At 37.0% G+C, this 72,089-nt stretch overlaps 1 protein-coding gene across 1 annotated transcript; it reads right to left on the minus strand.

Moving 5' to 3' along the window:
• Nucleotides 1-40,354: 40,354 nt before the first annotated feature.
• Nucleotides 40,355-41,054, minus strand: LOC112638162 (proline-rich extensin-like protein EPR1). Its single transcript, XM_025409298.1, has 2 exons — nucleotides 40,992-41,054; nucleotides 40,355-40,923 (listed from the first exon to the last, which is right to left on the minus strand). The coding sequence occupies exon 2, from the start codon at nucleotides 40,921-40,923 to the stop codon at nucleotides 40,360-40,362; it is 564 nt and encodes a 187-aa protein (XP_025265083.1). The 5' UTR covers nucleotides 40,992-41,054; the 3' UTR covers nucleotides 40,355-40,359.
• Between the last annotated feature and the right edge of the window lie 31,035 nt (nucleotides 41,055-72,089).

Genomic DNA, 72,089 nt, shown 5'->3' on the forward strand with positions numbered 1-72,089 from the left:
ATAATAAATTTCTATTAATTTTACAATAATTTTATTTCACAGACTCCATCAAAATGGTTATAAATGCAATGCTCTTTTCAAGAAATTGCTAATAAGAATACTTTGACATTAAATAATAAATCCACGTAAATAATGATTAAAAATTATTAAAAAGATGGAAATTTATTCATATTGATTGTGTTCAAATTATACATTTATATTGTATTGGTAGTGTGAGAGAAAGTATCAATAAATACTATAATTTTAACAAATATAAACTAAATAAAAATAATCTATATATTTCGTTTTCTTAATTTTATTTTTTTATAAATTGTACTTTAAATAGATATTTTCTTTTAATTATATTATACAATGTAAAATTACATATATAAATGGGGCATTCTTTCTCAACTTTACACCCATGCTGCCCATTTTCTATTTGATCTAAAAATTTTTGAAAAAATCTTAAAATTTACAGAAAAATGTAAGCTTTCCAATGGTGCGTGGCAAAATTATCAAATTCAATTGGATCATACTTAAAATTTCAGAAAACCGAAAAAAAATAATAAAAACGGTAATTATTCAAGTGTAGCCATTATTCATTCGACGTTTTTCTCTTCCAATTAACACTTTAGAGTACTCTGTTTATCTGTGCACTGTCACATGAGTCTAAACTAAAATGGCGGATCCAATATGACCGCCAAAAATTTAAAATTTTAAGAAATTAACGGATTTTTATAAAACTTAATACAAAGAGTTTTTCTGTATGCTGAATACAAATCTCAAATCGGATTTTGAAAATTCAAAATGGCGGATCTAATACAACCACCAAAAATATTGAAAAATTTAAGAAGTTAACGGATTTTTATAAAACTTGGTATCAGGAGTATATTTGGGACGCAGATTTTAAAATTTCATCATTAAATTCGTATTTATCGATTGGTCAAAAGATTATCGAAAAACTATTAAAATTTATAACAAAATTCAAGTTCTCCATGGGCGCGTGGCAAAATTATTAAATTCAATTGGATCATTATTTTTTTTCTGAGCCTAGTCAAAAAAGTTTCATAAAATAAGATCGTGAAATCCATTTTGTACACATTCGAGAGAGTTTCTCTACCGCGATATTATCGCCATTCATTACAACATTTTAACGTTAAAAAACGTTTCATTGTGATTCCGTAAATTTCTAAACGCTTTAATATTTGGATTTGTATATCCGACTCCCATGGTTCTGGGCTTTTTTGTGCTTTGAGCGTTTCTCTGAGGTTTTCTTCGAACAGTTCTTTTCAGAGCTACTTTTAACCATTCTTTTAGGACTGCTCTCAGAACAATACTACAGAAAATTCTATTATCTGTACTATTTTTGATCATGAATCTTAGAATTTGATTTTGAATATGTCCAGTATACACGTTGATAGATGTTGCAATCCCTACAATGTGGAAGGTCACAGAGGGAAAGATCTTCGACGCATTTCGAGTGTTATCAAACGATTATTCCTAAAGTTTCCAGATAATGCTAAAATTTGTGCAGCATGTAGGAAAATGAAATATCCTCGCATGAATGAAGATACGCACGTTTCATCGAGTCTTGATAAAACGTTTGATAATTGTACTCATGATACTGAACAGAATATTTCTGTATCTTCCGGTGCATCTTCATTATCTTTCAGTGGAATTGAATGCAACATAAAATCACAAAGAGAGATTGAGTTGGAAGATATGTTGAGTGGATTGAAAGAAAAATTTTCCACTCTTGAAATTAATGATCCTTTGAGATTGACGATTTTGACTGTAGTACCAGATGCATGGAGTCTAAGTCAAATTTCTCGGGAATTCAACTGTTCTAGGTATTTTGCAAAAAAAGCTAGAGAAATTGGAAGCCTCTAAGGGCGTTTTAGCAGAAACAACTGCTAAGAATGGTAAACCATTGCCGGAAAGTACTGTTACACGAATTAAAGATTTTTACAATAGTGACGAAAATAGCAGAATCATGCCAGGTATGAAAGATATGGTTCAGTAAAAAATGATGAGGGCAGAGATTTGATTCAGAAACGTCTTCTCCTTTCAGACTTAAGAGGTCTTTATGATATTTATAGTAAATGCCATCCTGACTGTCCAGTTAGTTTTAGTAAATTTGTCCAACTCTGACCAAAACATTGTATACTTGCTGGTGCGAATGGTACGCATTCGGTCTGTGTCTGTACGATACATCAAAATTGCAAATTGATGATTGACTCTGTCGATTTAAATAATCTTACTAAAGATTCCAATGTGATTTTACATGATTATAAAGATTGCTTACGCCAAATCGTGTGCAAAAATCCTGATGAAAATTGTTATATTGGTGAATGCAGTAAATGTCCTGGTATTATTGAACTAAAAAAACATTTGAAAGAACTCTTAGATGAGAAAGGTATTCACCACATACAGTTCAGTGTCTGGACAACAACTGACAGATCAATTCTTCAGACGCAAATTCTTCCGTCGTCGGAATTTGTTGATGAATTTTGTGACAAATTGATCATTCTAAAACCTCATTTTTTCATTGCAAAAGAACAATCTCGATTCTATCAGGAAAGAAAAGAGAATTTAAAAAGAGGTGAAGTTCTTGCAGTATTAGATTTTCTGAGAATTACAAGTATGTTATGCAAGATGCATCGCAGGCGTTCCATTTTAATAATTCACAATGTACTGTCTTTCCTGTCGTGTGTTACTATAAAAAAGAGTTAGAACACAAAAGTTTTATTTTTTTGTCGGATAGTACACTTCATGACACAGCTGCTGTATATACTGTACAAAAGATGCTGATTCCTGAATTGAAAATAATCATTCCTGAGCTAAGAAGAGTAATCTACTTTAGCGATGGGGCAAAACAGCATTTTAAAAATAAATATCAGATGATGAATCTAATGCATCACGAAGAGGATTTTGGTGTTGCAGCGGAATGGAACTATCATGCCACTGCACATGGTAAAGGTGCTTCAGACGGTGTAGGTGCTGTGTTCAAAAGGGAAGCTATGCGAGCTAGCCTCCTTAGTAAACCGAGCGATGCCATTCTTTCATTCGAGAAACTTGTTGACTGGGCTCAAAAAAATTCTAAAAGTATTAGTATACTGTCAAAGTACTGTCATATAATGACAAAGAGCACCAAAAGACAAAAAGATTTTTGAAAAAACGATTTGATGTAGCTCCACCAGTTCCAGAGATTCTGAGAAATCACTGTTTCGTCCCAATCAACAAAGAAATGGTGATTAAGAGATATTCCAATGCTGGTAATAGTTCGACTTTTTCATATCAAGATTTCAAAAAGTAGGGGGTAAGAGCTCAGGCGACATCAGAATCAGAGGTATTTCTAGTATCAAGTTTTATAAAAATCTGTCAATTTCCTAAATTTTCAATATTTTTGGTGTTTATATTAGATCTGACATTATCAGTTTTCGAAATCCGACTTAAGATTTGTATTTAGCTGGCCGTAAAACTCTCTGTTCAAATTTTATAAAACTCCCTTACTTTTTAAAATTTTTCAAATTCTTAGTTGCCATATTAGATCCGCCATTTTGAATTTTCGAAATGCGACTTCAGATTCATTATTTGCAACCCGAAAAAGTCCCTGATACCAAGTATTATAAAAATTCGTTAATTGCTAAAAATTTTCAAAATGTTTTGGTGGCCATATTGGATCCGCCATTTTGTATTTTCGAAAGATAACTTTAGACTCGTATACAGTAACCCGAAAAACCTCTTGATACCAAGTTTTATAAAAATCCGTTAATTTCTTAAACTTTTTAAATTTTTGGTGGCCATATTGGATCCGCCATTTTAGTTTAGACTTATGTGACAGTGCACAGATAAACAGAGTACTCTAAAGTGTTAATTGGAAGAGAAAAACGTCGAATGAATAATGGCTACACTTGAATAATTACCGTTTTTATTTTTTTTTTTCGGATTTCTGAAATTTTAAGTATGATCCAATTGAATTTGATAATTTTGCCACGCGCCATTGGAAAGCTTACATTTTTCTGTAAATTTTAAGATTTTTTCAAAAATTTTTAGATCAAATAGAAAATGGGCAGCATGGATGTAAAGTTGAGAAAGAATGCCCCAAATACATATATAATTATATAAAAATATATATATAATAACATAATATTATTGGCAGTATTATATATATAATACATATGGCAGTATAGTATATTATTGGCATGTATATATATATGTATATATATATATATATATACATATATATGTATATATATATATATATATATATATATATACATGTATATATATATGTATATATATATATATATATATATATATATATATATATACATATATATATATATATATACATATATATATTCATCATGGCAAATTGTATATTTATTTATCTGCATATTCACCTCTTCGAACATAATCATTCTGCCATTCCACTTCTCCTACTACAAAATAATCGCTTAAGATACTTCTTTGTGTTTCTGCATATTTTACGTTATTGTCTTCTGCAAGAGTATTTAGTACACTGATCCAAGGTGAATCCTAAGATATTGAAAATAACAATTATAAAAAATTACATTATTTGTACTCTTATTTTTAAATTATTTTTATATTTACCTGGTTAGCATTCGAAATTGGTTCTTGACTGTACATTTTATATCCACTACGTTGCTCTTCTTTTAATATGTAATTATGCAGACATACTGAAGCTTTTACAATTAAATCAGCGGTTTCTGGTAATATACTAATAGCTGTTTGGAATATTCTCCATTTATTTGAAAAAATTCCAAAAGCACTTTCACAACTGTTCTGCGTGCTCTAGAAAGTCGATAATTGAAAATCTTCTGTTTATATGTCAAATTTTTACTAGAATAAGGCTTCATTATTCTTTTTGATAGTTTAAAAGCATCATCAGCCACAAAATACGTATTTGTTTTTAAATTGCTATTAGGAAGATTTATTTGCTCTTCTGGTAAATTTAATTGATTATTATTTAAATTTATGCCTATATCACATTCATTGAAGATGCCTCCGTCACTGTTTCCTGTAAATAAATAAATATTGTATATTGTATTATATACTATATATACAAGATTTAATTTTTTATTTGTTCTTGCTTACCTCCATATGCTCCAATGTCAACCAATGTAAATCTATATAAATGATCAGCTACTGCCAATAATACTATACTGTAGAATTTTTTATAGTTAAAATATAAGTTTCCAGAATTTGGAGGACAGCGTAATCTGATATGTTTGCCATCAACAGAACCTACACAATTTGGGATGTTCCATCTTCTCCAATAACCATGTGCATATTTTCTCCAATCTTCTTCTGTAGGTGAAGAAAGATACAGTGGTTCTAAAACTTTAATTAGGACAAAACAAACTTCTTTTACCACTTCTCTTACAGTAGATTCCCCAATTCGAAATGCCAAAGCTATGCTACATGGTAGGTCACCTGTCGCAAATATCTAAAAAAATATAATATATATAATTATAATACATTTATATTAACTATCTAGACATTTAGGCATAAAATATGTAATTAAATAAATACCTTAAAGTTATTAAAAGTCGTAACTCTGGAATTAAAGCACGAGAACTCTTTTTTATCAAGTATGGATTTATCATATCTAATAATTGCTGAAAATGTACCAACGTCATTCTGGTATAGCGATAAAATAATTCAGAATCATTTTTTATTTCTTGAAATAAATTGTTATAATCTCCATATTGAAGTCTCTTTTCATTAATCGGACTCACAAGCCATCGCCTATTTAACCATCTGATTTGCCTTTTTTTACGTATCAATAGAAAACACAAGTTTATCCAATACATCACCAAAATAAAAAATTCATCCTTTTTCATTTTCATTAAAAAGTGATGTTATATATAAATGTATACTGAAAAAAATAATATATAAAATTTGTTAATAATTTACTTATTTTATTGATAGTAAATAAATCATAATTAATTCATAATATGATGTACATCATATTTTTAAAGATATTATTATTTTTTAAAATATTTTTCTTAATGTGAAATATACTTTGAAAAAATAAAGGAAAATACTGGTTAACCTAAAAATAGTTACTATTTTGACTATTTAGTAAAATAAAATGAAGACAATAAATCATTATCTTTGTTTTTATAGTGTCTGTATTATTTTTAATTTATTTTAGCATATTTACTTATATATTAAATATTCAGTAATATGTATTCCAGTGTATTTATATATCAATATTACTTACCTCGTTCACGATACACTTTCCGCATTCACAATGATCTTTACGACATACGGTTTTTCTCTGTCTTACTTTACGTCCACGACTACGACAGACGTAAACGCTCACGTCTAGTTCTCTGCCATCAGCCTTATGCTACGGTCATTGTAGACGACTCTTGAAACGTCGTCTACATTGAGATTTTAAGGATACTTAAGGCGTAAGACTTAAGAAGTTGACCAATCACAGTATAATTAAGAGAATATTCGATTGTGTTTGGTGAATTTCTTAAGACAAACGCCTTAATATCTCATTGTAGATGGCGCTAAAAACAATTCTACAGTAGCATAAGGCCGTAGCATAAGGTTGTAAGACGAAAAACTCAAGAAATTGACCAATCACAGTCAAAATATTAAGAGAATACTCGACTGTGATTGGTAAATTTCTTGAGTTTTATGACTTACAGCCTTATTCTACGGCTACTGTAGACGACCCTTTAATCCCGATCTACAATAGATAATTTAAGCTCTAAGCCTTAAGAAATTGTCCAATCACAGCAGAGCATTCTCTTCATAAGTCGTATTCCGAAATTACTATCAGTACAGCAAATTCTATAGTGCACTTTACGTATATTATATATTTTCAGTGTTGGCAGTAAACTGGCAGCAATTTCGGAACACAGCCATACTTGACTGTGATTGGTCAATTTCCTGAAGTTTACGCCTTACAACCTTATGCGACGGCCGTTGTAGACGACTCTTGAAGTGTCGTCTACACTGAGATTTTAAGGAGACTTAAGAAGTAAGACTTAAGAAATTGACCAAATCACAATCGAATATTCTCTAAATACTTGACTGTAATTGGTCAATTTCTTAAATCTTATGCCTTAAGTCTCCTTAAAATTTCATTGCAGACGATGCTTAATGTAGCGTTCATAATAAGATTTTAAGGCGTAACTCTTAAGAAGTTGACCAACCACAGTCTAGTATTAAGAGAATATTCGAATATTGTGATTGGTCCATTTCTTAAGTTTTACTCCTTAAAATCTCATTGTAGAAGACGCTTAAAGTACATTCTACAGTGGCATAAGGTAGCCGTAGTATAAGGTTGTAAGGCGAAAGACTCAAGAAATTTACCAATCACAGTGAAATATTAAGAGTATACTTGACTGTGATTGGTCAATTTCCTGAAGTTTACGCCTTACAACCTTATGCGATGGCCGTTGTAGACGACTCTTGAAGTGTCGTTTACACTGAGATTTTAAGGAGACTTAAGAAGTAAGACTTAAGAAATTGACCAAATCACAATCGAATATTCTCTAAATACTTGACTGTAATTCGTCAATTTCTTAAATCTTACGCCTTAAGTCTCCTTAAAATTTCATTGTAGACGATGCTTAATGTAGCGTTCATAATAAGATTTTAAGGAGTAACTCTTAAGAAGTTGACCAACCACAGTCTAGTATTAAGAGAATATTTGAATATTGTGATTGGTCAATTTCTTAAGTTTTACTCCTTAAAATCTTATTGTAGAAGACGCTTAAAGTACATTCTACAGTGGCATAAGGTAGCCGTAGTATAAGGTTGTAAGGCGAAAGACTCAAGAAATTTACCAATCACAGTGAAATATTAAGAGTATACTCGACTGTGATTGGTCAATTTCTTGAGTTTTACGCCTTATAACCTTATGCAACGGCCATTGCAGACGAATCATTAATCCCGATCTACAACTGATAATTTAATCACTAAGCGTTAAGAAATTGCCCAATCACAGCCGAGCTTTTCTTCATAAGCCGTGTTTTGAAATTATTACCAGTACTGCAAATTCAATACTGCACGTTACGTATATTATATATTTTCAGTGTCGACAATAAACTGGCAGCAATTCCGGAACCCGGTCATACTTGAATGTGATTGGTCAATTTCTTGAATCTTGCGCCTTACAACCTTATACTACGGCTATTGTAGACGACTCTTGAAGCGTCGTTTACAGTGAGATTTTAAAGAGACTTATGGCGTAAGACTTAAGAAATTGACCAATCACAATCGAATATTTTCTTAATACTTAACTGTAATTTGTCAATTTCTTAAATCTTACAACATAAGTCTCCTTAAAATTTCATTGTAGACGCTTATTTATAATAAGATTTTAAGGCGTAAGTCTTAAGAAATTGACCAATCACGGTGTATCATTAAAAGAATATTCGATTGTGATTGGTCAATTTCTTAAGTCTTACGCTTTAAACCTCATTGTAGAAGACGCTTAACACGTCGTCTACAATGGCAGTAGGATTAACGGATTAAAACAGTAACTTAAGGAATTGACCAATCTCATTCAAGCATTAAAAGAATACTCGATTGTGATTGGTCAATTTATTGAGTTACAACATTAATTCATTAATTCTACTGCTATTGTAGACGATGCTTTAGGGTCGTCCACAGTGGCCGTAGATTAAGGTTGTAAGGCATAAGATTCAAGAAATTGAGCAATCACAGTCAATTATTAAGAGAATATTTGACTGTGATTGGTCAATTTCTTGAGTTTTACGCCATACAACCTCATGCTACGGCCATTGTGGACGACCTTTTAATACCGATCTACAACAGATAATTTAAGCCCTAAGCCTTAAGAAATTGACCAATCACAGCCGAGCATTCTCTTCATTAGCCGTTTTTCCGAAATTGTTACCAGTACTGCAAATTCTATAATGCACGTTACGTATATTATATATTTTCAGTGTTGGCAATAAACTGGCAGCAATTCCGGAACACGGCCATACTTGATTGTGATTTGTCAATTTCTTGAGTCTTACGCCTTTCAACCTTATGCTACGGCCATTGTAGACGACTCTTGAAGCGTCATCTACACTGAGATTTTAAGGAGATTTAAGGCGTAAGACTTAAGAAGTTTACCAATCACAATAGAATATTCTCTTAATACTTGACAGTAATTGGTCAATTTCTTAAATTTTACGCCTTACGCCTCCTTCAAATTTCATTGTAGACGACGCTTAATGTAGCTTATACAATTAGTTTTCAAGGCGTAAGTCTTAAGAAATTGACCAATCACGGTCTAGTATTAAGAGAATATTCGATTGTGATTGGACAATTTATTAAGTCTTACGCCTTCAATCTCATTGTAGAAGACGCTTAACACGTCGTCTACAATGGCAGTAGAATTAATGGATTAAAGCAGTAACATAAGGAATTGACCAATCATATTCAAGCATTAAAAGAATACTCGAATGTGATTGTTCAATTTATTGAGTTAAAGCTATCATTCATTAATTCTACTGCCATTGTAGACGATGCTTTAGGGTCGTTCACAGTGGCTGTAGCATAAGGTTGTAAGGCGTAAGATTCAAGAAATTGACCAATCACAGTCAAATATTAAGAGAATATTTGACTGTGATTGGTCAATTTCTTGAGTTTTACGCCATACAACCTCATGCTACGGCCATTGTGGACGACCCTTTAATACCGATCTACAACAGATAATTTAAGCCCTAAGCCTTAAGAAATTGACCAATCACAGCCGAGCATTCTCTTTATTAGCCGTTTTTCCGAAATTGTTACCAGTACTGCAAATTATGATCGACAACGATTATAGCGAAGAAGACCTCATGCAAGAATCTGATGCTGTGGATGAATACAGAACGAAATATCAGCGAGCGAAAATTGCAATAAGTAATGCGACTAATCCGATTCAAGCAATGTTTTTTTCACAGGACGCGGGACAAGTAGCACATGTTCCTAGTGACAATGCGCGTACGTTCAAACTGCCAAAAATACAATTGCCAAAATTTAGTGGAGTGGTTGCAAAGAGTGGTTGCAATTTAGGAACTTGTTCAAACACATTCATGAGAATCCGGATATAACCAAAGAAGATAAATTTTAGTACCTGATACAAGCAATGGTGAAAGATTCCAGCGAGCATATTAGTCAACAGTTTTCCGCCGAAACGGCGAATTACAATAAGGCTATTACCAGACTATTACCTTGAAATCACGTTTTTATAAAGAGGATCTACTTGTCGAGGTATACGTCCGAGAGATGCTCAAGTTAGTATTAACTCAGTCAATAAAAATAAGTGGTCATGTTCTCTTATCGAGCATTTATGATAAACTCGAGACACAATTACGAGCTTTAGAGTCGCTAGGAGTCACAACAGATATGTGTGCTGCGATCCTTTGGTTGAATTGTCGTTACCAGAAAATCTCTTACATGTATGGCAGAGAAATACGAAAGCGATTAATTCTTCTATATCGAAGCAATGCCTAGATGAACTAATGTCATTTTTGCAGACGTTAGTAATGAGCGAAGAAAGAATCGCTATGGCAATAAGTGGTTTTGGATTAAACATTGAGTCTACAACTAATCAGGATAAATTCAAGAAGAAAGTGAAGAATGAACAGAAAGATATTGCTACTGCTGCGAGTCTTCTCGCAATCAAACAAGACAAGGCACTCTTGTATATTTTGTGACCTAGATCATGAAAGTGCATCGTTCGAAAAGGCTAAAAAGACGTCCTATGAAGATAGATGCAAAATCGTTAAAATTAAAAATGCTTGTTTTTATTGTGCAAAGACGGGACACAGTCATAAATATTGCAGATATAAAGGCAAATGCGCATGGTGCGGTAAGAGGCATGTTTTGCTTTTGTATCGAAATACAACATCAAATGCTTCTGTAAAAGCTAATCAAGAAGAAGAACTTTCCAAGATAAAAGAACAATCTACGCTTGCTAATTTTTCACTTACCAGTGAAGTATTTTTACAAACGCTTTGTGTGAAATTGTTTAATCAAGGTAAGGAACAAATAGTCAGAGCTATTTTTGATAACGGTTCACATAGATCATATATTCTTGACTATTATGCTGAGAAAATGGGATTTGAGGTCATTGGCGAATAGCATATGGTACATATGTTATTTGGAGATTCTTAAAGTCCATTACTAGAGAATACCGAGTTAGCATAACAACATCGATGGATCTTATTCTTATATCCTTGTAGCATTAAGTCAGAGAAAAATATGCGAGAAAATTCCTTCTATAAGCCGAGGCTACAGGAAGTGCAACTAGAAGAAATACAACTCACCGATGTCGACACAAAAGAACCTATCGTTGTGTTAACTGATGCGGATATAGCAGAAAAGTTATTAACAGGCAAACGAAAAGAGCTTAAATGTGGAGTCGTAGCACTAGAAACGTTACTCGGATGGACTTTAATTGGAAATGTGGACAACTCACCGCAGCAAAAGGAAGACGCAACACTCATGGTCGTATCTATGTTTACATGTCAGAAAAACATTGTCGACTTGTGGAAGCTGGGTATTATGAATCCTAGCTTGAAAAAGACAGATGATGCACACCAAGCAAAAGTTAAAGAGAATTTTCAGCATACCATTAAGATGAATGAAGTAGGTCGATATGAAATATTTCTTCCTTGGAAGGAAGATTACTTACCACTGGAGAAAATAAAGGATCGGCTATAAAACGACTTGAGTCTACTACTAAAAGACTTAAGGCTTAAAATCTTTATGATACGTATCAACAAATTTTTGAAGAATAGTTGTCCAAAGGCATTATTGAAAAGGTTACGGAGGATGAAGTAAACTACAATGCCTACTATCTATCTCATAGAAGTGTGATCAAAGAAAATAGTACTACGAAAATAAGGCCTGTATTTGACACATCCACTTCTTGGAAAACTCCATCGTCACTGAATCATTATCTCGAAACAGGTCCTAATTTGATTGAACAAATTCCGAGAATTCTACTACGTTTTAGACGACGAAAGATAGGAATAACTGCAGACATTTGGAGTGCTTTTTGCAAATAAGTGTTTCACCTGACGATAAAGACGTATTGCGGTTTCTTTAGTGGAAGAAGACTCGTCCAGAAGAAATGGAAGTATACAGACATCGGCGAGTAATTTTTGGAGTCTCCAGCAGCCCTTTCTTCTTAGGGGCAATGATCGAATATCATTTAGACAGAGCACTACAACAAGGACAAACGGAAGCAGGAATAGAAGTCATTTAACAATTAAAGAAGTCTTTCTACGTAGATAATTGCGTAATCAGTGTTAATACGCACAGCGAGGCCGTAGCATTTGAAGTTACTGCAAGACAAATCATGGCAGAAGGCAAATTTGATTTGCGAGGCTGGGAATACACGGCTCAAGAAGAAACATATAAATTGACTTTCGTACTCGGATTGCTTTGAGATAAAGAACATGATACTTTAAGGTTGACACCTACATAGTGGGAATTTTACACTACGTCACATATTACAAAGAGAAATACTATCTGCTGCTCAAAGTGTATTTGATCCCACTAGTTTGTCTCCTCCGATATCCTTAAAATCTAAGCTGTTGTTACAGAAGCTTTGATCTTGCAAAATCAGTTAGGAGGAAGAAGTACCTGAAAATATTAGAGCTGATTTCGATAATTGATTGCAGCAGCTTCACTAGTTAAAGGAACTACATATTCCGTGACACGCTTTTCGTCAATGTAAACTGTCTTTTCATGTGTTCGTAGATGCTAGTCAAGATGCATACGCAGTTGCCGTTTTTGCGAGGACAGAAACTCGAGAGAACATATATATTATGACGTTGCCATCTTGTCGAGCGTCCATCCGCCCCGGCAACTTTGACGGGGCGCGGGCCGAGCTGCCGCGCCAGAAGCCCGATTGCGAGAACAATATTGAACTCCCCGGAGAGACGAGCGGTTTTATTGTATTTTGCGCCTTTATTAACTTTTTGTATTTTTTTGTTTTAATGAAATGTCGGGCAACCCGCCGGAGAACATCCGGAAGGCGAAGGTAACGTCGAGGGATTTCATGAAACGGCCTGCGACACGGCGCTCCCCGCCGGCGAGCGGAGGAGGAAATAGCGCCCGAATAATCGAGCCCCGGGACGCCACGGGTAAACATCGCCCCTCGTCGTATAAAGGAGGACGAAGGCTCAATCGGCATTACCTTCCAAGGGTGGAGGACGTTAGATGGGCCTCCACCGGATCATGAAAACCGGGGCCCACGACAGCAGAATTTGAATATTCGAGACCGTTTCGCGCAGGGCGCAAGAATACCTCGCGTATCGCGAGGCGCAAGGATATCGCGCGTGTCGCGGCGCGATTTACCGCGGAACTGCGCACTTCTGCACGCGGTCATTGACGCAGCTATCGATCCTGGATCATCCGATCCAGGGACTCACTCTGGTGCGGGCGCACGACGCAATCAGTTGAAAAGTCGTAATAGTTGTCGCATTGTGCTGGTCATTGTCGTTGGCGGAATCAAGGAAAGAACGGCCTCCCTGCTCGAGGACACATATCGATGAGGTTGCCTATCTCACGTACGCGATTCGGTCCGCCGACCGGCCGTTCTGTCGCCGTCGCCATTTTCGTGTTTTGCTGCCGCTCGGGCCTTGTGCCGAGCTGTCGATTTTTCGTGGATTTCTGGCGACCGGAGACAAGCGATCGAGGTATCGCGGGCAATCGTAACGTAGGTATTAATTGATAGGATATCGTTCGTCTTCCTCCGGGTTTCGGGATGTTAAACACGCGTAGCTATCGACCACCGAACATCAACCGTGTGCGCTAAAAATCGCGAAAAGCGTGTATGCCGCCCGTGTTGTCGTGTCGCTGTCGTTACCGCGTGATACATCCTCGCAGACGATCCACGGGCGATTTTCGTGTCTAATTGCGTTTGTATAATCGATTATTAAGTGTGCGTGTGAGCGTCTAGTATTATAAGTGTGAGAGTATTATAAGTATTTGCGTCTTTGTCGCGCTCATTATGTCAATGAGTAGCGCGTATTTTGTAATGATTATCGTTTGTCGAATGTTTTGCGGTGCGAGATAATCGCCGAAAAATTCAACTGTTATCGAAATTTGAGCTGGTTGCGCTGAGAAAAGAGATGAAACGCAGGGAGAGAAAAATCTCCGGCCCCCGTCAGCTATCGAATATCGACCGTATCGCTCGCCGGTCGCAGACGACACCCTTATGCACATCAGACCAGAGTGCCCGGAGGGATCGCAATCTTCCTTCCCGTTTCCCGCCGGCCAGCGCCAACGAGAGACGAGGGAGTGCAATGGTGTACTCTTAGACCCTTCCTCCAACGAGAAGGGGAGCTCTCCCACCACGACAAGGTGGCGCACCGTCGAGAGAGATGCACGGACATACATACGAATACATACATTCTCTCTCTCTTTCTTCTCTCTCTCTCTCTCTCTCTCTCTCTCTCTCTCTCTCTCTCTTATTCGCTCACTTACCCGATTTTTTTTTTACGAGAGGGGAAAATGCATTTTATGCATACTCACCGCTCGGTCAGGTGAATTATGTGGGACTCGAGTACCAAGTCTAATTATCAACTCCGTACTTCCTACCCACTAAAAACCCCTCTCGTTTTATGAATTTCCTCTGGGACACTATCTGACTTCCCAATATCTGTTTTGACACAACGCCAAAGAATAATTATTGTTACCTTGTTCGATGACTTCTGCTAATTATTGCTGTAGTTTCTTGAGAAATAAATATTCCGATAGATTGCACTTTCACTCAAATTTAACGTAGATATCACACGTTACAAAAGAGACATCCACACTAAATAATTAATCGAAAGTTTTTCTTTTTATAAACTGTACTCTTTTGTAAACTTCAACGTAACCACATTTATTCACTCACTCGAGAAAACAAGAATTTACTAAACTATCACTATCTCTGTCACTATCAATTACTGCCAAATAATCACCGTTAGCAATTAAAAATCCCTCGATGAAAGAAATACACGCGGACACACACGCGACGATGCAACAACGTGATAACGTGACGATATTTATTTGGCGGTAGCAAACAGCTGTAGTTATGTTAGAATACAGTAGGTTAAGGTACTACTACTGGCTAAGGTACTACTAACAGCGCTGCCGAACGTAATCATGCGTTTGACTGAAGAACGCGACCAACATATAATATTAAACATTTAACGCGCGTATAATAATACTATTATCACACGATATACATATATCATATGATATTTAAAATTAATTAAAATAAATAAATGTTTTTAAAATATTGAATATTTTATTATTAATATTAAATATTAATGTTAAATAGTTTACTATTATTATTATATTAAATAAATAAATATTTAATATTAATAATAATAGTAAAATATTTAATATTAATAGTAAAATATAATAGTAAATAGTAAAATATTCAATTTATATATACACACAAATATGTTAAAATTATTTTGTGCACTATAATAAAACTGTAATAATCAAAAATTTTAAAAATAAAATATTTTATGCGGAAAACTATCTTGTTTGTGGCGAACGTGTACGTTGTATGCTGCGCAGTACACTCTGCAGAGCATATTACGCAGCACACGTGTGCGTTCGCATTTGTGTGCATATGCTGCCGAGTTCCATTTCTGGCATTATTGCGTAGTACATGTTGCGACGTGTAACGTGCAACGTGAGACGCAAGTCGGACTGGAGCAGTAAGCAAACATATAAATATATATTCCTTATTAATTATGTTGTATTTATTTGTAAATTATTATAGGATAGAGGATTGCACCATAATGGGCCCGACGGCTACGACGGCGACGACGGCCGCGACGGCGGTAACAGCCGCGACCACTGAACTATAGTTATACTGGAATGAGCGCACCCATTGTTAACACTGGTTTGGGAGAGAACCGAGAGAGGATACTAAACCTATTGCTCTTTCTTTCTAATGTACTTTCTGCGCATGCTCAGTTCCACTTGATTCCCCTTGATACAATCTAGTTAAGAAATTAATACATCAGTTGGCTTTCTGATTATTTTTCTATTTTAGATTTATACATATAGTTGATTTAAAAAAATTATAACTCTGTGTGTGTGTGTATATAAATACATGTATAAAAATTTGTAACAAAAAACTTAGAAATTTGCTAAGGAGCATCAGAGTTAAATTATTAATCAATTTTTTGATGAGACTGTACAGCAGTTATCTCTCTCGACGACGCGACAGTGTTGCTTGCGCTCATTCCAGTATAACTGTAGTTCAGTGGCCGCGACGGTCGCGACGACGACGATGGCCGTGACGGCCGCGACGGAGACGATTTTGGCGGCCTTGACGACCCCGATGATCACGACAGCTGTAGCGGGCCCGACGGCGACCGAGCCGATTGTATTAATAGTAAGTATAAAAATGAATAAATTTTACGTTTGTTTAATTATATTAAATTAAATTTTATGTTTATTTTACTCATTAATTCGACGGCCGCTTTACGCATGCGATAGCGGTCGATATTTATATTTATCGGTTGGTATTTATATTTATAAATTATAATATTTGAAGAATGTTTTACTTTTACGTAATGCATGTTTTGCGAAAGTATGTTATTTTTATGTATATTTATTTTCTGTTACAGACGGAGTCTTTAAATCAAATAATTCAAGCGGCAATTAACGCTGGGGTATAGCGAGGGAGTGGTCGTCGGGGCAGAGGTCGAGGAAGGGTACGAGAAAGAGACAGAGGCAGAGGCGGAGGTCGGGGAAGAGGAGGAGAAAGAGATGCAGGAAGAGGTGGAAGAGGCGGGATACAAATATATTACAATTTATAATATTATAAAATGTATTAATATATATCCCACAATAAATATAATATACATAATATAGAGTTTATATTTATTAATTATTTATTAATTATTAATTATTATTATAAATTAATAATTCTATTAATTACGCGAAGCGCAACGCGTTAAAAGCACGATAGATGATAGGCGATAATTGTAAATTTTGTGATAAAATCGCTCATGTCTACCGTACGTAAGTATTTATCATTAGTGAGAAAAAATTAAGACGATCGATTGTTGATTCTTGTCTGACTTATTTCACTTGAATCTCATTTTTGGTTCGGATAGTAGTACAGCTGACTAGTTTGGATATGAACCATATCATAGATATGAACCATGTGCTACGTCTGTTACCGAGCGTATCGATGTAGTTTATGTCCACTTTCTCAGGGTATCAGAACATGCCTCCGTTGAAGCGGGATATCCGCTCTCAGGTTTCCCTCTGGTAGGGAATATCGAGTTGGTAATTCGACTTGGTACTCGATTCCCACATAACTCACCGGATTGCCCAGTGAGTATGCATAAAATACATTTTCCTGTCTCGTAAAAAAAAAACAATATAAAGAAGAATAATAATAATTAAAGTAAAAATATATAATAATAAAATGTAAATAATAATTTAAGTAAGAATAATTATAACTTCAAGTGTGTAAGCAAATAAGAGTGAGAGTGAGGGGGAGGGAGAGAGAGAAAAAGATAGTGAGGGGGAGAGAGAAAGAGATAGAAAGAATGAGAATTATGTGTTCGCATGTGTGTGTATGTAGCGACCAGTTGATTGCAGCGAGGGTGAATCGCATCTGACGGTGAATCGCGCCACCCTTGCCTGCCTCTTGTATCCGATCCGTCATAAGTTAATTACTACCTTTAATAATTCAAAAACCAAGCGTCGGACGAAATTTTGCCAAAGGAAAAATCGTTTTAAAATTGACTCAAGAATATATCATTTCACGAACAATCTCGTTATTTTAAATCACCCTGTATATATATGTGTATATATATATATATATATATATATATATATATACCTATATGTTTTTGGTTAAGACATCGGTGTTATAAGGATTTTTGATTATATAAGTATTTTTAATAGTACTGTTATAAGACGTACCTATTAATATTATGTTATTATATTTTTAACACGTTTAAAATATTTAATTATTATATTTTTAATTATTTAAAGGCGATTGTGTTGCTTTTGTGATTATATAATATGCTTTGCCTGTCATGTCCTATGCATATTAATTGTTTGATCAATTCTGTCGAGTAATTTATCAAATTTGTCGCTAAAATTTTAATTATTAAATTTTATTGTTAATATTTTGATTTTTCCAATTATATTTTATTATTGATGTTTCGTTAAAATTTTGAGGTTCGTTAACTAATTAATTTTTCTCTTTCAGGTGCAGGACTACCGCGGCTTTACTTTTGAACGATATTTGGATTTGTCGATGTCGAGGTGGATGATCATTAAAAATCGCTCACATCGCGGGATTTTATATAGATCTTGATTGTTAGTATTAATTTCCTTTTAGAGGTAATTAAGGAATACAAAGTTTAAAATTATATTATTAACTAACAAGAATGTGTATACGTATATGTATCAAAATTTTAATATTGGTTTGTATGTCTTAAGATATTAATTTTATAAACGGCATACAATAAGATTTTATAAATGTCGATACTTTTGCTTTATATAAATGAAATATTGAATTATCATTAATCATATAATAATTTTAAATTTTGATTAATGCATTAAGATTTCGATTGTTCATATATCAAAACGATTTTATCTAATTTATTACAATTTGTTTAGGAATACTGTTGCTAAAAATATCTTTTATTAAATTCTCATTGGTCAAAGCATTGATTTCTCAAAGGAGTATTATTTTGTCTTAGTTTATTCGCGATATCCGTGTAGGACAAAAATCGTCGTGTTTAATATATGTACATGTATGTGTATTAATTATATTTTTATTATATTTTTTCTACACGTTGTTAGAGAATATATATATATATACTCATTGGGAAAAGGGAAGCTTATAAATCATTTCATATTTATGGTTTGATAATCATAAAGAAATTACATAAGTAAGCGTAAATATTTCCCTTTGTTTTATTATTTTATATATTTATAATGTTAACTTATTATTTCTTTTGTTAATTCTTATGCGTTAATTTTCATTGATATTATAAGGGATCTTTTATATATATTAATTATACGAATTTAATTCTCTATAACATGGCGATTGATTATTATTGTTAGTAATTTGCTTTACGCGTATTTATTTATAATTGGGTTATGTAATATATGCATGTGTCCGATTTACATATTATTAAAATTTATATCCTTGGTTATTGGTTGGACATTTGTCATGAAATAATTTAATATTAATGTGCAGCGTTAAATTGAGAATTTTTATATTTTGATTATATTATCTTGAAGGGTCATTATTTTCTTCAATTATTATATAGGAAATTGTATATAGACCTTTTATTAATTACGATTGTTCTTTTTCAGGTTTCTAGTGGTGAGAATCTACATTTAAGAGAGAGTTTACGTGGAAGAAAGAGAGATGTTCAAGCCTATAATTTGTGCTACAAGATTCCAACGATATATATATAAGCATAGACGTTCTTATTATTATATTTTTATTTATTCCTTTGATTCAACAAAATGTTTTATAAATTAATTTTATTTCATTGAAAAAATTCTTGTTAATTTCTGGTTAGCACATACTATATTTATTTAATAAATTCTGTATGTCATAAAGAATAATTAGGGGACTTTTATTTATTCGACAGATCAAATAGAAACAGATACAGATTTTAATTTTATTTAATTTATTCTCTTGAATTGTAAGTCATTATATTCATAAATTTTGTTGATGATCATCAGGTACATTTTGTTGTTCCATTTTGTGTATCTATGTGTATGTCTTGTTTAATAATTAGGTTAGTAGGATCAATATAGCGATTTTATTTCAATATATGTATATATATGTTAATAGAATTAATCATGATCAGATATGTATATGTATAGCATATGTATATTTTGAGTAAGGTATAATTTGAGTAATATTTGAGTCTTATAGTTCTCCTAAATAGTAATGGAGATGTTAGACACAAAGTTTCAGATATATATGTATATGTAAGGGGCGGTATTTATGCTTGTTTAAAAATGTAATCTTATTTCAACAAATCTGTTGGTCATGGTATTAGAGTTTATTATTAAAAGTGTCATGTATAAGAGTTATAATTTTTCTTTTGAACGTATTGTACGTTTATTCTCGGTTATTTGTTCGTAATGTAATGAGTACGTATTTTTACTGAGTGGCTTTATATAAATGTATATATATGTCACTATTGTAAAGACGATTTTATTTAGTTTTTGCGCAAAGTTTATTTTATTAATTATTTGTATTAAGCATTTTTGCTTGTAAATCAAGTCTTTGCGTCTCCTTTTATATGGTTAGGTCCTTAAGGTTATATTGTTAATAATTATTTAAAAGGGCCTTGTGGAGCAATTCCATTAATGCTAATCGTTGAGGGTTTTGATTCTTACTTATAAGAGTGTTTCTTGTCTCTACTGAAAATATGGGATTACTAGATTTGGCTTATATCGATTAGTTTTCCTTTACAGATTCCTGAAATTGGGGATCTATGTACGAGTGTACACGTATGAGGCGGAAAATATTCTAACTATTTGAAGAGTGTGAATTATATATACTTATCGGAAGAATAATTGATCTCACACTTTACGATACTTTAACTAGAACTTAAATCTATTCTACGTAAGTATATATATTTTCCTTTTCTTTCTTTTTTTATATTGTTTTTTTTTTATTATTTCATCTATTGTGTTTTTTTGTTAACAAAATGAATCGTTATCGAATCTGTTTCATTACGATTGATTATTCGAATAATGAGAGATATTTGTAAATATATATACATTTTAGATTTGAAATTCTTTACATTATTATGGCTTTATGATTTTCAATATAGTTAATTAAAGTTTATTCAATAAGTTTCCAATGATAACGGTTAGGTTCATTTTGTTAGATTTTGTCTATATATATATATATATAAATATATTTGCTATTCCTGGTTTTACGGTTAGTTCCACTAGTATAACGAAATTTTATAGAGAGTAATAACGATATGATAATATTATAACATTTTATTGATATTTCTTTATAATTTTCAGGTATTCTGTAGCGACTTTCAATGAGTGTACTACACATATGCAATCAGCGAGGGACAGATATATATATATAGACGTTATTATATAACAATAGTAGGTAAAGATTATGATATAGATATAGTTTTGGAATTTTAATATGCGATATAGTATAATATAAAGATTTTGAAAAAATTTTATTGCGGGACGTAACACCTCCCCCCTTAAAGAATCAAAATCCGATAGTTTTCGGAGGATTTTGATTTAGGGAGATTGAGTGGAGTTATCTAAAGTATTTATATGCTCTCTCAAGTGAGAGTAGGTTATAGGCATATTTACTTGGTTGGCGTTTCCCTCATGTTGTGACTTCTTTCTTGGAGGCTTAACGGGAATTGGTTCCTGGGTGATTACGTCTGGTGGTGCTGTGGCTTCCATATTTATAATCTGGTTGGCCGGTCTCTCAGGGGATGATGTTCCTCCAGAGTTGTTATTTCGTTGTTTTTCAGAGTCCCGAGCCAGATGAAGTAACAAATTTGCGAGTGAACTCCATAATGCTCCGAACAGGTGAATACTACATCCATAGACAGTATGTAGGGCGTATCCGTGGATGATAGTGTCGATTGCAAGTTTCACTAGTCGGATGATCATGAATATGCCGACTATTCCGGCTGTTGCTGAGCCGAAATTTATAAATCCTTTCCATATTCTTGAGGCGGTACTTTCCACTATTTTATTCAAGGAATTTTCGTCTAACAAGTTGTAGACTGATATTCCTTCAGTATTCATAGAGTGTCCAGTCAATCCTCTGGCTATAGCATTAAGCAGCGCTGGTTTCTCTGCAGGAAACATAATATGACTCCGTAATTTTTCAAGATCTTCATCTGAGTATATTCCGCTCACCGCAAGGGGTCCTGGAGTTAGATATCTCCACGTCAGAGCGGCCATAGGTTTCAATTGATCTGGGGGTAATTGCCTAATTTGAATTTCAGGTGTGATTTGGATCCAGGTATCTTCGATGCGGTACAAGGTGGGTAATTCGATACTACATTCGCGTTCATTACCGATTTTAGTAACAATCCTTGATTTCGGTGTGATAAATAAGGATTCATTACGTACAGTCACGGGTAATTCTATATAACATTTTCCCGTCTTTCTCACCTTTACCTCAACAGGTATGCATTTAATTATCTGTACGGCTTCTCCAGTGGTCACAGCCATGTATCCTGGTCCTTTCATAAGCCGGTAGGCGAATTCGTCAGGTTGAAGTGTAGCGAACGACAACGCGTTCATTATTACTTGCCTTTCCAATTCGCATTTTTGCAAAATGACATTATTATACAGGGATGTCATTTGTTGTCTAACATGTTTCTCGATATACACGAATTTAGAATTCATGTAGGTAAATATATCGAGATTGTTCACAGGTATTGTTCCTCGAGTGGCAAATGTATTTCCTGGTTTAGCTTCCAGGATAAATAATTTTGGATGTTCGGTTCGTAAAAGAGTATAACCACACAGGGGCATCTCCACCATCGTGGTTGTCATGAGAGCGAAGGTGATTTCCTGGGTGATCAGACTATAGATAACAGGGGCTTCAGAAGTTTCCTCTGTGATTTTATTGGCGGGTCCTTCATACAGGACGTCGTATTGATGAAAATTGCAGGTGGTAGTTGGTATGGATTTCCAGAAGGTGTATCCGTCATCTGCATCTAGGCAAAAGCCATCGATGAGATCACAAGTTGTACCGGATTTTAATTTAATTTTTCCGGTATTTAATTGGATAGGAACATAGGAAGATTTCAGGGAAATTTTCACGGCTGCTTGGACGACGACGTCGTCCCATCTTCCGTATGGATCATTATATTGAGCTCCTTTACAGTATCTGTCAACTTGCACACGACCAGCTATGGTGAGGCTTCGGTATGTCGTGTGGTTAGCTTTTATACCGGTAACAAGGTTGCCGTTGCCGAAAGAAAATGTTCCATCTTGGAGCATTCTCAGGCATTGAGAGTATCCAGTTTCATGCACATAGTCGGCTCTCCCATTATGAACTGCAGAAATATGCGAATGCATGCCGCAATGATAGATATTTCTGGATATTTCGACTTTACACTGTATGACTTCGGTGTAACTATAATCGGATAATTGGAGTAGTTGGATATGGACATCAGTGGTATTAGGTTTTCGTATGTTTAAGTCACATTCGCCAACATCAAGTAAGGAGACTGCCGTTATATTGAGGTGTTATCCACCGCAATCAAATCCAATTAATGCGACGGTTTCGCCTAAGAGGATTAGTAGGATTAGAGGCTTCATGGTGGCCTGAAATTATTACAGTTCCAATTTGATGAGTATATAAGTAGATATATTAACTTCTGCGTACATAAATGTCGGGTACAATTATAGATGAGCGCATGTGGTTAACAGATTTGGTAGCTTACAACTAAATGAGTACATATTCATAATAATAAGATATAGTTTGTAATTAGATATATACAGGGTCTACCAAAAGTGTGGAAACCCCTAAATATCTCGGAAAATATACGTTTTACAGAAAAGTGTTTCCAACAAAAGTTGTAGGGTTTAAGAAGATCTATATACTGATTCTATCAGTTTGACCTTGGATGGCGTCGTCAAGGTCAGGTCAAGGTCACATTGACTTTTTTAAATGACACCCCCTACATTTGATTGCATATTCTTATAGCTTAATTCAAGAGCTTTCCAAAACACTATAATAATGTTCATTTTTATTAAGTACTTTGCGAGTTATGAGGGTTGAATGATAGAGTAGCGCCGGTATTAACATTATCCAAGGTGTACTACATGGAGGTTACTCGCTCGGATTTGCATCTGTTGTGTGTGTGATCCAGCTAACTAAGGCAAGATCGGTCGTGGATCCAGTCAGCAAAAGCAAAGACCCAACCAAATTACAATCGAGCATTTAAAGACCTGGAAAGCAATCGACATAGTAAACAGTAAATAAATTTGTGGATGCTCATTTATCATAATAATTGTTCGAAATGTGTGCGTGTGCGTGCGTGCGGTGCGTGTATACAGAGATCAGGTTAGGTTGCACCAAACGATTGCAAATGTGTTTCAATGTGTTAAAGTAAATGCTGAAAGTGGCTGCCATTTACTTCCTGACAATATGCTAATCTTTGGTAGAATGTAGAAATGACTTTACGATTCGTTTCAAAAGGTATCAAAGCCATTTCATCCCTTATTCGCTGTATCAATTCGTGAATGGTTTTAGGTTTTGTTCTGTAAACCTTACTCTTCAGATATCCCCATAGATAATAATCAAGAGGAGTTAGATCTGGTGACCGAGGTGGCCAATCCTCTCCTCCCTCATTTCCGTTCCTTCTTCCTATCCACCGTAGCGGACGGTTCGGATACGTGTCATTAAATAATCGAACGACATCAGAGAACGATCTTTCGTTATCACCCCATCCACGCATCATGAGGATAGTGATTCTTTCACGTTCCGACAAGTCGCCAGCCATTTTTAAAACGTTTAATTTTAATTAATCGTACGTTGTATTTGGACGATAACAATTAATTTCTGCTTGCTCAAAGCTGAAGTTAGAAGGTGCTCGTTCTTTGATAGCTTTATACATTCTTAGTTGAATTTTAAATGCGAGTTAGACTGCATGTAGTGCGTCACATAGCGGTAAATGAAGGAACTAACGAGACGTTTCATACACGTTTTATGGAGCAATTTTTTGGCAATTTGACTTCAGCGAAATATGAGGATATGTTGAGGAATCGATCTTGCCTTAGTTAGCTGGATCACACACACAACAGATGCAAATCCGAGCGAGTAACCTCCATGTAGTACACCTTGGATAATGTTAATACCGGCACTACTCTATCATTCAACCCTCATAACTCGCAAAGTACTTAATAAAAATGAACATTATTATAGTGTTTTGGAAAGCTCTTGAATTAAGCTATAAGAATATGCAATCAAATGTAGGGGGTGTCATTTAAAAAAGTCAATGTGACCTTGACCTGACCTTGACGACGCCATCCAAGGTCAAACTGATAGAATCAGTATATAGATCTTCTTAAACCCTACAACTTTTGTTGGAAACACTTTTCTGTAAAACGTATATTTTCCGAGATATTTAGGGGTTTCCACACTTTTGGTAGACCCTGTATATATGTATGGGTATATAAAGATTTTTGACTCTAACAATAAAATCATATAGATATATGTATATGGATTTTTTCTCCTTTTTTTTTTATTATATGTATATTTTTTGTATATATTTTCCCCTTTTCTTTCTGAATATATTTATGCGTATATAATATGTGTATTTTTATGATTTTTAAATCATACATGTATATATATATTTATGTTTTCTTAACATAGTATATAAGTGTGGATTATTGTGTTACGATATTGGCTTATATAACTTATAATAGTAGAGTATAGATTTTATGTCGGTAGGACAGTGAAATGAGGAGTGCGTTTTAAAATTTTTCAAATTGACAAAGATTCTGCCAAGGTCTCTAAGTCATTAGGGTCACTCCTCCTTTCTACTATTCCGTATTCTAAATCTAAAGTACCAGAATTGACGGACAGTCCCACTAATCGTTTATAAGTGTCCTTCTGATTTGCTCTAATTACTTTTTCTACGAATACGTGGTAGGCTCGGAGGCACTTTGCGCATTCTTGGAGGGGGCGACTTTCGCGACATAATTTTCGACAGAGTTTACATTCCTCAGGCGGTACTGTTCCGTACTGGAACGTGTGCGAATATCGAGTTAAGACTCTATTGTAGACCTCGGGTTTATAACAATCGGTACATATAATATACGTGTTATTTGAATTTAACACATCGTGTGTCATAATAGAGACGCATTTTACATATAGGCTGTTAAAGAATGAATCGTCCAGTAGAGGATGTGTAGGTGTTTTTATTTTAAATAGTGGGCACATTTTGCACCTTGTCCTTTTTTAAGCCCGTAAGCCCTGCCTGTGTGTTCTGCAAAAAGCGAAAGCTTCCAATGAGTTTATATTTCCTCCATGGTCTCTTTCATATAAAGCTCGTTCGAGATAGGAGAAAATACACTCGGTGCAGTGCAGGATGGGACGGACAGTTTCCAAGGTGGATTTACAGTATTCGCAGGTAGGAAAGTTTAAGTTACCGTAAGTTACCCAGTGGCAGATTACTAAATCGGGTTTAATTCTAAGCTGTCTAAGTCTATAGCAAGGACAACACATGCGGGTAGGGGTGCGGGTTTTACTGATATATCTTCTATAGAATATGATCTTTCGACAATGCGCCTTATGAAAGTTTGGAAAGTGTGAGGAAAATTGGTGAATGGGGTGGTTACAAGAAGGATCGCCGGCATTACTCATTATGAACCGATCTGTCAATAGTTTCGGCTCGTTATAAATTCTTGCATATGTTCTCCTTGTGAGTAATGCAGGGTGCACCTTCTGCAGTCCCACAATGATGTGCACAAGGCTACAGGTTGAGCACATACGTAACATCTAAAGAGGGAGTAATACGCTGGGGAGAAAACGGATACATAATGGTAGCTAAGATATAAAAATTCTCCGTTTTCGAAAGGGACGCACGAGTAGCAATAAAGTTGGTCGGTGGAAAGGCTTTTATAAGCATCTAGTTCCTCGTGTACTAACCGGGATAGGATACTATAATCTTCGTCAGAAATCAACTCTAACAGTATATCCATTTAATTAGTTCCACCAGAGTGTTTCCCGTGTGCTAATTCTCTTTGTCTTTCTCCTTGTAAATAGCGCAAGAAACACCTCCGGCAATTGGTTATTGGTGTAATAGTTGATACATTATCATTGCACCGACTACATTTAGTCGTCTCTACATGGGGGAAGTTTTCGGTTAGGCTATGGTAGTTGATGCGATGTAGTGGAAAGTCAATATACTGTTGACATCTGTTACAGTAATGGTTTCCCGTTTCGCTACAGTAACCGTCAAATTCTTCGTGTATTACTAGATAAGGGGTGTCTGAAGATGAGTGGGACAACATATTTATGAGGTGGACGAGGAAGGTCCTTGCTCAATGGGTGGAAGGTTATTAGGGGCGGTGTCCCGAAGGATATGTACAAGGTTCCTGATACAGATGAGACAGGTAGAGAGGGGTCTTGCTATGGAGATTGGGCGTTGGCAATATATACACAAGGTTCGGTAGGGATGAGGGGCGAAGGAAATGATGTGCGAATCGATAGGAAGAAAGAATCGTTGGTTAGAAGGAGTATGCACAGCAGTAATGATGTAAATTATTTAGATTTAGATAACCGTGTAATTTAATGCATACGACATTAGAAAGTGGTTGAGTCATTATAAAGAATCAATTGCGTACGGTGCGGACAGCGTAAGGATATTGTAGATACAATAGAGACATTGATTTAATGCTCTCAGGGTGATGAGTGAATGGAGACAAAGACTACAATAAAGATTAAGGTGGAGTGGTCCCAGAGAGATCAGATGGATAAGTACTAAAGGAAATTGTGTCGTAGGATGAGGGATTTGGGAGTAACAAGATTCACATATAAGGATATTTAGAGCGGGGGCGCGGTATCCTTTTACTTTTAGGCAACACGCAGTGCCGGTGAGGGGCATACTCTAAGGCATGGGGGTTCGATTATGGGTATCTAGAACGAGAGGGTAATCGTAGTCGTCAAGCGAAAGTGTTTCGGCGTGAAGCGCGTCGAGAAACTCACGGCCGACCGTTACGCAGGACACGCACTCGTTGATTGGGCTGATTTTCGTTACGACAGCACCGCACGAAGAGCAGTATTCATTTGCGGCTGTATGACCATTGACGAAGAAATGTTTCTGCATGTATCGGTACGTCTGTATGATTATGGTCGGGCGAAGTCTAGAGTAGCACTTTGTGCATAAATTGGTCTCGTCGTCTAGGTTGAGTGCCCCTACCACATGTATGCAATGGGCATACAGGAAGGCCTGTTGCACACGCCTCAAGGAAGCGGCGTCCGGCCTCGGCTGAATAGGCCGTCTATGCCAAAGCATCTGTAAGAATGAGAAGGTTAAATTATTATTTCATCCAGGTTGAATATTTGACAATTTTATTTTGTTTACGTGGACTAGTCGGACTTGTCTCCCGACTTTGAGTTTGACGTTAGGGGGTAAAATTTCAAGCACTTCATGAGGGCCCGTGTATTGGTCTGAGAATTTCCCTTTCTGTGGTTCTTTTAATAGGAATACATACATTCCTCTTTCTAATTGCTGTGGATTTTGATTACGATCGTAATACCTTTTACTTCTTTCCTTAGCTTGTATGAGGTTCAATCTGGCTTGTCTTTGTAAATCGTTGATTTTATTAAAGAGGTTAGTTATACCGGGTGTTTCAGACCACCCGTACACCCCATTTTAAAGCAAAGGAAGTGGTTATTTTGAAAAATGTTTCAGACAAAAGTTGTTGAAGATGAAGTAATGCATTACATGGGTAAATTTGATTGACCTTGGGTGGCGTCGTGAAGGTCATGTCAAGGTCGACTTGAATTTTTTAAATGGGAACCCATATTTTTCATTGCATATTCTTGTAACTGACATCAAGACGTTTTCAAAACACTGGTTACAAAGTCTTTTTAGTTGAAATCTTCCTGAATTATAAGACTTCAAAATTTCAATACCGCCGGCGTCAGCATTACCTACGATGTACCGCGTGGAGGTCGCACGGATATCGAATTTACATCTCTTCGGGGTGCTTGATTAAACTGAGTCCCCTTGCCTCTCACGTGTGTATGTACTATGTGCAGCGCGCAGTCAAAGAGAAGGACCCCGGGGTTCGTCAGTCCCCCAATATCTTACAACTCTAAACCCTCTCTGCTGTGTATTTTCAAGTGAGATAGTGTTCAAACTGAGCACCGTTATTTGCGATGCAAGCATCTACTCTGGTTTGGAAGGAATTGGTTGCTCGAAGAATTTCATCAGCATTTAAGAATTGAATTGCTTCTCTTATCCTACGAATCATGTCGTCCCTTGTAGTTGGGCGTTCACGATACACCAAGTCTTTTACCCTTCCCCACAAATAATAATCCAGGATAGTGAGGTCTGGCGAGCGAGGTGGATAATTGATCGGACCATATTTGCCTATCCACCTATTGGGAAACATAGTATTTAGTACTGCACGGGCAATTCTTGATGTATGTGACGGGCATCCATCTTGTTGGAACCACATATCCAGGCGCAATCGCAGAGGTAGATTTTCTAATAAGACAGGAAGTCTTCTGTCTCTATCAAGGCTGAATATCTAACAGCGTTTAAATTTTCTTCAAAGAAAATAGGACCTATGATCTGGCTTCCAATAATGCCGCACCAAACATTCACCTTCCAAATATGCTGATGATCTATTTCTCTCAACCAGTGAGGATTAACTTGCGACCAATAACGACAGTTCCACGTATTGACACTTCCATCACATTTGAATGTAGATTCATCAGAAAATAAAATTTTGTGATGAAAATTAGGTGGTTGTTGTCTTATCCAGTTGCAAAATGCAAGTCTATTTTGACAATCATCATAATTTACAGCTTGGTGAAGAGACATTCGATAAGAGTGAAACTTGTTTTGACTCAAAATGCGCCAGATACTGGTAAGACTAACTCCAGAATCTATTTCTCGGCGTCTCAAGGAATCATGAGGATTCAATTCTGTTGATGCAAGAATTTCCGCTGCTCTTTCATTCCTAATTGGACGGCGGATCTGTCGATTTTTGTTATGTTGAGGCTGAACGACACCTTCGGTCCTGACTCGGTTAGCTAAACGTGAAAAAACGTTACGCGAGTGAGGAGTCCGATCAGGAAATCGCTCTTGCCACAATCTTTCTGCTGCAGCGAATGTACCTCGACACTCACCCAAAATTAGCAACATATCATATGCTTCTTCATTCGAATAGGACATGGCTATGACGATATGAATTAACCCGAATTAAATTATTCCGAGAGCAGGAATAGCGCGAGATTCGACCCTGGGTCGGGAAGACGACGACGTGTTTGCGGGACGAAGGATCGGCAGAACTAACAAAACCTAAGTACTTATAAAACAAAAGAAGGATCGGTAAACTTCGAAGTAGCAATTACGTCGTAGCAGATGCCCCAGGTTTGTGAAAGAAAAGTTTTACGATTCGGAATTATCATCATTTGTTTTATAGCTTTTGTTAGTCGCTTTCGCTCTGACGATTCCGTCGTCGTCTTCCCGACCCAGGGTCGAATCTCGCGCTATTCCTGCTCTCGGAATAATTTAATTCGGGTTAATTCATATCGTCATAGCCATGTCCTATTCGAATGAAGAAGCATATGATATGTTGCTAATTTTGGGTGAGTGTCGAGGTACATTCGCTGCAGCAGAAAGATTGTGGCAAGAGCGATTTCCTGATCGGACTCCTCACTCGCGTAACGTTTTTTCACGTTTAGCTAACCGAGTCAGGACCGAAGGTGTCGTTCAGCCTCAACATAACAAAAATCGACAGATCCGCCGTCCAATTAGGAATGAAAGAGCAGCGGAAATTCTTGCATCAACAGAATTGAATCCTCATGATTCCTTGAGACGCCGAGAAATAGATTCTGGAGTTAGTCTTACCAGTATCTGGCGCATTTTGAGTCAAAACAAGTTTCACCCTTATCGAATGTCTCTTCACCAAGCTGTAAATTATGATGATTGTCAAAATAGACTTGCATTTTTCAACTGGATAAGACAACAACCACCTAATTTTCATCACAAAATTTTATTTTCTGATGAATCTACATTCAAATGTGATGGAAGTGTCAATACGTGGAACTGTCGTTATTGGTCGCAAGTTAATCCTCACTGGTTGAGAGAAATAGATCATCAGCATATTTGGAAGGTGAATGTTTGGTGCGGCATTATTGGAAGCCAGATCATAGGTCCTATTTTCTTTGAAGAAAATTTAAACGCTGTTAGATATTCAGCCTTGATAGAGACAGAAGACTTCCTGTCTTATTAGAAAATCTACCTCTGCGATTGCGCCTGGATATGTGGTTCCAACAAGATGGATGCCCGTCACATACATCAAGAATTGCCCGTGCAGTACTAAATACTATGTTTCCCAATAGGTGGATAGGCAAATATGGTCCGATCAATTATCCACCCCGCTCGCCAGACCTCACTATCCTGGATTATTATTTGTGGGGAAGGGTAAAAGACTTGGTGTATCGTGAACGCCCAACTACAAGGGACGACATGATTCGTAGGATAAGAGAAGCAATTCAATTCTTAAATGCTGATGAAATTCTTCGAGCAACCAATTCCTTCTAAACCAGAGTAGATGCTTGCATCGCAAATAACGGTGCTCAGTTTGAACATTATCTCACTTGAAAATACACAGCAGAGAGGGTTTAGAGTTGTAAGATATTGGGGGACTGACGAACCCCGGGGTCCTTCTCTTTGACTGCGCGCTGCACATAGTACATACACACGTGAGAGGCAAGGGGACTCAGTTTAAGGGGGGATCCTGCTTTAGGAGGCTCAAAAAATCGATTTTTTTTTTATTGTTTAAATCTATTCCTAATGTATCTAAGAATATGTATCCAAAGTTAGAGAGGCGAATTTACAATATTTTTACAGATACAGCACTAAACGCAGTGGGGTGTCGAGCAGGTATACGAACGCTCGGGCAGTTGGAGCGCGCGCTCCTTCCCTCGGTCGAATAACTCCGAACTATATACCTGAAAAGGTTCAAAACCGGTCGTTGGAAACAATATTTTTATTCGTAGAAGTGCTGTGTACATGAGCTATAAGCTATAGTACGGATTATAACTATATTATTCCTCTCTCTGTGTACGTGCTTCTACGGAGTTGCTTCTAGCGTCAACGGTTAGTTTTGCTCTGTGTCTTGTCGAGTGCACATCGCTAATCACGCAATATCATGTCAAGTTATCCCAAAGGTGAAAAATCAAGCAGTGATCGTTCTGCGAAGCCACGAAAACGCAGATTCCACGGGAATCGATTCACAAGTGAACCAGACAATGCAGAGTGCAACACAAGCAGTAGTGCGAAGAAATTAGCCACCGCAAGCACCGAAAATATAATTGTACATCCAGGTCATTGTTACCGAATAATTGAATTTTTGACAGTGTTTCTCGCAATTTCTGACATAGTAATATGCAGATCTTGTAAACAAAACATAACCTTTGCAGAGAGCGGGCATCGAGGCTTGGGTTTCAAAATTGTATTGTCATGTATGTGCGGTCGACGAGAAATCAATTCAGGACCGTTAATAAACACCGGTTACGAAATAAATAGACGAATTGTGTTTGTGATGAGGCTTCTTGGTGTTGGACGAGAAGGCATCAATGTGTTTTGTGGACTTATGGATATATGTCAAGGTTTGGCGAAATCAACATATGACAAAATAGTGCAGCATTTATACTCAGCATCGAAATTAATGTTTGAAAGTGTCTGTAAAAAAGCTGTCAAAGAAGAGCAAGAAAAAAATGTAGAAAATGAGCAAACTGCAAATTGTTTCAAAGTTTCCGGCGATGGATCGTGGAAAAAACGTGGCTTCACTTCATTGTTCGGTGTAACAACTCTGATTGCATATTACTCTGGCAAAGTAGTCGACCTTATCGTTAAAAGTGCGTATTGTTATACATGTGTCCTAAATAAAAACACATTAGATAATGACCAATTTGAGGAATGGTATGAAGATCATAAAGAATCATGCTCCTCAAATCACGACGGTTCAGCAGGGAAGATGGAGGTGGATTCAATCGTGGAAATGTTTTTAAGATCTGTTGAAAAATTCGGAGTAAAGTATACGAATTATATCGGTGACGGCGATTCGAAAACTTTTGCTGGTATTCTTAAAATGAATCCATACGGTAACGATTGCCCTGTTATTAAAAATGAGTGCGTGGGGCATGTGCAAAAGCGTATGGGTACTCGACTCCGAAATAAAAGGAAGGAACAGAAACTCGGAGGTAAAAAGCGGTTGACGGAGAGCATCATTAAAAAGTTAACAATCTATTATGGTTTGGCAATCAGAAGAAATATTAATTCTGTCGAAGATTTGAAAAAAGCTGTAATTGCAACGCTGGATCATTATTGTTCGAGTGATGAATCTCCTCGCCACGAGAATTGTCCGGCAGGCGCAGAAAGCTGGTGTGAATGGCGCAAAGCTGAAGCCACGAATTCTCTTGCGTCTTTCAAGCATCCTGCTCGATTGATTGACGAAAATGTGGAGAAACATATTCGTCCAATCTACGAAGAGCTCTCAAACGACGAACTTTTGACGCGATGCTTAGGCGGGCACACGCAAAATTCAAACGAATCATTCAACTCCACTGTCTGGCGCATGAGCCCAAAACATCTAAATTCTGGCCGAAAAATCGTTGAAATTGCTGCGTACATGGCTGCAGGAATGTTCAACGAAGGATATTCTGCAGTTTTAAGTACCATGCAACTGCTCGATTTAAAAATCGGCCAGCTATGTAAGATGTTTGCGGATAACGTCGACACACAACGGATCGAGAGGGAAAACCGGCGTACGTCTTTTTCTAGCAAGGAAGCTCGCACGGCCCGTAGACTCGAGCAACTGCATCAAAATGAGTTTTTTGAGGAAGTTGAAGGTTTACTTTATGGCGCAGGAATAGCTGATTAGCGCATTATTACTGTAAGTAATCGGAAATTAACATTTTTTCTGATCGTAAACTTTAAAGCGCGTTTTCTCGAGTTTTTGTTTTTACGACTTTTCTAAATTGGCGGGCGAGATTGCAAGAAAACTAGACGTTCAATCAAAACAAACCAAGGCTTGTTAGCTTCAGTTTTACATTCTCTTCTATTTGAACTAAAAAGATTTTACGAAAAAAATTTCTAAACAACTTTTTAAGCAAGTTGAAATAATTTTTTTTTTTAAAAAAGCACATTTTTTTTCAAACCTGAGAAAAATTTTAAATTTCACAATTTTTTGGGTTTTTCTTAGTTCATCTAGAAGAAAAATAAATGAAAATTGAAATTTTGTTTGGGATTTTTTTTTCAGACGAAAACTACAAGCTTCATCTTTCCCGCCGATTGGAGACTGCAATTACAAGGTGTTGCGCAAATGTGCATAAAAATCGGCTGCGTTTGAATATTTTTCTCTCAAAAAAATTTTTTTTTAATGTTCAAATATGCAATAAAGTAATCTGAAAAGTTCGCTAGACTTGCTTATTTTCTTCTGTCCTAAAAAAATTCCTTCAAAAACGCTTTTTTTAGGACTCCTAAAGCAGGATCCCCCCTTAAGCACCCCGAAGAGATGTAAATTCGATATCCGTGCGACCTCCACGCGGTACATCGTAGGTAATGCTGACGCCAGCGGTATTGAAATTTTGAAGTCTTATAATTCAGGAAGATTTCAACTAAAAAGACTTTGTAACCAGTGTTTTGAAAACGTCTTGATGTCAGTTACAAGAATATGCAATGAAAAATATGGGTTCCCATTTAAAAAATTCAAGTCGACCTTGACATGACCTTCACGACGCCACCCAAGGTCAATCAAATTTACCCATGTAATGCATTACTTCATCTTTAACAACTTTTGTCTGAAACATTTTTCAAAATAACCACTTCCTTTGCTTTAAAATGGGGTGTACGGGTGGTCTGAAACACCCGGTATATTCATGATACGTAGGTTCGATATTCTCTTCAATAATAGGATGAGCTGAGGGTAATCGGGCTATTCGTCCGAAAACTAACTCATAAGGTGAGTATCTTGTGCCTTCGTGAACGCTGGTGTTATACGAAAACATGGCAAGTCTGATATACTCATTCCAATTTGTTTCCTTGTCTATCTGGGTTTTTAGATATTCAGTCAGCACATGATGAGATCTCTCCAAGGATCCATTAGACTGTGGATAATATGCGGTAGTTCTAAAATGTTGGATATGAAATCTCTTGGTTAATTGTCGCATTAAAGAAGACAGGAAGTTCGTTCCTTGATCGGTTAATATAGCACGAAGTGTACCATAAATGCAAATAAAATCTTTCGTGAAAGCGTCTGCAATTGTTAAGGACGTAGCTTCTCTTAATGGTACGGCAACAGAATATTTAGTTAGTAAATCTTGCATTGTTAGTATATATTGGTTACTTTTCGTGGTTATGGGTAGAGGTCCCATAATGTCTAAAGATAATTTGTCGAAAGCAGAACCGGGAATATCCGTGATAACCATAGGTTGTTTAGTTTTTACTCTGGTTAATTTCTTTAGTTGACAATCGCGGCAATTTCTAATAAATTCTTGAATGTCCTTTTTCATTGTTTTCCAATAATACTGAGGTCTAAGACGATTGTAGGTTTTCGTCACGCCTTTATGTCCACCAACAGCAGAGGCGTGATTTTCTGAAATTAGGGTTTGTCGATTGTTTATTTCAGGTGTTTGGATTAAATCCAAGCATATTGTTATGTAAATTGGTAATTCTTGTAGATGTCTTTTAAGTTGATTTAAGATGTATGACCATGGAAGGTCATCGAAACGTTCGGTCTTGTTGATACTCAAGGAAGGAAGTCCGATTTCGGTAATGACGTCTACTAAAGAACGCAAACAATTTTTAAGATTTTGAGCTTTTACGAGGGTTCGGTCATTGTGCTTGATAGAGAGGGCAATCAGAGTGTTTCCCTTTACGGTACATACCCTTGCTCTTTCAAAAGTTAGGCCCTCATATTTGGGAAGTAAATTAGCTTCTTGGTAGGCTTTCGCACCTCTATCGTAAGGGGCTCCATTTAAATAAATAAAAATAATATGATTGTCTTTTTGCTGTAATAAGCTTCCTCTGGCTTCTCGCGCTAAAGCTCGGCTCCACGGCGGAGGAACGGGTGGAGCTGGTCGGTATGGTACGATGTTAGAGTCTAGTATTTCTTCGTAATTTTCGTCATCGCTTTCAGTGGAATCGGTCACTTCTTCAATGCTGAGTGTATAGTTATCATTATCTTCTTGTTCGGCGGGGTGATTTTGAAGATCTTCTGGGGTTGGAATTCTGGGAGAAAGGGGGTTTCGAGTAGGTGGTTGTGGGGGTTTTGATTTTTGTTGCCTAATTTCTTTGTTTTGTTTTTCAGGTTCGTTGGGATTTCCTCGAGATTTTTGAGGTTTATGCGAGAATATGGATTCATCAGAAGAATACTCAGCGTCATCGATAAGGAACAGCGGAGCGGCTGGATTAACAGGTGGGTTTCTAGATAGCGCATCAGCGTTATTATTTAACGTTCCCTTCTTATATTGTATCTCGTATTGATATTCTGATATTTTCGTTCTCCATTTCCATAATCTGGATGAAGGATCCTTAACAGAGTGCAGCCAAACTAATGGTTTATGATCGGTTACTATGGTGAATAATCTTCCGTATAGGTATGGTCGAAAGTGAGTTACACAGTAAATGATAGCTAAACATTCTTTTTCTATTGTTGAATAATTTTGATCTGCAGGATTCAGAATGCGGGAAGTGTAAGCGACGGGGAGATCTTTTCCGATCGGTCCTTGGCTAAGGACCCCTCCTACTGCATATCCGGATGCATCAGTGGTCAATATAAATAGTTTGGTAAAGTCAGGGTATTGTAAAATAGGTTCGGAACAGAGCGAATTTCTTAGGATGTCGAAGGCTTCTTCGTGTTTTATAGTCCATTCAAACTTTCGGTCTTTCTTCAAAAGATCTGTTAAAGGTTTCGCGACTTTTGAAAAATTAGGTATAAATCTCCTGTAATATCCGGCTAATCCTAAGAATTGTTTGATGTTTTTGGGATTCCTTGGGGTCGGAAAATTCATAATTGCTTTTACTTTAGCGGGATCGGGTTTAACTCCACCTGATCCGATTATATGTCCCAGATACATCACTTCACGTCTTAAGAATTCGCACTTATCTGGTTGTAATTTTAAATTTGCGGCTTTTAATCTTTGCATTAATCTTTCAAATTTAATTTCATGTTCTTTCAGGGATCTCGCATATATGACGATGTCATCCATATAGACGAACAACTCATTTCCTTGGAGTCCAGAGAGGACGTTATCCATCAACCTTTGAAAGGTTGCGGGAGCATTTTTTAAATCCGAAAGGCATTCTTTTAAACTGATAATGCCCGTATGGTGTAGAAAAAGCGGTCTTATGAGCGTCTTTAACTGCCATAGGTATTTGGTGAAAACCAGAGGCTAAATCCAATATGGAAAAATATTTGGCGGATCCGAGTTGGTCTAATATATCAGTTATATTAGGTAAGGGATAAGCGTCTCCTATCGTTTTTTCATTAAGATTTCGGTAGTCGATTACCATTCGCCATCTTTTATTTCCCAGCGAGTTTGGTTTCTTCGGAACTATCCACAATGGTGAGTTATAAGGAGATGTTGAGGGTTCGATTAAGCTTGAAGACAATAATTCGTTCACTTGTCTATTAATTTCTTCCTTGTGTACGGGGGGGAATCTGTACTGTTTTGTGTGAACGGGTATGTCGTTAAGAGTGGGAATGAAATGTTGTGCAGCATTAGTTGCTTGAAGAATTTCACTAGGAAGGTGAAATCTCTCGGAATGTTTAAGGACTAATAATTGAATGTTTTCTGATTCCTCGGAATTCAGATGCTCGAGGCGGAGGAGTTGTAAAATATCTGATGCTCTATCAGTATGTGAAGAGTGTATTTGATTGAAATATAGAGGGTTATCTATATTTTTAGGAAGATCCCCTAAGGGCTGACGTAGAGAAGTAGAGTTATTGAGATTAGAAGTTTGAATAGGTTCTTCCGAAGGCCCTAAGGTTCCGGAGGAATTATTATTTGTGTTGTAGATATCAAAATCTTGTAGTTCTACAGATGGAATGTTGAGAGTTATTTCTTCCTCAGAAGTGTTAAAAATAGGCATATAAGCCTTTCCGTTGTTATGACGATGGCTTCGCCAAAATATATGCCTTTGGCGGGGTCATGTCGGGGTACGTATCCATTTTGTTTTTCGGGATTTGAAATACAAAAGGAACAGGGGGTAACTGTTCTTTTCTTTAAGCATATGGTATTTGTGTTGGAGAAAGGAATTCTTGTTTCTTCGTATTGTAAGCAATTGTCTTTATAATTTAATATAACAGATCGTTCCCTCAGGAATCTGTTACCTAAAATTCCATCTTGAGCGAATCCGATTAAATCGGATATGACATAAAATTCGGTTAACTCTCCGAGTATAAATATTGAAATTACTCCCAGAGTAATAATGGTTTCAGATGCTATTCCTTGTAGGGCCAGGGAGTTGGTTTTATCGAGAATAACGTGCGGTCCCAAGCATTTTTGTTTAATGAGATTAAGCCCTGATCCAGAGTCAACCATAAATTTACAATAATTCATTAAATCTGGAGAAGTTAAAGTAATTGTAGGTAGTTCCATGGTTTGCCTTGTATCATTTATTTGGCAGATTCTGAGGTTTGTTCGGGTTCTTCCGAGGGAGTTGTTGTATTGATCTTTTTTTGAATAAGGTAAGCAGGACGTCCTTGTTGTAGGTCGTTCCGGCGGACGTCGATTTTCATCGGAACGCCCCGTTCGTTTCCCGAGGTGCTAGGTTGATTCATTTCTTGAGCTCGTCTATAGGCGAGTTTGCGACATTCTTCTATAAGATGTCCGGGAGTTTTACAATATCGACAAATCTTAGTTTGATAATTATGTTGAGGTGGTGCAGTTATTATTGCCTTGTTTGGTGCAACGGGGTACGGGGGTTGAGAATTTGGTTGGCCATTGTTGGGGCGGTACGAGGGTCGATATCCGCTATTATTATTATTGTTAATATTATTGTGTACAGGATTTCGTCGGACAATATTACTGGTATTGTTAGGAAGATCAGCGCGTGGTTGGAAGTTGGGACGGAAGAGGGTTCGTTTACGAATATTCTCCGCTTCGATAGTCTTAGATAATTGTATAGCTGTGCTAATTCCTTCTTCGAAGGTTCTTGGGCGCTCTAGTTTTACTCGCACTAATAACTCGGAGGGAAGCCCGTTAATAAAACTATTCATTGTGGTTGCTTCTATAGCGTCTTTATTTCGTTCGCCGATATTTCCGGATAGATCGGATTCTCCGTCTATAATAGCAGTGCGTAACTCCTGTACTCTCGCGATATAATCGAAAATATTTTCATTCTGTTTCATATAAATGTTAGCTAATTCTCCTCTATATTGGTCGACCGATTTGTTAGGTCCAAAAATGAGTTTTAATCGTTTGGTCAATTCTAGTACGGTGTGGCATTCTACTCCTTCTATGGCGGAATAAGCGTGTCCCTGTAGTTTATTGATAATAAGTTGCACGAGATGGTATTCATGATATACCGGTATCAAGTCGAGGGCGCGTTCGCAAATTTTGCTAAAATGAAAAACTGACATTTTATGTCCGTCGAATTTTGGTACAGTGTCGATAGCGTCTTTGAGACGTATCGGGGAGGGTTGGTCTACAGGGTCATGATGTTGGGAAGTTTGATGGGAAAATGATCGTTCTTCACGCGGGGCATATCTCTCTTCCCTTTGAGCGAGTTCTAAGTTTGCAAGTCTTGAATTAATTCTTTCGACACAACTAGTTATCGTTTGCATTGAAGCCATTAGTTGCTCGATGGCGGGTTGTTCGTGAACTTCAGCCTTTCCTTTACGATCCATTTCTTCTTGCATCTTTGTTAAATGTTCGTTCTGAGCTTGCAGAGATTCAGCTTGTTCTCTCATTTGTCTTTCCTTTTCATTTAATTTTTGCATTAAAATTTCGGTTTCTTCTGCCGTATATTGTTTTCTAGTAGCACCGGCGGCTACAGAGCTTGCTGAGCTTGATCGGGTCTGCATGACGTCTTCAAAAATTTATTTCTATTTATCGACAACTCTCCACGAAGCTTAGATTCTTTAGGCAGATCCCACCGACAATTCTCCACGAAGCTTAGATTCTTTAGGCAGATCCCACCGCTAATTCTCCACGAAGCTTAGATTCTTTTGGCAGATCCCACCGCTGCCACCAATTTTTTTTGTTACGTTTTGAGATTTCGTTGTTACGTCTCGATCGTAACTTCTCACGTATTTATTTGTTACGCAATTGTAACTTCTCTCTATTTCTTTTTCAGGGCAACCTGCCAAGCCGGCTATACCCTAGGACGCCGAGAGACTAAGAATCTTTTGCGCTTCTTTCAGGAGAGGGATTGACGATGGGAAATAGATTAGGTGCGTTGAACCTGACCCAATTTATCCTTTTTTGATCTGTTTTCTTTTATTAGTTTACTTCCTTAGAGCTTTACAAATTCTTTATTATTGTTATTATTGTTATTATTTGACAGTTGTAGATAGTGTATATCGTTATACGTATAGATGTGTGTATGTAGTTAATGTTCTTCTCTATAGCATTTCTAAGGCGATATCTAGATATGGTTATTATTCGCGGTTGTTGAAGAAATTATCTCGCTGCAAGTATTCGTAGATCTCGATAAAATCTTCGTCTGTTAGTCCTGCGAGGGGTTGGATACTGCTTGGTAAGACTAGGTCCTCTGGTTCCGGGTAGAAATTTGGTTCAGGGGGATCCAGAACTTGACCTGGGTTGGATGGACCAGCCTCAGTTTCTGTGCTTTGTTCTATGGGTCTTCGTTCTTCCGGTATGGAAGGAAGATCTTCCGGTGTCCTGACCGGCGAGTAGCTGGGATTAGATGAATCCTGGATGGGGGAGTAATTGGGCGATGGCGGCCTGGCTCTGGGCTGTTGTTCCTCTTGAAGAACCGCTGGAGGGTTTCGGGGAGGACGATAAGGGTATGCGCGGGAGGGCGCGAAACTACGCACTGGAGAGTACCTTGTTACTCTGCTTGTTAAGTCGTTCTCGTCGGCAAACAACTGACGAGCTGTAGGGAGCCTAAGTACCGACCGGGAGGCACGCCTGCGGCGTATACCCGCGGCACGGAGGGGAATTTCGCGTCCAACGGAAGAAGTTCGGCGGGGGTTAACCATCTACCGAGGGAATACGACTATTTAGTATGTTTGATGCGATTGATTTAACACAAAAGGGGTTTACTTACGATGATGCGTAGAAAGGTACCTGTTAAGATGAATGGTTTTATAAGGTAAATGTAGTCACAGCAAGGTGGTTCATAGAGTTAAGACGAATAATACGGCTTAACGGATTATTATGAGATAAACGAATGTAGATTATGATGGTATATCTCACTCGTTCTCATATCATGGTTGAAACGTTCGGCTATATACAGTTCATTGGGGTACAGCAATTAATGATTTATTTAATATATTTTGAATTTTTCAGGGGCATGCGGTTGCACCGCGAGGTCCGGAGATTCAGGGGGTACAGACAAGGATACGGGTAAGAGCGGCTGGCTTACTTCAGATAAGTATAAAATTCATAAAATGTTTTCGATAGTTAACTTGTAAGCCAGTGCATTAATTCTATTATTTCGACAGATCCTCTAGGAGCGAGTCTTAGATTCTGAGTCTAGTATCGATGTGCAAGACGTCACGTCACAGCGGCACAGGATCCACGGAGAAATTCTTGCAAAGAAGCTCTCCGTGAAAGCGGCAGAGGAGTAGAATTTGCTACTCAATGCACATCGAGTGACTAACTCGAACGACGCTACACTCTAGGATACGCTTCGAGCGTTCTCAGAGGGTCGGTTGAAATTTAAATTATTCAACTCGAAAGAAAAATTTAAAGTCTGTATACGGACAGGTAGGATTCGGGGAAAATTGTCGTACAACGGATGATAATTTATCTAGCATATACTGAATTTCCAGGAGCATGCGGCTGCACCGAGGGTCTGGAGATTCAAGGATACAGACGAGGATACGGGTGGAAGCGGCTGGCTTACTTCAGATAAGTATAAAATTCATAAAATGTTTTGATAGTTAGCTTGTAAGCCAGTGCATAAATTCTATTATTTCGACAGATCCTCTAGGAGCGAGTCTTAGATTCTGAGTCTAGTATCGATGTGCAAGACGTCACGTCACAGCGGCACAGGATCCACGGAGAAATTCTTGCAAAGAAGCTCTCCGTGAAAGCGGCAGAGGAGTAGAATTTGCTACTTCAANATTAATCTTTCAAATTTAATTTCATGTTCTTTCAGGGATCTCGCATATATGACGATGTCATCCATATAGACGAACAACTCATTTCCTTGAAGTCCAGAGAGGACGTTATCCATCAACCTTTGAAAGGTCGCGGGAGCATTTTTAATCCGAAAGGCATTCTTTTAAACTGATAATGCCCATATGGTGTAGAAAAAGCGGTCTTGTGAGCGTCTTTAACTGCCATAGGTATTTGGTGAAAACCAGAGGCTAAATCCAATATGGAAAAATATTTGGCGGATCCGAGTTGGTCTAATATATCAGTTTATATTAGGTAAGGGATAAGCGTCTCCTATCGTTTTTTCATTAAGATTCCGGTAGTCGATTACCATTCGCCATCTTTTATTTCCCAGCGAGTCTGGTTTCTTCGGGACTATCCACAATGGTGAGTTATAAGGAGATGTTGAGGGTTCGATTAATCTTGAAGACAATAATTCGTTCACTTGTCTATTAATTTCTTCCTTGTGCACGGGGGGGAATCTGTACTGTTTTGTGTGAACGGGTATGTCGTTAAGAGTGGGGAATGAAATGTTGAGCAGCATTGGTTGCTTGAAGAATTTCACTAGGAAGGTGAAATCTCTCGGAATGTTTAAGGACTAATAATTGAATGTTCTCTGATTCCTCGGAATTCAGATGCTCGAGGCGGAGGAGTTGTAAAATATCTGATGCTCTATCAGTATGTGAAGAGTGTATTTGATTGAAATATAGAGGGTTATCTATATTTTTAGGAAGGTCCCCTAAGGGCTGACGTAGAGAAGTAGAGTTATTGAGATTAGGAGTTCGAATAGGTTCTTCCGAAGGCCCTAAGGTTCCGGAGGAATTATTATTTGTGTTGTAGATATCAAAATCTTGTAATTCCACAGATGGAATGTTGAGAGTTATTTCTTCCTCAGAAGTGTTAAAAATAGGCATTAAGCCTTTCCATTGTTATTAGTGACGATGGCTTCGCCAAAATATATGCCTTTGGCGGGGTCATGTCGGGGTACGTATCCATTCTGTTTTTCAGGATTTGAAATACAAAAGGAACAGGGGGTAACTGTTCTTTTCTTTAAGCATATGGTATTCGTGTTGGAGAAGGGAATTCTTGCTTCCTCGTACTGCAAGCAATTGTCTTTATAATTTAATATAACAGATCGTTCCCTCAGGAATCTGTTACCTAAAATTCCATCTTGAGCGAATCCGATTAAATCGGATATGACATAAAATTCGGTTAACTCTCCGAGTATAAATATTGAAATTACTCCCAGAGTAATAATGGTTTCAGATGCTATTCCTTGTAGGGCCAGAGAGTTGGTTTTATCGAGAATAACGTGCGGTCCCAAGCATTTTTGTTTAATGAGATTAAGCCCTGATCCAGAGTCAACCATAAATTTACAATAACTCATCAGATCTGGGGAAGTTAAAGTAATTGTAGGTAATTCCATGGTTTGTCTTGTATCATTTATTTGGCAGATTCTGAGGTTTGTTCGGATTCTTCCGAGGGAGTTGTTGTATTGTTCCTTTTTTGAATAAGGTAGGCAGGACGTCCTTGTTGTAGGTCGTTCCGGCGGACGTCGATTTTCATCGGAACGCCCCGTTCGTTTCCCGAGGTGCTAGGTTGATTCATTTCTTGAGCTCGTCTATAGGCGAGTTTGCGACATTCTTCTATAAGATGTCCGGGAGTTTTACAATATCGACAAATCTTAGTTTGATAATTATGTTGAGGTGGTGCAGTTATTATTGCCTTGTTTGGTGTAACGGGGTACGGGGGTTGAGAATTTGGTTGACCATTATTGGGGCGGTACGAGGGTCGATATCCGCTATTATTATTATTGTTAATATTATTGTGTACAGGATTTCGTCGGACAATATTACTGGTATTGTTAGGAAGATCAGCGCGTGGTTGGAAGTTTGGACGGAAGAGGGTTCGTTTACGAATATTCTCCGCTTCGATAGTCTTAGATAATTGTATAGCTGTGCTAATTCCTTCTTCGAAGGTTCTTGGGCGCTCTAGTTTTACTCGCACTAATAACTCGGAGGGAAGCCCGTTAATAAAACTATTCATTGTGGTTGCTTCTATAGCGTCTTTATTTCGTTCGCCGATATTTCCGGATAGATCGGATTCTCCGTCTATAATAGCAGTGCGTAACTCCTGTACTCTCGCGATATAATCGAAAATATTTTCATTCTGTTTCATATAAATGTTAGCTAATTCTCCTCTATATTGGTCGACCGATTTGTTAGGTCCAAAAATGAGTTTTAATCGTTTGGTCAATTCTAGTACGGTGTGGCATTCTACTCCTTCTATGGCGGAATAAGCGTGTCCCTGTAGTTTATTGATAATAAGTTGCACGAGATGGTATTCATGATATACCGGTATCAAGTCGAGGGCGCGTTCGCAAATTTTGCTAAAATGAAAAACTGACATTTTATGTCCGTCGAATTTTGGTACAGTGTCGATAGCGTCTTTGAGACGTATCGGGGAGGGTTGGTCTACAGGGTCATGATGTTGGGAAGTTTGATGGGAAAATGATCGTTCTTCACGCGGGGCATATCTCTCTTCCCTTTGAGCGAGTTCTAAGTTTGCAAGTCTTGAATTAATTCTTTCGACACAACTAGTTATCGTTTGCATTGAAGCCATTAGTTGCTCGATGGCGGGTTGTTCGTGAACTTCAGCCTTTCCTTTACGATCCATTTCTTCTTGCATCTTGGTTAAATGTTCGTTCTGAGCTTGCAGAGATTCAGCTTGTTCTCTCATTTGTCTTTCCTTTTCATTTAATTTTTGCATTAGAATTTCGGTTTCTTCTGCCGTATATTGTTTTCTAGTAGCACCGGCGGCTACAGAGCTTGCTGAGCTTGATCGGGTCTGCATGACGTCTTCAAAAATTTATTTCTATTTATCGACAACTCTCCACGAAGCTTAGATTCTTTAGGCAGATCCCACCGACAATTCTCCACGAAGCTTAGATTCTTTAGGCAGATCCCACCGACAATTCTCCACGAAGCTTAGATTCTTTAGGCAGATCCCACCGACAATTCTCCACGAAGCTTAGATTCTTTAGGCAGATCCCACCGACAATTCTCCACGAAGCTTAGATTCTTTAGGCAGATCCCACCGCTGCCACCAATTTTTTGTTACGTTTTGAGATTTCGTTGTTACGTCTCGATCGTAACTTCTCACGTATTTATTTGTTACGCAATTGTAACTTCTCTCTATTTCTTTTTCAGGGCAACCTGCCAAGCCGGCTATACCCTAGGACGCCGAGAGACTAAGAATCTTTTGCGCTTCTTTCAGGAGAGAGATTGACGATGGGAAATAAATTAGGTGCGTTGAACCTGACCCAATTTATCCTTTTTGATCTGTTTTCTTTTATTAGTTTACTTCCTTAGAGCTTTACAAATTTTTTATTATTGTTATTATTGTTATTATTTGACAGTTGTAGATAGTGTATATCGTTATACGTATAGATGTGTGTATGTAGTTAATGTTCTTCTCTATAGCATTTCTAAGGCGATATCTAGATATAGTTATTATTCGCGGTTGTTGAAGAAATTATCTCGCTGCGAGTATTCGTAGATCTCGATAAAATCTTCGTCTGTTAGTCCTGCGAGGGGTTGGATACTGCTTGGTAAGACTAGGTCCTCTGGTTCCGGGTAGAAATTTGGTTCAGGGGGATCCAGAACTTGACCCGGGTTGGATGGACCAGCCTCAGTTTCTGTGCTTTGTTCTATGGGTCTTCGTTCTTCCGGTATGGAAGGAAGATCTTCCGGTGTCCTGACCGGCGAGTAGCTGGGATTAGATGAATCCTGGATGGGGGAGTAATTGGGCGATGGCGGCCTGGCTCTGGGCTGTTGTTCCTCTTGAAGAACCGCTGGAGGGTTTCGGGGAGGACGATAAGGGTATGCGCGGGAGGGCGCGAAACTACGCACTGGAGAGTACCTTGTTACTCTGCTTGTTAAGTCGTTCTCGTCGGCAAACAACTGACGAGCTGTAGGGAGCCTAAGTACCGACCGGGAGGCACGCCTGCGGCGTATACCCGCGGCACGGAGGGGAATTTCGCGTCCAACGGAAGAAGTTCGGCGGGGGTTAACCATCTACCGAGGGAATATGACTATTTAGTATGTTTGATGCGATTGATTTAACACAAAAGGGGTTTACTTACGATGATGCGTAGAAAGGTACCTGTTAAGATGAATGGTTTTATAAGGTAAATGTAGTCACGGCAAGGTGGTTCATAGAGTTAAGACGAATAATACGGCTTAATGGATTATTGTGAGGTAAACGAATGTTGATTATGATAGTATATCTCACTTGTTCTCATATCATGGTTGAAACGTTCGGCTACATACAGTTCATTGGGGTACAACAATTAATGATTTATTTAATATATTTTGAATTTTCAGGGCATGCGGTTGCACCGAGAGGTCCGGAGATTCAGGGGGTACAGACAAGGATACGGGTAAGAGCGGCTGGCTTACTTCAGATAAGTATAAAATTCATAAAATGTTTCGATAGTTAACCTGTAAGCCAGTGCATTAATTCTATTATTTCGACAGATCCTCTAGGAGCGAGTCTTAGATTCTGAGTCTAGTATCGATGTGCAAGACGTCACGTCACAGCGGCACAGGATCCACGGAGAAATTCTTTCAGAGAAGCTCTCCGTGAAAGCGGCAGAGGAGTAGAATTTGCTACTCAATGCACATCGAGTGACTAACTCGAACGACGCTACACTCTAGGATACGCTTTGAGCGTTCTCAGAGGATCGGTTGAAATTTAAATTATTCAACTCGAAAGAAAAATTTAAAGTCTGTATACGGGCAAGTAAGATTCTGGGAAAATTGTCAATATATTTAGAATAAATCGAACTAATGTACAAAGTTATTATTGAGGTTGGTTAAGAATGATTATTATTCTATTAATTCCTTACCGGGTGACGGGATCAGTGGATGAATAAAGGCACCGCTGCTCCTTCCCTGGATTGCTCGACCTCGGTGAGAACCTGAAGAAGTGGCAAGGCAGCGCAGAGAATGGCCAAAGATTCAGAGGTTGCTGGATGGTAGCACTTTATTAAAGTGTTAGTGTTGATACAGCTCTCTTAATAGAGATTGAGACTAAGTCCCGAAAGAAAAAAAATCAAAATCGCGACTAAGTTATTTTCGAATAAGTTAAGGTGTCCGGTAGGCTTCTAGGTGTTTTCCTCTTCGAGAGCTGGAGATCTAATGGCGTAGAGAGAGCTGAGACACAGGGATGACGATACTGAGGCTAAAAGGCTAATGGCTAATGGCTAATGGCGTAGAGAGCTCCGTAGAGGGGCCTTAAATACCTTCCTCTGGTTCGATGTTTAATGGTAGGGAGAAGAGGTGGGCCTCTTCGGTGATTGGTGGGTCGGCTGCTGGAGCTATCCCTTCCTGCTATGAGTTTGCGATGTGGTGGGTGAGAGTTTTGTGGTAGGGATTGCAAGTCTTGAGTCTTAGATTTATTAAATAATTTTAGAATAATTTTTAATAATGATTTTTAACAATCAGAATTTTTTATAATATAGTATTTATGTCATTAGAAAATTTGAGTTCGATTTATAGCAATTGTTTAAATTTTAAGTGATATTTTGGTAAATTCTGATGTATTAAACTATTATTATTACAATGATTTTTACAATGGTGCGTATATAGTTAAAATTAATAATTAGTAATTAATTAATATTTAGTAAATTAATAATTAGTAATAATTAGTAAAGAAAAATTTAGCATTTGGATTGCAGATTCTAACGCAACGGATGCGAAGATGGCTTATCTCTTTTTCTAAAAATAGATATGCTGGGTGTCCTTCGAAGAATGCTCATCGCATTCTTTCTCTTTATAAGACACGTTAGTAACAGTAATATTTTTTAAATGAATTACCTTTTAAAATTCGTTTACGTGGCTTAAACTGGCATATTACACGTATTATTCCCAGGTTTAATAATTATCTTAAGACTAATTATTGAGATTTATCATTTACAAGATATATTTTTATTTATTTAATAAAGGCTTTAACAATTAGAATTTTTGTGGTTTTGTATGTATATATTTTAAAATTTTCAAAGTCGACTTTTAATGATTACTCAAGTCTATGAATAATATTTTAATAAATTCTAATGCTTTAAGCCATTATTATTACAATAAATTTTACAATAAGAATATATGGAAATTAATTATCGCTTCGCTTAATAGTTATTATGTCGCTAAAAGAAATTTTATTCTTACAATTCTCGGAACAACGTATGAAAAAGCGGCTCGTTTTACTTCTAAGAATGATCACGACGGATGTGCTCGAAGAATTCATTGTACGCTCTACCGTGATCTTTTATTCAAGAGGTCTTTTGATTCTGACAATATTTTATTCCTTGAAGATTTTCGTTTGGGCGACTTTTATATTAGCACATATATATATACAGGGTCTACCAAAAGTGTGGAAACCCCTAAATATCTCGGAAAATATACGTTTTACAGAAAAGTGTTTCCAACAAAAGTTGTAAGGTTTAAGAAGATCTATATACTGATTCTATCAGTTTGACCTTGGATGGCGTCGTCAAGGTCAGGTCAAGGTCACATTGACTTTTTTAAATGACACCCCCTACATTTGATTGCATATTCTTATAGCTTAATTCAAGAGCTTTCCAAAACACTATAATAATGTTCATTTTTATTAAGTACTTTGCGAGTTATGAGGGTTGAAATAATTTCTTAATTTTACATAAACCATAAAATATCTAGTAAACCATTCATTTTTCGATTATCTTACCTTCATACTTTTATGTACAAATTAATGAGAGGAATCAATTGGTGTAAAGAAAACACATAGTTGTTTCTAAGAAAAAATATGTAATTTGCAATTAACAATTCCATATTTTTTCTTAAAAACAACTGTATGTTTTCTTTACACCAATTGATTCCTTTCATTATTTTGTACATAAAAGTATGAAGGTAAGATAATCGAAAAATGAATGGTTTACTAGATATTTTATGGTTTATGTAAAATTAAGAAATTATTTCAACCCTCATAACTCGCAAAGTACTTAATAAAAATGAACATTATTATAGTGTTTTGGAAAGCTCTTGAATTAAGCTATAAGAATATGCAATCAAATGTAGGGGGTGTCATTTAAAAAAGTCAATGTGACCTTGACCTGACCTTGACGACGCCATCCAAGGTCAAACTGATAGAATCAGTATATAGATCTTCTTAAACCCTACAACTTTTGTTGGAAACACTTTTCTGTAAAACGTATATTTTCCGAGATATTTAGGGGTTTCCACACTTTTGGTAGACCCTGTATATGTATATGTATAGATATGTATTCGCATATTGCTTATGAAAATTGATTTCAGCAAGTTTTTACTGAATCGTATTTAATAATCATCGTATAAGATTAATAATTATTGTATAAAATCTTGGGGTTATTAATATTAATTATTTGTTAATATTTGTAATATATATATATATATATATATATATATATATATATATATATGTTTTGTGTGCTGATTAATTTTGTCGCGGTAGCAGTCTATTATATCTCTTCCTTTGTTTTATTGTTAGATTTACATTAAAATAGTTACAAAATACATATGCATATAGTATGCGTATATATATAGGGATATTGTTGGACAAGTTAATATATATATATATGTTAATTTCTATCGCGACGCGTATTTATTGTATTTATACCTTTATTTTATTGAGTTTTGTTGTAAAGTATATATGCGTATATGCAAATTTATTCGATTTATATGTTACATATTGTATGCATATATATAGGGAGATTTCTGGACATGTTAATATATTGTTGTGCCCGGCGCGGCACAGGGTGTGGGGTAGCCGGGAAAGTTCAACCAATTCCTTCCAATCGTTGTTTTGCAACAATTTTATTGTATCTTAAATAACTCTTCAGTACAATTACATTTGCTTATTTGATATTGATCAGTTTCTTTCGAGCCTTCTCTTCGTCGTCCTTTCCTGAATCGCTTCGTTCGTAGATTTAGAACGTGTACAATTTCTTTGGGTGTCTTCGTTGTACAATTTTAACGGCTTAGCACTCAGCACTACTTTAGTGATTGATTTATTACTTGTGACTGTCCGCCGCGGATTTGCGGTGGACGGCTTTTATTCCCTCTGTTTTGAAGGGTTTTTTGGAGGGGATCGCCTGGCAACATGACCATATATGGTCATGGGGGTTTTCTGTGGCGTTCATGATCAAAATGCAAGCGAAGGAAGTTCAAAGTCGAATTCCTTCGTTAGCGTCTTTCGCGTTTCCGGTGAGCGACGGTAGTTCGCTGAGTTAGCGGTTCTTGGCGCGGCTCGCGAATGTTCTTTATGATATTCGCGAATGTTTTATATAATTAATAAAATAAGTTATAGTCTCTCGGGCTATAACATCCCTCCCCCGTTAAAAAAGAAAAACGGAGGTTGTGAACGAAGTTTTTCTATCTCTTAAATGTACGTATACTTATTCATATTTTAATTACAATATATTTCCCGTGTACAATGTTTATTATAATCGTTTTTATATCTAGCTTATTATTATATCTTTTTTATTTTTAAAATCGTGTGCTTTTATTTCTTTTTAATATTGATTTGGGCATTCCATATGATTTATCAATTTCATCTACTAATGTAACAACAGCTGGTTGTTGAGGTTTCTTTTTTCTATGTTGGATAATTATCCATGCTATTAATCCTATAATGATTAAAATAGTTACTCCGCTGGAAGTTGTTGTATAGATGAATTGTTTTTGTTTAAAAAAGTTACTGTTGTCATTATTTAAGTCATTACTAATTTCTTCTAATTTGTTTTTTAATCCTTTTAATTCTAGTGGATTATTTATTATCTTTTTGAATTCGTATTCGTGGTTCTGTGTGTCGTTAATTTCTGAGATTGTTATATTAAACTCTGGTAAAAATGTTTCTATACTTGTATTATAAGTAATTGTTTCTGTTTCTATTGTCATGTCTGTAGTCGTTAGTTTACAGTTATCATGTAATGTGATCCGGCCTGTGTGTTTGATTATTCTTTTATATTCAGGATGATTATTACATTTTATCGTAACATGTTGTTCGACCGGTGTCGAATATAGCCAGGAGTGCGGCTGTTGTAATGTGATCCATATTGCGCTGGTCGCTTTCTTATGACCTATGTTACATTGATTGCGATAGTTTTGTACATAAATTTTCGTTTCACACGGTGTATTTTCGTTTACATGGTATACTGGTTGAATTTTTTCGCATATAAATAAATCGTTATTATTCGTACATTTGTTTAAATCTTGTTCCTTTAGAATTATATAGGTACGTGTTTCTTTGTTTACAGCAATCAACTTATTAACTACTTCTGTATATATAAAATTATTTTCGTAGTTAGGTATGGGTAATGGAATTACGTTTAAGACGTTAAATACTGGTTGTTTGATCAATGGGAATTTTAGAATTGTGTATATGTTTGTTTTTTCGCAATACGCGCTTACTTTCATGAATTTTTCGATTGTTTGCCATTCGTCGATTTTTATTTGGAAAGGAAAATATGTTCCTTGCGGTAACTGTAGTACTGCTTCTTCTAAATATAGAATAATTTCATTTATTGGAGTTAACAAAGGATGTATTGTTCCCTTACGTATATATGTAAGATATTCTAGAATATCTTTCGCATCCCTAATTAAATCGTTTATCATTGCTATGATTATGGTAAAGTGTTCGTCTATTTCTTCGCGCGTGGTATATTCCCTAATGAAATGGTTCATTAGTTTACCGTTATAATCTAATATATTTTCTAGTTTATTTAGATGAATTATTGTTGTGTTCAAAACTTTAATTTGGTTTTTTGCTGCGTGTTCCAGCGTTTGTTGGTTATTTCGTAATAGCTGTATCTGTTCATTTATTAATTTTCTATCGTTCGCGTCCATAATTCCGAATAATGTTTTTGTTATTGAACCTATTCCATCGATAAGACCTCTACGTTTATTCGTTCGAGTCTTGTATAATGTATTTATTAATTTTATTATTTTGGCTAAAGTTTTGGAATCGTTATTAATTATTTTTTTAAGATTATCGCAGGTTCGTTGGATGCTCGTATCGAATTTTATCTCGGTGCACATCTTATTTGTTTGTTCGATATATTGGTTTATCTGCCATGTTCTATCATTTAGTTCTGTTATATCTAATTTAATTACTAGTTTCCACATCCGGTTTGTCTGATGCAGGTGTCCAATTTTTTCGTAATATATTCCTGGCGTATTATCAAATTCCGCCACTTCGAATGGAAGATGTGTTTCATTTTTCTGAGTGCGGACGGGGTTGGTTCCCAGCGTCAGTGTTCTGTAATTACATATTGTAGGTATTATATTTATATATATATATATATATATGTATAAATGTATGCACTCTATGGGTGTCATGTTGTTTCTTGCCTGCTAACTTTATCAGTGTGGGATTGGTTTTTAATCTTTTTCGATTTAGCTTTGCTATGCATTATGTCGTTTTGCGAGCTTCAGTCTCTCGCTAGTCGCTGGACTGTTTGTTAAAATGTCGAGTTATCCATCATCGTCTGGTGAATTTATTTGTGGCGACGATGATTTTTGTGAGGCGGATGTTCCGCGAGTGCGGGACGTGTCAGGTGGCCCGCCCTTGCCACCTGGCCGATTTGAGCAGGCCTGTGCAAGGGTTTATCTTCGTGGACCTTTATCGCTGCGGGTTACCTTTAATTTTGAATTGGAGGAGCGTATTGTAGAGGAGGTAGTTCCTCTCTCTCTTAGTTTCCTCCACTGGGAGTGGGAGTTTTTAGACATTTTTCGGGCAGAGGAGGCTCGCCTCTTTGAAGAGATGCGGGCCCAACAGGGAGTTGGTCGTGCGGCGCGTCTTCGCCTCTTGTGCCGAGGTGGACCCGGCATTGGGAGGGGCCGTGGCCCGCTGCCTCCTGCCCACCTTCCGGAGGGGTTGCCGCCCTTGGGACGCGGCCAGGGTCGAGGACTTGGTCGTAGACCTGGTCGCGGACATGGTCGCGGACATGGTCGCGGACATGGTCGCCCGCATGGGTAAGTAGATTTTTATTATTTCTAATGTTCTACGAATAGTTTTAATTTGTTTGTGTGTATCCGTATTGTTTTTCTCCCCTTTTTTATTGTATAGTTTACGTCGGAGTTTTTTTCTAAAATCGTGTATGGTCCTGTCCATAGTGATTCTAGCTTTTTCGATCTTCCGCGTCGTAACGTTTCATCGTATACTAACACTTTGTCTCCTACTTTGAATTGTGTATCTTTTGTATTTTTATCATACTGTTTTTTGGCTTTATATTTTTCTTCTTTTATATGTTCTTTTGCGATTTGGTTTGTTGCGCGTAATCTCTCTTTTAATTCTTGCGCGTAATCGTCATAATTATATGTTAGTTTCGGCGGTTTTGTTAGTGCGGTCGGCATCTCGGCTTGATGTCCGTACATTAGTTCAAACGGTGTATATCCCGTGGCGGTATGTGGCGTCGTATTATACGTGAACATCGCGAACGGTATCCATTCGTCCCAATCTGTTTGGTCCTTATTTATGTAATGTCTTAGATATTCGGCTAGTGTTCGATGCGATCGTTCTAACGCGCCGTTGCTTTCCGGGTGATACGCGGTCGTTTGTATTTTATTTATTTTTAGTAATTTGCACGTGTTTTTAAATATCTCGCTCATAAAATTAGTTCCTTGATCTGTTAAGATTTTTTCCGGTATTCCGTGTTCGAGTATTATTTTCGTAACGAATTCTTTACTAATAGTATTTGCTTCTTGGTTTGGAATCGGAATAGCTTTACTAAATTTTGTTAAATTATCCTGGAAAGTCAGTAAATATTTATTTCCATTATTGGTAATTGTTAACGGTCCGACTATATCTAACGCGCATTTTTCAAATGGTTTGTCGGGCGTGTCAGTAATTATTAAAGGAACTTTATTTTTTCTCAATAGTTTATTCTTTTGACAAGATTCACATTTCGCGATATATTGTTCAACGTCTTTAGTTAATCCTTTCCAGTTATGTTGTAATCGGATTCTTTTAATTGTTCGTTCTATTCCTTGATGCCCTCCTATAGGTGCATCATGATATTCTAATAATATCTGTTGCTTCTCTTCCTCTGTATATGTTTTCATATTATCAGCGTCTGTTTCTTCCTCTTCTTTTTCTATCTTCAAAATTTCTTTATCTTTTTCTCTTGACGTTCCTGGTATCGCGTTGCGACTTAGTGCGTCGGCGTTCGCGTTCGCTCGTCCGGCTTTATGGATGATTTCATATTCATATTCTTCTAATTTTAATCTCCATCGGATCAGTCTTGATCCGGGGTCGTTTACATTAAATAGCCATATTAGTGGTTTATGATCGGTAACAATTTTGAATTTTGTTCCATATACGTATGGCCTAAAATGTTTAACAGCCCATACAATTGCTAATAATTCTTTTTCTGTAGTATTATAATTTTGCTCCGCCTTTGCCAGTATTCTGCTGGCGTAGGCAATCGGTCGGTCGTTGCCTACCTCTCCTTGTGATAACACTGCTCCGATCGCATAGTCGGATGCGTCGGTGGTTACAATAAATTCTTCTGTAAAATCAGGATATTTTAGGACTGGTGCAGTCATTAATTTTTCTTTCAATAATTCAAACGCTGTTTGCTGCTCTGTTGTCCATAAAAATTTTTCTGATTTTTTGGTTAGTTTTGTTAACGGTTTTGCAATTTTTGAAAAATCTTCAATGAATTTCCTGTAATATCCAGCTAGTCCTATGAAGGATTGGATATCTTTCACTTTCTTCGGCGTCGGAAATTCTTTTATTGCCGTTAGTTTTGACGGGTCTGGAGATATTCCGTTTTCGGAAATAATATGACCCAGGTATATTACCTCCTTGCGTAAAAATTCGCATTTATCTGGCTGCAATTTTAAATGGGTTTTTCGCAATTTTTGCATTACCTCCTTTAATCGCTTGTTGTGCTCCTTTAGGCTTGATCCGTATATGACGATGTCATCAAGGTAGACTAAGCATCTAAGACCTTGCATTCCCATTAATACTGAATTCATCAGCCTTTGGAAAGTCGCTGGTGCATTCTTTAATCCAAACGGCATTCGATTAAATTCGTAGTGTCCGTAGGGAGTTGAAAAGGCAGTTTTATTTTTATCCTTTTCAGCCATTGGAATTTGATGATATCCTGACGCTAGATCTAGTGTGGTGAAATATTTTGCATTTCCCAGTTGATCTAGAATATCAGTAATATTAGGCAATGGAAATGAGTCGCCTATTGTTAATTCATTTAATTTCCGGAAGTCTATGACTACTCGGAGTTTCGGTTTTCCTGATGCATCTGTTTTCTTTGGCACAACTAATAATGGTGCGTTCCACTGACTCGTGCTTGTTCTGATAATTTCATCTTGCAGCATTTCTTGTACTTGCCGATTTACTTCCGCCTTATGTTTCTCAGGTAATCGGTATGGTTTCACGTTCACCGGCGCGGTGTCGGCACGCGTACTTATCTCATGCTCGACCGTCGCGGTGCATGTCAGTGGTTCTCCTTCCAAATGGAATATATCATCGTATTCTTCACAAATTTCTAAAAGTGTTCGTTCTTCTTCTTTATTTAGATGGTGTGTTCGCAATAAGTGTCAAATTCGCTGCTTGCGGGATATATTATTTTTTATTTTTCTTCCCGTTTCTATGAGGCTTATTTCCCTTGTATCTTCCTCCGTGTCTTCTAGTGTGACTATTGGAGTAGGTATTTCGACTTCTTTATCTGTTGTATTTACCATACTTACAGGACATGCAAAATTTTTGGGTTCCACCAGGCAGCTTCCAATATATACTCCTGGCGCTGTCTCGCTTGCTCGGATTATTCCAACATTATTCTGATTTACGGCTGCCTTGATAATTGTCTCGCTGCGTGGTTTCAGGATTATTTTCTTGCACGGATGTAATTTGAATATACTATCCTTTATTGTTATTTGATTTCGTCTATAATCGCAGATTGCTGTTTGTTTTTTAAGGAAATCTATTCCTAAAATTCCATCATGTTCTATCGCTATGTCATCCTTTATTATGTAAAAAGCATGTTTAATTTTATGATCATTAATTTTAATTGTAGCGTACAATTTTCCTAATGTATATATTTTATGTCCGCTTATTCCAGTAAGTGCAGTTTTTTCTTCGTAAATCAATGCGTCATCTTTTAACCTTTTTAATTTGATCAGAGAAATAGTTGATCCGGAATCATACAGCATGTTGATTTTTCCGCCTTTTACTTCGCGAATTGGCAAGGTTAATTGCAATAGTTCGTCTTTCTGCGGTGCATGCGTATTCTTGACATGCGTTACACGATACTCTAGAGCAGGTCGCGGTTGTTTCTTTCTCGCTTCCTCTTGCTCTTCTTCCTCACTATTGCTTAAAGAGTCAGTGCTCTTTTCCCTCTGTCTATACGGGGTCTTTTGTTCACGCATGCTTCCTGTATGTTTTATTTTATTAACTGGCTTGGAGTTATGGTTATTTGTACCGTTTATTTTAGGATGTCCGTTCAAGTTCCAGCATTCCTCACGGGTATGTCCTGTCTTTTTACAATGTTTGCAAAATTTACTCATAGTATTTATTCGTGTAGACTTTTCCGGTTTTGGTAATGTGAATTTATTACTGCTTCGACAATCGCGTCCGTAGTGTCCAGATTTTCCGCATTTATAACATTGTATGTTAGTATCTCGAGTTGGTCGCGTTTTAACGTCGAATTTATTTTTATAGGAGAAGCCGGATGCTCGTGTTACAGACGGGCCGATAAGCTTCTCCTCCGCGCTCGCGCCGTTTATCGCTTCTTGGAGCGAAGTATACCGTTGCGATCGTACAAGAATTTTTAATTCATCGCGTAGTCCGATTTGAAAATTTATTAGCGCTTGTTTTTTAATGGTTTGCTTGTTTGAATGAAGGAGGCCGTTCTTCTCCTTCCACCATGGACTCATATAGTTTCATGGCTAACATATCGACACGTTGGCCGAATGCATGGGCGGTTTCGCTTGACTTTTGTTTTAAAGAATTAAATTCTATCTGTAAGTGTGTTGTACTTTGCTTCGCTTGATAGCAAGTTTCAAGTTGTGTTTTTAATTCTTCAAATGTCTGGATATCTCGCGTTTCGAAATCTTGCATGGCTTTACCTCTTAATTTAGTATACAAGATTGCTTGTATTAACGATTCTTCGTCCGCGGGATTAATATTTTGTACCGCGTACGTACAAGCGTTTAAAAATTCCTGTAATCTATGTCGCGTCGTCCCATCAAACTCGGGAATCATTGTTCGCGCTTCTTTTAATGATATGTAGTGCGGGGCTGTACTACGTCGGTTTCGTATATCGCGTTGAGTGCGTCCGTACGTTACGTCGAGTGGGACAGTGGTTGCATTTACTCGCGTTTCGCTTAAATTCAAGTGTGCGGTTTGCATATTTCGTATTTGTTCGCGCATATACTGCATCTCGGTTTGTATTTCGCGGATACTGTGTACGAGTTCGGTGAGCAATGTGGTACTTGCCCCTTCGATCGGCTGACCTGCGTCTTCACAGGCCGCGGCTTCGTTTAATTCGGCCTGTTGCGCTCGCATGCGCTCGATTTCTCTATCGACGGCTTCGTTTTCCATATTTCTTTCTGGATTTATAATACTAAGGTCTACGGATAATGGCGAATAGTTCATTCTAAACGTTACTCGATTAACGCGCGGTTCGTTTGGCTCAAAAGTATCGTTACGCGCTTCGGGTGACTCAGAACTCGGATAATAATTTTCGAGATTTTTCCGCACGCTATCCCGTATGTCGCGGACTGCTTCTTCCGCTACTCGTATCGATGGTACACGTCTTGACCTATGCTCTAATCGCGCTGGCTCGCTCAAAAATTGTGGATCTTGAAACCTAACGCGCTTTGTTGGTTCCGACATTTAATTATAAATGTAACTTACATCAATAGAACAAGGGCTCGCATGGTCGCTTATCGGGGCGCTTATCGGGTCGCTCGACTGCTGACGCTGCTGTGGGGTCGCTGTCCCACGGTGATGCGTTGTCCGTCGGCGTTGCGTTGCCTTGACCGTGGATCGACGTTGGTCCTTCAGCGCTGGTGTTTCCTTTCGGCTTCAGCTGCTTGGCCGTGATTTCTGTTATCACTGTCGTCCGTATGTGTCTCTTGTTGATGTGTTTGCGTCCATCTGCTATAATGTAGCAGTTGTTCCATTCAATTGATTAATTATTATATTTTCTTTCTGTTGCAGATTTTGAGGAACTCTTCAGGGGTCCCTAATCTCGGCTATCCCACCGCTGCCACCAAATTGTTGTGCCCGGCGCGGCACAGGGTGTGGGGTAGCCGGGAAAGTTCAACCAATTCCTTCCAATCGTTGTTTTGCAACAATTTTATTGTATCTTAAATAACTCTTCAGTACAATTACATTTGCTTATTTGATATTGATCAGTTTCTTTCGAGCCTTCTCTTCGTCGTCCTTTCCTGAATCGCTTCGTTCGTAGATTTAGAACGTGTACAATTTCTTTGGGTGTCTTCGTTGTACAATTTTAACGGCTTAGCACTCAGCACTACTTTAGTGATTGATTTATTACTTGTGACTGTCCGCCGCGGATTTGCGGTGGACGGCTTTTATTCCCTCTGTTTTGAAGGGTTTTTTGGAGGGGATCGCCTGGCAACATGACCATATATGGTCATGGGGGTTTTCTGTGGCGTTCATGATCAAAATGCAAGCGAAGGAAGTTCAAAGTCGAATTCCTTCGTTAGCGTCTTTCGCGTTTCCGGTGAGCGACGGTAGTTCGCTGAGTTAGCGGTTCTTGGCGCGGCTCGCGAATGTTCTTTATGATATTCGCGAATGTTTTATATAATTAATAAAATAAGTTATAGTCTCTCGTGCTATAACATCGGGTAATTTGCAATTAACAATTCCATATTTTTTCTTAAAAACAACTGTATGTTTTCTTTACACCAATTGATTCCTTTCATTATTTTGTACATAAAAGTATGAAGGTAAGATAATCGAAAAATGAATGGTTTACTAGATATTTTATGGTTTATGTAAAATTAAGAAATTATTTCAACCCTCATAACTCGCAAAGTACTTAATAAAAATGAACATTATTATAGTGTTTTGGAAAGCTCTTGAATTAAGCTATAAGAATATGCAATCAAATGTAGGGGGTGTCATTTAAAAAAGTCAATGTGACCTTGACCTGATCTTGACGACGCCATCCAAGGTCAAACTGATAGAATCAGTATATAGATCTTCTTAAACCCTACAACTTTTGTTGGAAACACTTTTCTGTAAAACGTATATTTTCCGAGATATTTAGGGGTTTCCACACTTTTGGTAGACCCTGTATATATATATATATTTAAATATATTTGCTAATGCTGGTTTTACGGTTAGTTCCACTAGTATAACGAAATTTTATATAGAGTAATAACGATATGATAATATTATAACATTTTATTGATATTTCTTTATAATTTTCAGGTATTCTGTAGCGACTTTCAATGAGTGTACTACACATATGCTGTCAGCGAGGGACAGATATATATATATAGACGTTATTATATAACAATAGTAGGTAAAGATTATGATATAGATATAGTTTTGGAATTTTAATATGCGATATAGTGTAATATAAAGATTTTGAAAATTTTTCATTGCGGGACGTAACACAAGATAGCATGCGATGATGCGAACTACTGAATTTCATAGAAGTAAATGCTTTTAATCCGAATAACGAACGCCTATACGACGTAATAACGTCAAATAAACGCTTTTTTTCAAGATAGCATGCGATGATGCGAACTACTGAATTACATAGAAATGAATGCTTTTAATCCGAATAACGCACGCCTATACGACGAACAAACGAGAATTGAATGCTTTATTCCGGGTTATCATGCGATGATGCGAATTACTGAACTAACTAGAAATGAATGGTTTTAATCCGAATAACGCACGCCTATACGACGAACAGACGAGAATTGAACGCTTTTTTCCGGGATATCATGTGATGATGCGAACTACTGAATTACATAGAAATGAATGCTTTTAATCCGAATAATGAACGCCTATACGACGTAATAACGTCAAATAAACGCTTTTTTTCAAGATAGCATACGATGATGCAAACTACTGAATTACATAGAAATGAATGCTTTTAATCCGAATAACGCACGCCTATACGACGTAATAACGTGAAATTAACGCTTTTTTTCAAGATAGCATGCGATGATGCGAACTACTGAATTACATAGAAATGAATGCTTTTAATCCGAATAACGCACGCCTATACGACAAACAAACGAGAATTGAATCCTTTTTTTCAAGATAGCATTCGATGATGCGAACTACTGAATTACATAGAAATGAATGCATTTAATCCGAATAACGCACGCCTATACGATGTAATAACGTGAAATAAACGCTTTTTTTCAAGATAGCATGCGATGATGCGATCCACTGAATTACATAGAAATGGATGCTTTTAATCCGAATAACGCACGCCTATACGACGTAATAACGTGAAATAAACGCTTTTTTTCAAGATAGCATGCGATGATGCGAACTACTGAATTACATAGAAATGAATGCTTTTAATCCGAATAACGCACGCTTATACGACGAACAAACGAGAATTGAATGCTTTATTCCGGGATATCATGCGATGATGCGAATTACTGAACTAACTTGAAATGAATGCTTTTAATCCGAATAACGCATGCCTATACGACGTAATAACGTGAAATAAACGCTTTTTTTCAAGATAGCATGCGATGATGCGAACTACTGGATTACATAGAAATGAATGCTTTTAATCCGAATAACGCACGCTTATACGACGAACAAACGAGAATTGAATGCTTTTTTTTAAGATAGCATGCGATGATGCGAACTACTCAACTAACTTGAAATGAATGCTTTTAATCCGAATAACGCATGCCTATACGATGAACAGACGAGAATTGAACGCTTTTTTTCAAGATAGCATGCGATGATGCGAACTACTGAATTACATAGAAATGAATGCTTTTAATCCGAATAACGCACGCCTATACGACGAACAAAGGAGAATTGAATGCTTTATTCCGGGATATCATGCGATGATGCGAATTACTGTACTAACTTAAAAGAATGCTTTTAATACGAATAACGCATGCCTATACGACGTAATAAAGTGAAATAAACGCTTTTTTCAAGATAGCATGCGATGATGCGAACTACTGAAATACACAGAAATGAATGCTTTTAATCCGAATAACGCACGCCTATACGACGTAATAACGTCAAATAAACGCTTTTTTTCAAGATAGCATGCGATGATGCGAACTACTGAATTACATAGAAATGAATGCTTTTAATCCGAATAACGCACTCCTATACGACGTACTAATGTGAATTAAACGCTTTTTTTCAAGATAGCATGTGATGATGCGAACTACTAAACTAACTAGAAATGAATGGTTTTAATCCGAATAACGCACGCCTATACGACGAACAGACGAGAATTGAACGCTTTTTTCCGGGATATCATGCGATGACGCGAATTACTGTACTAACTTGAAAAGAATGCTTTTAATCCGAATAACGCATGCCTATACGACGTAATAACGTGAAATAAACGCTTTTTTTCAAGATAGCATGCGATGATGCGATGTTACGTTTTGAGATTTCGTTGTTACGTCTCGATCGTAACTTCTCACGTATTTATTTGTTACGCAATTGTAACTTCTCTCTATTTCTTTTTCAGGGCAACCTGCCAAGCCGGCTATACCCTAGGACGCCGAGAGACTAAGAATCTTTTGCGCTTCTTTCAGGAGAGGGATTGACGATGGGAAATAAATTAGGTGCGTTGAACCTGACCCAATTTATCCTTTTTGATCTGTTTTCTTTTATTAGTTTACTTCCTTAGAGCTTTACAAATTTTTTACTATTGTTATTATTGTTATTATTTGACAGTTGTAGATAGTGTATATCGTTATAGATGTGTGTATGTAGTTAATGTTCTTCTCTATAGCATTTCTAAGGCGATATCTAGATATGGTTATTATTCGCGGTTGTTGAAGAAATTATCTCGCTGCAAGTATTCGTAGATCTCGATAAAATCTTCGTCTGTTAGTCCTGCGAGGGGTTGGATACTGCTTGGTAAGACTAGGTCCTCTGGTTCCGGGTAGAAATTTGGTTCAGGGGGATCCAGAACTTGACCTGGGTTGGATGGACCAGCCTCAGTTTCTGTGCTTTGTTCTATGGGTCTTCGTTCTTCCGGTATGGAAGGAAGATCTTCCGGTGTCCTGACCGGCGAGTAGCTGGGATTAGATGAATCCTGGATGGGGGAGTAATTGGGCGATGGCGGCCTGGCTCTGGGCTGTTGTTCCTCTTGAAGAACCGCTGGAGGGTTTCGGGGAGGACGATAAGGGTATGCGCGGGAGGGCGCGAAACTACGCACTGGAGAGTACCTTGTTACTCTGCTTGTTAAGTCGTTCTCGTCGGCAAACAACTGACGAGCTGTAGGGAGCCTAAGTACCGACCGGGAGGCACGCCTGCGGCGTATACCCGCGGCACGGAGGGGAATTTCGCGTCCAACGGAAGAAGTTCGGCGAGGGTTAACCATCTATCGAGGGAATACGACTATTTAGTATGTTTGATGCGATTGATTTAACACAAAAGGGGTTTACTTACGATGATGCGTAGAAAGGTACCTGTTAAGATGAATGGTTTTATAAGGTAAATGTAGTCACAGCAAGGTGGTTCATAGAGTTAAGACGAATAATACGGCTTAACGGATTATTGTGAGATAAACGAATGTAGATTATGATAGTATATCTCACTCGTTCTCATATCATGGTTGAAACGTTCGGCTATATACAGTTCATTGGGGTACAGCAATTAATGATTTATTTAATATATTTTGAATTTTTCAGGGGCATGCGGTTGCACCGAGAGGTCCGGAGATTCAGGGGGTACAGACAAGGATACGGGTAAGAGCGGCTGGCTTACTTCAGATAAGTATAAAATTCATAAAATGTTTTCGATAGTTAACTTGTAAGCCAGTGCATTAATTCTATTATTTCGACGGATCCTCTAGGAGCGAGTCTTAGATTCTGAGTCTAGTATCGATGTGCAAGACGTCACGTCACAGCGGCACAGGATCCACGGAGAAATTCTTTCAGAGAAGCTCTCCGTGAAAGCGGCAGAGGAGTAGAATTTGCTACTCAATGCACATCGAGTGACTAACTCGAACGACGCTACACTCTAGGATACGCTTTGAGCGTTCTCAGAGGGTCGGTTGAAATTTAAATTATTCAACTCAAAGAAGGATTTAAAGTCTGTATACGGAAAGGTAGGATTCGGGGAAAATTGTCGTACAACGAATGATAATTTATCTAGCATATACTGAATTTCCAGGAGCATGCGGCTGCACCGAGAGGTCTGGAGATTCAAGGATACTGTTACGTCTCGAGTGTTAATTTAGACTAACTAAATTTTTACTTCTCTTGATCAGAGGTTTATCTCTCAATTTATTTTCTAGGGCAACCTGCTAAGCCGGCTTTACCCTGGGACGCCGAGAGATAGAGTCTAAGGTAACCTTCTGGGTAGGAGAGTCTTATATCGACAGTAAAATACTCTAGGTTATTCAGTCCTGACCAGATTTCTTTTATTTCTTCCAATTCATGATAGCGATACAATGTGATATATATATATATATATATATTTCTTTATATTTGTATATGAATGTATATATTACAGGTTAATACATGTGTATACTGATTCCTTTATTATATAGAGAGAGAATGATGTCTAAATGTGGTTTATTGGAATCATTATATTATTTTACAATCGCTTCAGATATGATCCAGGAGAGCATTGATTCTGTTGTTAAAATCTCCGTCGTCTTCCTCGGGATCAGAAAAGAGGGGCTCTGGTGTTCGATTTAGTGTATCTCTTTCGAATTCGTCCCAGCAGTCCTCAAGGTCCTGCAGGGGTACAGGGGAGTAACTGGGGGGCGAGTAGTTAGACCATAGGGGGGAGCTCGGGGGAGAGTATGGCAAGGGCGACACCGGGGGAGAATACGGGGATGGCACTTGGACGCCGACGTCAATCAGAGGCCTTATTTCAGCATTTCGTTCCCAGCCTCGGAGCAATGCTAGCGGTATCCTGCAATCTGCTTCCTCCAAGGAAATGTCACTTGAATGTCCGTCTAAGGATTCAGTGTCCTCCTCTTCTTCTATAATAACTCCTTCGGGGTTATTTTCTTGAGCTTTTTCTTGGGCAGGCTCAGGGCTCGGTTCGATGGTTAGAGGGGCGAACGAGAGATCAAAAGGAATTTCTTCCTGATTATTGTAAGAAGTTAAAATGTTAACCGGGATTTCGTCACGATCAATGAATAATCGTCGAGCGACAGGAGTTCCCGTTATTCTGTTCCTTATAATTGCTCGTCGTCTAACGCGACCTTCTCTGATGGAGAATTCACGATTCAAGATTCGATCTACTCGTCTAGCATTAACCATCTATAATTAATTTTATTGATTGTTAATAAACTCTTTTATGTGAATTTATGATTTATGAAAGGAAAGAATCTACTTACGATGATTAGTTTATTCCTTTATATAAAATCGTATGTTTATGTATATATAAGATGAGGGGTCCTGTGAAGGGGATAATTGAAACAAACGTGTTAGTATGTTACTTTGTTAAAATATTTTTTTATAGAGAATGCGTAGAGAGGAAGTGGTTGACAGATTTAATGTTCATGCTTGGATCAGAGCAGCATGATGTAATATTGCTATGGTTCACTGTGTAGTAATAGCGACTTTAATTTATTAATTCGTATTTCAAAATTCTAGGTTGAATCTAAGATTGTCAAAGGGAAAGGATATGGGAATACAGACAATGTCAATCAATGACATGAATCAAAGCGGCTGACTTATATTCAGTGAGTATAAATTATTTATAAGTATTTTCAGAGTTATAAGCCAGTGCATAAAGTCTATTATTTCGACAGATCCTCTAAGAGCCAGTCTTTCATTCGAGGTCAAGTATTGATGTGCAAGACGTCCCGTCACAGCGGCTCAGAATCCATAAAGAAATTCTTCAAGAGAATCCCTTTATGAAAGCGGCAGAGGAGTAGTATGCTACCCAATGCACATCAAGTGACTGACCAGAACGGCGCTACGCTCTAAGTATTGAATACTGAGGACCGGTTGAAATTAAAATAATATTCAACTTGAAAAAAAACTAAATGTCTGTATGAACGGTCAAGGTTCAAGGAAAAATAGTAAAGTAGTAAGTATATAGGTTGAGTTAACATGCGTAGTTGAAATATAGTTAGTTAATTAATTTATGATTTGTAATGGTACTTACCAGAGGATGGATTCTTCAACTCGTAATGACGATGTTCCTTCCCAAGATCGAAGGCACTCAGCAAGTCTCCTAGGGAGGTGTCAGGGTTGATGAGAGAATCGGCAGAAGACCCGGAGTATTATTTAATAATACTTTATTAATAGACTGGTTGGTTATACACTCTCGGTGTCGTAAGTCTCAACGTGACAAAGTTTTATTATAGCGGTACTGCTGGTAAGTCTTCTAGGTGTTTCTCCTTTCAGATTTTTCGATCAACTGCGCGGAGACTGAGGCTCTCGCTCCTAAGGTACTCTCGGATCCCTACTCCTTTCCAGGCGTTGGCGATGGTAGGAGAAGGCGGCGTAGGCGGCTCGACCGTTATTGCTGTCTCTCTTCCTCAAGCGCGTTGTGACGTAGTAGGCGCACAGTACAGAGTGGGGAACGACGAAGCCGTCTATTATACATTGTGCATCGAATACATTGTTCTTTTATAAAGGTAAGTTTTATAATAATTTATTAGCAACCAGAATTTTTGTAATGCATTCATATATGTTTTTTGATTCAGTAAATTTTCCTCTATTGAATGAGACATGAATGGTTCTTGTACGATGTTCTATTTAGAAGTGAAGTTTTGTCATTAGCTAAATAACAATATAAAATTTAATTAATATTATTAATGATAAATTCTGGCATGTTAAATTATTATAATTACATTGTTAATGTTAGAAAATAATATTTGTATATATAAATGTGGTAGTATAAGATTTAGTAAATCGACAGTTGTTAACAATAATAATTTTCGTGAAGACAATATTTTATAATGAAATAATAATTAATATTGAACGCTCGGAATTATAATATTATTTTAATCTGTTGCAGCGGACGAGGAATACGGCGACCGGATGAAGGGGAGATAAGCTCTTAGTGCAGTTGCACTGAACGAAGGGGAGATAATGAAGTCACTTGGTAAAAACTTTCTTAATATGCTTTGTTCTTTTATTCTTTTAATAATTGCATGCAATATTCTTTCAATAGTCTTTTAAGTCCTTTGACTTCAAAATTTATTTCGCGTATGTATATATGTGTATGTACGTTCATACGTTTAAGAGCTTTAAAATATTTTATATTATTAATTAGCAATATTAATAAGTATTAAAGACTTAGTAATATTCTTATTGAGATTGAGAACAAATCATATGCATGCTATTATACTCTTGGGCTATTATTCTTAAGTCCTCTTGGTCTTAATACTTGGGCTCGAGACAATAGGGGAGATAACAAATATGAAGGGGAGATAAGTTGCGCTTCAACTTATTTGCGACGCTCTTATAAGCTTAAATAATTTATTCGCATATGACGTTGAATATTCACATATATACAGGGTCTACCAAAAGTGTGGAAACCCCTAAATATCTCGGAAAATATACGTTTTACAGAAAAGTGTTTCCAACAAAAGTTGTAGGGTTTAAGAAGATCTATATACTGATTCTATCAGTTTGACCTTGGATGGCGTCGTCAAGGTCAGGTCAAGGTCACATTGACTTTTTTAAATGACACCCCCTACATTTGATTGCATATTCTTATAGCTTAATTCAAGAGCTTTCCAAAACACTATAATAATGTTCATTTTTATTAAGTACTTTGCGAGTTATGAGGGTTGAATGATAGAGTAGCGCCGGTATTAACATTATCCAAGGTGTACTACATGGAGGTTACTCGCTCGGATTTGCATCTGTTGTGTGTGTGATCCAGCTAACTAAGGCAAGATCGATTCCTCAACATATCCTCATATTTCGCTGAAGTCAAATTGCCAAAAAATTGCTCCATAAAACGTGTATGAAACGTCTCGTTAGTTCCTTCATTTACCGCTATGTGACGCACTACATGCAGTCTAACTCGCATTTAAAATTCAACTAAGAATGTATAAAGCTATCAAAGAACGAGCACCTTCTAACTTCAGCTTTGAGCAAGCAGAAATTAATTGTTATCGTCCAAATACAACGTACGATTAATTAAAATTAAACGTTTTAAAAATGGCTGGCGACTTGTCGGAACGTGAAAGAATCACTATCCTCATGATGCGTGGATGGGGTGATAACGAAAGATCGTTCTCTGATGTCGTTCGATTATTTAATGACACGTATCCGAACCGTCGAATTAATAAGTCCACTGTGTTAAAAACAATAGAACGTTTTAGACAAACTGGTAGCGTAAGAAATCGCTCTAAGTCAGGAAGACCATTGTCTGCAACCAACGAAGAAAAACAACTTGATGTTCTGCAGACATTTATTGAAGATCCCAATTCTAGTGTTCAGAGAGTCGCTCAAACTCACGATATTGCTCCCATGTCGGTTTGGAGAATTTTAAAGAAGAACAAGTTCCATCCATATAAATTGCAATACGTTCAAGAATTGCAAAACGGAGATGAGGAGCGTCGTATACATTTCTGTGAAAGAATGATGGCACTAATAGATGTCCGGCCCATCTTCCCTTATCAAATTGTTTTCACAGACGAGGCAACTTTTACCTTAACGGGAGAAGTTAATAATCAAAATTTTCGTTTCTGGTCAGATGAGAATCCGAATTGGGTGCGGGAAACTCACACACAACATCCACAAAAAATAAATGTATGGTGCGGAATAATAGATGGCTATTTAATAGGGCCGTTTTTTTTTGAAGAATATTTGAACGCTCAAAGGTATGAGAGATTACTTGTTGATCAAATAATTCCAGCCATACAGAATACTTTTCCAAATAATTTCCAAGAAATATGGTTTCAGCATGATGGAGCTCCTGCTCATTTTGGTGCAGGACCACGTCGTATTTTAAATGAGACTTTTCCGCTACGGTGGATAGGAAGAAGGAACGGAAATGAGGGAGGAGAGGATTGGCCACCTCGGTCACCAGATCTAACTCCTCTTGATTATTATCTATGGGGATATCTGAAGAGTAAGGTTTACAGAACAAAACCTAAAACCATTCACGAATTGATACAGCGAATAAGGGATGAAATGGCTTTGATACCTTTTGAAACGAATCGTAAAGTCATTTCTACATTCTACCAAAGATTAGCATATTGTCAGGAAGTAAATGGCAGCCACTTTCAGCATTTACTTTAACACATTGAAACACATTTGCAATCGTTTGGTGCAACCTAACCTGATCTCTGTATACACGCACCGCACGCACGCATACGCACACATTTCGAACAATTATTATGATAAATGAGCATCCACAAATTTATTTACTGTTTACTATGTCGATTGCTTTCCAGGTCTTTAAATGCTCGATTGTAATTTGGTTGGGTCTTTGCTTTTGCTGACTGGATCCACGACCGATCTTGCCTTAGTTAGCTGGATCACACACACAACAGATGCAAATCCGAGCGAGTAACCTCCATGTAGTACACCTTGGATAATGTTAATACCGGCGCTACTCTATCATTCAACCCTCATAACTCGCAAAGTACTTAATAAAAATGAACATTATTATAGTGTTTTGGAAAGCTCTTGAATTAAGCTATAAGAATATGCAATCAAATGTAGGGGGTGTCATTTAAAAAAGTCAATGTGACCTTGACCTGACCTTGACGACGCCATCCAAGGTCAAACTGATAGAATCAGTATATAGATCTTCTTAAACCCTACAACTTTTGTTGGAAACACTTTTCTGTAAAACGTATATTTTCCGAGATATTTAGGGGTTTCCACACTTTTGGTAGACCCTGTATATGTATATATGCGTTATTTTTTATAATGTTTAAATCATTTCTTTTACTGTCAGTGAGTATATGAAATTATAATATTCTATTTTATTGTATCTTCATTTTTGCTCTATGTTCAAATTGTATCATTGTAATTTTTAAATTTGCATATGTATATGTGTTACAAAAGGTTATATATGTAACGCACAGTATGTTGGATTAATTTTATTTCACGCTTGAAAGACTTTTCACTTCGAAGTCTTCTTCATATAAGACTCGCATACCGAGGGGGAGATAAGTCGGCCGGCGCGAAAAACATTAGGGGAGATAAATCGCGCGTCCGCTCTGTCTTAACGCATTATAATTCTCGCATGCTATTTTATTCTCGTTATAAATTTTTAATGTACCATGAGCAGTTATATGCATATTGATTGTTTTTTCTACATAGGCTTTGTTAAATGGATTAAAATAATTTTAATACCTGAGAATAATTGTTCTTATATGCACATGTTCTCTCCTTTAATTTTTATTAATTAGTTGCATGTCTCTTATTAATTTATTACCATTCGTTGGCTGGTTTAATACTGTCTCTTCTAAAGTTATATTCTTATATTCATTCTCCTCATTTATAACTCTTATTCTCTAGGCCGTATACTAAGCTGGATGATGCAGCTACGCATGACGCTATGCACACCGGATGAAGGGGAGATAACGAATCATGCGAGGCTGACCTTGGTCGAGCATTATAAGGCTCTTATAATTTTTGCATGAGACAAAGAGTTAAGTATAAAATTTATTCATTTATTCTTATATTCATTTCTTATTGACTTTAATAATTTTGAAATATCATACAAGTCGTTTAGCATATAATTTCGTTATGAATTTATTAATATTAATTATTAGTTTTATTTAAGATCATTTATTATTCCTTATTAAATTTATTTTCAGACAATTAGACGACCACGACTGCGAGTATAAGTCTTGGCGTTACTATTATGTGGTGCCTTTTACTCTGCTATATTCTTTCGTAAGTATTTCCTTTCGAGACAGTTATTAATTCGATCATGCATATTCTATATTGAAACTTGCGTAGGTACTTTTATGAAAATCATTTATTAATTTTATATTCGCGCTTTATATTCATTTTGTAAGATTGAATTATTAAGATTTATATTTCTAAAAGTCTCATGTATAGGTTCGTGCATATTCGCTTTAGTTTTTATATTTTATATTTGAGATTATCAATGTAATAATCATTCTTTAACTAGCTTAAATGATGCTTCTACAGAGTTATTAAAATTATAATTACCTTGTCAGTATATATAGATTGAATAATTCATTCTTTTCAGATGGAGCCTTGCATGTACGTTGGAAGGAGACTGTATATATGTCAGTCTATACTATAGTACTTCTATAGAAAGCGATGAATAATATATGAGTAAGCATAAGTATTTTCCTCTTATTTATTTGGCTCAACAAAATGATTTACTGTCATCGGGAGTTATTGTATAATTATTTTTAAATAAATAAATCAATATATTGGTATGCATCGATTTTTAATTCCATTATGTATTTCCTTTATAAATTTTGACAACAATGGTCAGGTTCATTTTGTTGTTCCTTTAGTTTGTGTATCTACTCTTATTATGTGTCTGGCTATGCGGTTAGTTCTACTAGTATACGATTTTATTTGTTGAATATATATAATAACGAACGAATTAATCATGGTTTAATATGTATATATTGAATAAAATATGAGTTGAATAATATTTGATTATTGAAATAAGGAAAGAAATAGAAAAGTAAAGAAAAAATTTATGCTTATAATATTTTTGTTGCGGGACGTAACACCTCCCCCCTTAAAAGAGCAAAATCCGATTGTTTTCGGAGGATTTTGTCTATAGAGGTTAGACGTGTTGTTCTAGATTATTGATGTGTTCCCTTAGATGAGAATAAGTAACAGGCGTATTTACGTTTTCGGTGTTTCTCTCTGTGTAAGGTCTGGCCATCCTAGGTGCGGGAGTAGGTTGAAGGATGTCCATTTCTGGCGGTGCAGATTCAATGGTTGCTGATCGGGTTGGAGGCTCCCTGTTGAGAGGTGGTCTTTCAGAATTATTTTCTTTTTCCTGTCTTCGAGAATCTCGTGCCAGGTGTAGCAGTAGATTTGCAAGTGAGCTCCATATTGCTCCAAGTAGATGAAAACTGCATCCATATACAGTGTGCAGGGCATAGCCATGGATGATTGTATCAATGGCTAATTTAATTAATCGGATGATCATGAATATTCCCACGATTCCGGCAGTAGCTGAGCCGAAATTAATGAATCCTTGCCAGATTCTTGTGGCGGTACTCTCTACAATTTTATTTAGAGAGTTTTCATCGAGAAGGTTATATACTGATATACCTTCAGTATTCATGGAATGTCCAGTCAGTCCTCTTGCTACGGCGTTGAGTAAAGCTGGTCTTTCTGCGGGAAACATAATGTGGTTCCGTAATTTTTCCAAATCGGCATCAGAGTATATGCCGCTTACAGCAAGTGGTCCTGGGGTTAAATATCTCCATGACAATGCTGCCATAGGTTTTAGCTGATCAGGTGCTAATTGCCTGATTTGTATTTCGGGTGTTATTTGTACCCATGTATCTTCGATTCTGTATAACGTGGGTAGTTCAATACTACATTCACGTTCGATTCCAATTTTGGTAATGATTCTGGATTTTGGTGTGAGAAAGAAAGATTCATTACGTACGGTAATCGGGAGTTCTGTGTAACATTTTTCTGTTCTTCTCACTTTTACTTCCACAGGTATACATTTTATTATTTGCACGGCCTCTCCAGTGGTGACGGCCATGTATCCTGGTCCTTTCATGAGTCTATATGCAAATTCGTCAGGTTGCAGGGTTGCAAAAGATAATGCATTCATTATCACCTGTCTTTCTAGTTCACACTTTTGCGATATAACATTGTTGTATAGAGAAGTCATTTGTTGT

Source organism: Camponotus floridanus, unplaced genomic scaffold (assembly GCF_003227725.1).
Source record: "Camponotus floridanus strain SB8 unplaced genomic scaffold, Cflo_v7.5 scaffold251, whole genome shotgun sequence".
Lineage (NCBI taxonomy): Eukaryota > Metazoa > Arthropoda > Insecta > Hymenoptera > Formicidae > Camponotus > Camponotus floridanus.

Coding starts and splice junctions, on each gene's coding strand:
- LOC112638162 (XM_025409298.1), bottom strand. CDS start 40,923: ATGGTTAACCCCCGCCGAACTTCTTCCGTTGGACGCGAAATTCCCCTC.